Source organism: Peromyscus maniculatus, chromosome 7, assembly GCF_049852395.1.
Source record: "Peromyscus maniculatus bairdii isolate BWxNUB_F1_BW_parent chromosome 7, HU_Pman_BW_mat_3.1, whole genome shotgun sequence".
Classification (NCBI taxonomy): Eukaryota; Metazoa; Chordata; class Mammalia; order Rodentia; family Cricetidae; genus Peromyscus; species Peromyscus maniculatus.
This window is the reverse complement of record NC_134858.1, coordinates 91,561,743-91,633,831: the sequence shown is the minus strand read 5'-3', so window position 1 is coordinate 91,633,831 and position 72,089 is coordinate 91,561,743. Positions and strand designations below refer to the sequence as shown.

Below are 72,089 nucleotides of genomic sequence, written 5' to 3'. Positions count from 1 at the left end.
TAGTGTTGGTTGGTGGCTGTGCTGGGGTTGAACCCAGGTTCAGTTCTTGTGCATATTGGGCAAAGGATTCCCTGCTCCTTGGCTTCATCCCCCAGTTGGCAAGAAGATATTTTCTGAAGTGAGTGAAAGAAAGGCCTGTGTCTTCTCTACCGATCATCTTAATGCCGAAGACGTTGTGATCCAGAGGCTACTGGAGAGTATACAGGTTAGAGCTAAGTAATAAACATCAAAAGAAACAAAGTCCAAGTGACATAAAACAAACTCCTTATGAGACTGAATGAAACTCTGCTCTTCTGGAATCAGATGCCTGACCAAGCAGGTTTGTGGTTTGGACCTCATTCAGACTGAGTTCAAATGTCTATCGTGTGAGGTCACAGGAATGCTAATAGATTGATTTCAAGTATGAAATAAAACTCTTCACCACCTGTCCTTCACAAAACATAGACTCCTTACTGTCTATTCACTCTGTAATATGTCGTTAGCCAGTTTCCTTCCATTCTACAACAATCAACTATTTCACAAATACAAATAGATGAAGGATGGTGAGTGAGTATGCAAAATGTATATACAGACGACCCAGAACTTGCTAAGTTATACATTTAAAGATTTTCTGTGTCCTCTAATATAAGTCACATGCACACAGTTTTCAGGGCTTTTAACCTCTACTTTGTGAGCTTTGTACAGATGTAAGTCAGTGACTTCTGTACCCCAGATTATAGCAATGTCAACACAGAAAGCTTTCAAAGTCACCCGATGAAAACAAGAATGTGGAAATACTTTATGCACAAGAAGTGATTATGTAAGAAGTCTATGCATAAGACATGAGTGGGTGAGTCCTCAAAACAAACAGCTCTAAATTGGGTGACATATATCACTTCACTTTAGTAACAGAAATGTCTCCATTTCTCTGTCATAAAATAAGTGGAAGATTTTTAGCTCAATGTCTTGCTGTTTAATTTGTGAGAAAGTAGATATGGTCCTCACACAGCTAGCATTATCGACATGCATTACCCTGGAATAAATATTAACAGCATTCAGTGAAGTGCAAACCACTAGGGAGGTCTGGGACTAGCCAAATATTAATGTTTAACTGTACAAGATTATCTTTAGCTTCAGGTTTAAATGTATCCAAGCTTATAAAAACAGTCATGTTACTTCATATTAAATGTCCCTTAAGTCATCATTTTATTTTAACTGAGCCTTCCTGTTAATTGAAAATTATAAGTCTGAGTGTGCTGTGATTATGTTGAATGCTACAGGCTTAAGAAAATACCTTAGGTAAGGTATTCTCATTCCGTGATCTAAACTACAGGCTGAATATTTATGCTCCCCTCAAGTTCCTTGGTTGAAACTACAATTTTTAGTGTGATGGTATTGGGAGTGAGGGCTTCAGGAGGTAATTGAGGTTATATGAAATGATGAGGTTAACACCCTAAAGAAAAGAGGAAAATACACAAGATCTGTGTTCTCTCCTATGAGAGGTTATAGTAAAAAGGTAGCTACCTGTAAACCAGGAAGAGGGATGTAACATGAACTTGACCATGACCAGGTACCCTGATCTTCGGCTTCCAACCTCTAAACTTCAAAAGAGAATACTTTAAGTCATCTAGCCTGTGAGATTTCTTCACAGCAGCCCAAATAGACAGAGATACACACTGAAAGAAAAATTGCATTTCTGTCAGAATGCTGTAGTCAGAATGTAAAAGAACATACATCCACAAATGGCTTTAATCATGTGAGTTTATTATCTTACATAGGTGCTGTTTGATGTCTTTCTGCATGCTGTGAATATGTGTTGCTCTCATTGGTTAATAAATAAAGCTGTTTGGCCAATGGTAAGGCAGAATAAGGTTAGGTAGTACATTCAAACTGAAGACAGAGATGAATAAGGGTAGAATCAGAGAAGATGCTGTGATCCATTGCCAGAAGAAGCAAGATGTAAGAGAATAGGTAATGCCATGAAGCCATATGGCAAAACATAGATTAATAGAAATGAGTTTAATTAAGTTATAAGAGCTAGTTAAAAATGTGCCTGAGCCATAGGCCATGCAGTTTGTAATTAATATAAGCCTCTGTGTGTTTTCTTGGTACCAAGCAGCTGCGGGACCAGGCAGGACACAGGAGAACTTCCAGCTATACACAGAATTCTAAAGATGACTGGTTCTGGCTTTTACCTTGGTCAAAGCAGTGTTTTCAGGACTAGAATGTTTTTCTAGCCTCCCATGTCCTGATTTCAGTGATTTGCATTTAGTAGTAAGCATGTCTTCTCATAGCTACAGAATATTTTCTAGGCCACAAGGAACCTCTTGCATGTCCAGAGGCAGAGGAGGTGTTTTTCCTAGGGAAGAAATCTTTTTCTCGAAACTCAGATAATTTGCAGCAATTCCCCTTGCGTTCACTGGCTTACACAGGTATGTCTAGATCTTGGTGGAGAGCCCATGGGAAGAAAGAATTTAATATTCTCAATGTCAATGGTAGGTAGATGGCAGAGAGAATTAGCAGGTGAACTACACTTATGCAAAGTGTCAGACTGCCAAGAGAGACATAGACAATAGCACCAGCTACTGGGCAAGCCAAGCAGGACGTTAGCATTCAAATAAAATGATGACTTGATAAATTTGCTTTCGGGTAGGTGATGGCTCCCATAGGCTCCTATATTTATATTTGAATGCTCAGCCACCAGAGAGTGGAACTGTTTGATAGGATTAGAAGGATTAGGAGGTGTGGGCCTTGTGTGTCACTGGGAGTGGGCTTTGAGGCTTCCAAAGCCCACGTGAGATCCATTTTCACTCTTTCTGCCTGCAGATCAGGATGTAACTCTCTACTATGTCTCCAGTACCATGCCTTCCATGCCTGCTGCCATGCTTCCCGCCTTGACAATAATGGACTAAACCTCTGAAACTGTAAGCAAGGCCCCAATTAAATGCTTTCTTTAAGAGCTGCTGTGGTCATGGTGTCTCTACACAGCACTAGAATAGTAACTAAAGTGACTAAGTCAGTTGGGTATAAAGAAAGTTTTGACTTAAACCTTTCATTTTTTTAAAGAGCCTTTTTTTTTTCCTATAATGTGGGATTCTACCAGGCAGCAGTCTACATGCTAAATGAACATTCCTAGCTTGCTCTCCTATCCACAAAGTCAACATTGTGGATTCTAATAAAACCATCTCCAGCATATGTGGGTTCCCACACTGTACACTGTTGTTGCAGTTTTGTGACTTGCTGTTGCCAAAGGCCCATGTGTGCTTTATAAGTGGACTCTAGGCTACTGGGGTTCAATGGAAAGTCACCTTGCTTAAGGAAAGGAACCACTCTTAGCTCAAGGCAATGTACACATGATTATGTTACTTGGAATATATAGATTCCTGGCAGGCTTATCTTTGTAGCTATTTGGTTTTTAAGCCTGAAAAGAAATATGTAAATAAACACACACATACAATAAACCAAAATACAACTCTACCAAAGGGTAGTGCAGAGCCTATTTAAATTTACAATAAATGAACTAGGTGATTTCTCTCTTATTTTATCTTTACTTACTGTTGAACAGGGTTGAATCATTGATGTACATATTTTAATTCAATTTAATTAACAGTTATGCAATTCCCAAATACATAGACTACCATATTCAATTTTGTAGGGATACAAATAAAATGTATTTTCTGTTTGTAAGAAAAATGAAGTGCTATCTGCAGACTTGAATTTTAGGAGGGACAAAGGTGAAGAGTATACTTAAACAGTATACGTGGTCCTCTGAATATGAGATCGCAATAAGAAAGAATGTGGATTGTGGTGTTAAAAATGTCTGACAGTCAAAGAAGTCGACAAGGGGTCTTGAAGGTGGTCAGGCTGGATTGAAAGCAGCAGAAGGAGGATGTAAGTCACACACCACTATTGAATGTTCCTGGCCAAGACCAGGGCCAGAGTCAAAGACTTAGTCTCATCACAGTTAGATAATTCAGAGCTCCTCTCTCTGAATCACTAATCTTTCTAGAACACTGAGGTTGTCTTGCTTTCTAAATGCAGCATGTGTACAGATTTCTTTAAGCCTTACACAGAACTCCAGGACTTTTCCCATAAGATCATCACCCTTATATCTGGTCACACCATGTGAATGGAAAGAAAACCAAGGCAGGATAGAGAGACAGAATTACAAGGACACAGGAAGGGAAAAATCCCCTCACCCTGGAGTATTGTTGAAGCCTCTTCCCAGCTAAGACTTCTATCATAATAAGCACATTTTCTGGACACAGAGACAATGTTCATTTTACAAATAGATATTTTACATTACAATAGCTATTAACCATCTTTAGGTCTAACCATGTATGACCATGGATAGGACCCCACTCCTGGGCATCTCAAAAATAGACTGTTCTCTGTGTTTACAGTGAAGATAGCATACTTTCCTGCATCCATAGGATCCGTATCTACCTCCAATTATAATCCTAACAGGCAGCACTCAGAATAACCCTGTGATCACATTTGGGTTTCTTAGCAACCTCTTGAAGATAATAGTGTCAAACCCCACCAAATCCCACTGTGAAGACCGTGGAGTGCCACTCTTCCTTGAGAGGTGCACTCTCATGCTCAGGGGTGTCATATATTTTCTGAACATCATTTCCTCTCAATTTCATGCTTTCAAAAATCAACGGTAAAAATGTCTCTTGGTGAACCATCTTTCTCTCTTGAGAGGCCCACACATGTGCTTTAGTATACATCTCGGTCTGAGAACCTCACCCCACTATCTCACTACCTTCGTGCTTAATGTGTTTAAAGGCTGTACTAAACCATCCTGAGTAAAGCCAGCTCTATATCATACTGACTAGGTCTGAAGTTCTATTTTATTGGGGCCAGGGTCTTTTTTATCTTCATTAAGGTCCCCGGATGACAAAGGAATTTTTCAGACTGTAGGTCAGTGGTGTGGAGCAGTAGTGTCTTGTCACCCGATCACCAAGATCAGAACCATTCCTACTTTATACACAGTATTGTCTTTTGTCTATTCAAAGGAAAGAAGACAAACATCAATAACAACAGTCTTATTCTGAAAGTGCTTGCCTACTAACTTGCCATAGCAAAATTTCAATGTAAACTGCAATTCCTACAATCTTCCTCATAGGAATATATCTTACATAAAAAATTAAATTCTTTAATAATCACAAATCTTTCATTTGTCCTTCTTAGAAGTTAGAAGTTATTTAGTGTACTACATGCTTATAACATTTATTATTTAAGACACAATGAAAAATACTTTCTAACAATGTTTAGTGAGTCTACAGATACTGGAACTGAATGGGGGTTTAGCCATTGTCTAGGCCACAGTTTTCAAGCAGGCTGCCCTCAGATACAACTTATTTGTCAGGCATAGCAATTTCTCTTTCTATTTTTTATTGATTTGATTATTAATTTCCAAAACTAAAAATAAACCCAAACTGAAAATGAATGATTTCTAGCATTTTGCCAAAGGCACAAGTCAGTGAACTCACATTCCCGTGACAATAACCAACTAGAGCTAGATGGAGGCTCATTGACTTGGGGAATGGAGCACAACCTGCTAAGTTATGGACACTTTAGATTCTTATTGCTATGTAAAAATTGCCATGCATAGTAACTTGTTTACTTTTCACCTTATGGGAGGATGGCTTCTCTTTAGAGGGGCTCCCAGGGCCAAGTCCAGGTGTCAGCAGAGGTAGCCTCTTCCCTGCACTCTCTGGAGAAGCTGCTGCCTTCACATTTGTTCAGGTTGTTGGCAGAATTTGGTTTCTCACAGCTGTAGAGCTGAGACTGATGTTTCCTTGCTGACTGTGAGTAAGGGGTGACTTCTGCTCCTTTATTCATACATATTGCCTTCATTTCCCCAGCCAGGATGGAGGATCTCTCTCATGTGGGATTCTCATCATGCTTTTAATCTTCCTCTGAATTCTCCTCTGCAACCACCTAGAGAAAACTCTGCTTTTACAGAGCTGATATGACTTGTTTGGGGCTTTATTTCAAGGTTACATGATGAGGAGCTATAATCACATCTGCCGAATACTTTTGATCATGAAATGAAATAAAATCCCGAGAATAACACCAAGGCTGAGATTATAAGGTCATCTTGGAATTCTGCTTATTTAGACAGCAATGGGTTCTTATCATTATTGTTGGGTTTCATTGTTATTGTTTGTTTGCTGTTTGTTTTGCAGTTTTGTTGTTGTTGTTGTTTTTCAAGACAAGGTTTCACTGTGTAGTTCTCTGGCTGTTCTGGAATTCATTCTGTAGACCAGGCTGGCTTTGACATCACAGAGATCTGCCTTTCTCTGCCTCCTCTCTAGTGCTGGGATTAAAAGTGTGCACCACCACTGCCAGGCAACCATTGCAAATACAAAAAGACCAAGTGCTAGAGATGTAGGCCATGACAACTGTTATGCTCCTGGAAGGAAATATCAGGTGCTGCTATGCTGAAACACTGTTCAACACACTACATGTTCATGTTCAACACACTACACATGATGGCCATTCAATTCTGGGGCATATTCAATAGCTATGTGTGCATATTGTAGCTTAAAAAGTAGACAAGTAACATTACTTTCAGTTTGGATAGGAAATCAGATGGGACTGACTTTGAGCTGTTTACTTTCCTAACTAAGTATGTCAAAGTCTGTCTGTTTCTTTCTCCAAATGGGCTACATGTTTGTATTGTCCTGCAAATTCTTTACTGGGGATTGTTTTGTGTAGAAGTTGTGCTTAATTATTTGCTTCTTTCCCCCTAGAAAAGACACATGACCTTTTATATTTCAAATAAAGAAAAATAATTAACCTGACTAGATTCTACTTATACTCCACTCATGATTTCTGTTCTGGCAGAGATATTAGAGATCAGAACACCTGCTGTCTTCCATTATTAGAAAGGTCATTCTGGCGGTTTCATGTCTTAGGATCTCAGATGGAATCCCCATGTGTTCCCAGCCCAAAGCAAGGCACATACTTTGGGCCCAGGGCAGTTGTGAAGATGACTAGATCAGCATAGGTCAACGATTTTAACTGTGAAGAGAGCATGTTGGCATTTTGTGTGCTCTAAATAAAAGCCAGGGAAGCCACACAACTATCATTTGGTGTTTTCAGAATTGAAGATTGCTGTAATTAAGAGAGTTGTAGTGTAATCCTGCAAAACAATAGTGAGAGACCTGAAGAGACAGGTGGAGCCTATACTTTTTCTTCTCTTTCTTTTCTTCAACCATAAAATTTCAGCTTCATATAGTGTTTTCTATCAAGAAAAAGTCACTATTCAGACAATAATCAACTTCCTATTGCTTTAGATCTTTGCATATTTGGTTCAACATATTTTATTTGACATTGTTGTATATAATTGTACAAATTATCCCATTTGATTGTATTATACATGTTGACAAGTCCTTTTATAATCTATCCCCCTGAGCACTTCCTTAACTCCACTTCCCCAGTGGAGATTTAGATTTATCTTGTTCTCAGGCCCTGTTAACTAGAATCATTGGCTCCACTGAACTGAGTGTGCCAGAGAGTAAGTAAACTGCATACGTAGAGAGGGAGCCACTCAACTTACAATGGAGGAACAGCAGAAGAAACAGGTTCATGCCAAGAGATTCACAACTGCTTGGTGATGGAGCACAAACAGACTCAGTGCATCCACACCGAATACACACAGAACAGCTTTAAGCCTTTCCTTTTTTAGTCTTTTGATGACAATCAAGCTTAAGTGAGTTTTGTCCTGCCTGATTAGATGGAATCACCTGGATGTGAACTGAGCTGGGCCTCTGTCATTCTCTCCATGTAAAACATGCTCACAAATCAACTGGCATGCTACAGTCCATTGATGTTTTCTTATGATATCAATTTTAATGCTAAAAATGATGTATGGTAGCTCTCCAAAGAGCTGTGAAACAATGCATGAATTTCGATTAAATTGATTGATTGCAATTAGTCTTATGTATAGATAGGCAACTTATTATGAGACTTGAGAGATACATCAGCTTCTTTTTTTGTTGCTAAGACAATGTATTTGACAGAATTAGTTTAATAAAGGAATGGCTTATTTTAGCTCACAATTGGAGGGTATAGTCCATCATGGTAGGGTTGTCATATAGTCAGGAAGTCTTCACACAGCTTCAGAAATGGTGGATTTAAGATTGAATTTATCTGAGTCTTTTGAAACTACTATGTGAACCCTAAAAGTCAATTAATGCATTTCTAATAAGCAAATTTACTATTGTATGTGCCATATACCAACCACAGATGGATCAGCCCATTTTGGGAAAGTAACATCAAAAATTTCTTTAAGAAGCTTGTGGTAGATCAAAGACAATTGGCCATTTGACTTAAAAGTTTAATTGCTTGAAAGTAATTTTAAACTGTTTATTTACACAGTGACAGGGATATTCTTGCCAGTTTATCTTACATATCAAAAGGCAGTTGACTTAACTTTAATTTTGGAGTTTTCCTTCTATGATTGTCCTTTTGTACATTTTTTGCTACTACCAACTCCATTTTGATTGACATACCTAATTTTTTACATCCTCACTTCTTCAATTTTGTTACAATAGAGAGTTTTATGGATCTGAAAAACTTTTAGGTGACATTTCTTATCTCTGCTTGATTTCTTCTGGGTGAATTTGACAGTGGGTCTCACTGAAGTAATTTATTTTCTTTTTTTTCATTTTTTAAATTTATTTATTAAATTTAATTTTATATACCAGCCATGGATTCCCTTGTTCTCCCCCCTCCCACCCTACCCCCAGCCCTCGCCTTCCCCCGAGCCCACCCCCCATTCCCATCTCCTCCAGGGCAAAGACTCCCCCGAGGATTGAGTTCAACCTGGTAGATTCAGTCCAGGCAGGTCCAGTTCCCTCCTCCTAGACTGAGCCAAGTGTCCCTGTATAAGCCCCAGATTCCAAACTGCCAGTTCATGCACTGAGGACAGGACCGGGCCCCACTGTCTGGATGCCTCCCAAGCAGATCAAGCTAATCAATTGTCTTATTTATCCAGAGGGCCTGATCCAGTTGGGGGCTCCTCAGCTATTGCTTCATAGTTCATGTGTTTCCTTTCGTTTGTATATTTGTCCGACCGTGGATCTCTGCATCCAGTTCCCTCAGTCATTGGGTGGAGTTTCTAGCATTACAATTAGGATGTTTGGCCAAGTGGCCTTTGAAAACTTCAGAGATCTATTCAGAGGGCCTGATCCAGTTGGGGGCCCCTCAGCCTTTGGTTCATAGTTCATGTGTTTCCATTCATTTGGCTGTTTGTCCCTGTGCTTTATCCAACCTTGGTTTCAACAATTCTCACTCATATAAACCCTTCTCTTTCTACTCACATCACCAGGGAGGCTACCTGGAAAACAGGACCCCAAGAAAGACACGAGGATCACCCAATGACGGAGAAATGCCTGAGATCTACATGAACAACCTGGACAGGGGTGGGAGTAATGGAGGGCAGGGGTCAAGGGAAAGAGAGCCTATGGGAGCGGGAGATCCCAGCTGGATCAAGAACAGAGAGGGAGAACAAGGAATAGGAGACCATGGTAAATGAAAACCACATGAGAAAAGGAAGAAACAAAGTGCTAGAGAGGCCCACAGAAATCTACAAAGATACCCCCACAATAGACCGCTGGCAATGGTCGAGAGACAGCTGGAACTGACCTACTCTGGTGATGGGATGGCCAAACATCCTAATAGTCATGCCAGAAACCCCATCCAAGGTCTGAGGAATCTGGATGCAGAGATCCATGGCTAGGCCCCCGGTGGAGCTCCGGGAGTCCAATTAGCGAGTAATTTATTTTCTTTATTTCCAAACTTCTGACTCACCTCATCTAAACATCTGCCTGCTGCCAATAAAGGCAATGTTCATGTATTCAGTTTTCTTAATATCATGGGTCTTCCTAATTATTACCAAATTTCTACTAGTTTTATAAAGAACTTACCAACTCTAGAGACAGCATCCATTTGGGACTATTTGCTATAAACTAAGTTTACTTCCCCACTAAGTTTAAGTTTGCTTTTCAATTAATGCATACGATCTGAAAAGAACTGGCAAAGCTCATGGTATATGCAAAGAAGAGGCTATTTGAGATCCACATCATAAAATGCTCAGAGATTCCCCCAAATATCAACTCATTTAGTCATTTTCATTAAAAATTGTATAGATCAAGCAATTTGATGAGCTTTCCAAAGTGAGCACCAAATGTAAAAGATTGTACACACACACACACACACACACACACACACACACACACACACAAAATGGCTTTTTTAAATTGACTGTGGCAGTACATGTCTGCAACCCTAGGGCTCAGCTGGCTGAATTATCAACATGCATTTGAGCCCATTGTATAAGTAAGACTCTGCATCTAAAGAGAAAGAAAGGAAAAAGCAAAGAACCAAACAAATTGAACTGTTTTTGTTTTTTGTTTTATTTGATGAAGAAATGTCTTTTTTAAATTCAGAATTTTAATAAAGTTGTTTCTGTTTCTATACCACAGGGATTTATTCTGTAAATATTGTAATTTGATTCTGAATGATCACAAACATTACTTAAGATATATGAAATAATCTTTTATCATTTACTAGTATATATTTGATTTTTAAGTCATTTTTTAAAGGAAAAGACAAACCATGATTATAATGGTTGACCTTAAGAAAAGTCCCTTACAATAGTTATTTCCTTTGATATTCTAATTTTATTATTTAACTCATTTTATCTGATGAAATGTCAAAAATCTTCAAGATATCACACTGGGCCCTTGTATATTTCATTTCCACTTGCTTTGAGATTGATTAACAAGTTAGAAATTTTCTTGTTGGTTTTAACTTAAGATGAATATATTCAAAGAATCTCTCTCTCTCTCTCTCTCTCTCTCTCTCTCTCTCTCTCTCTCTCTCTCCCTCTCTCTCTTGCAAAGAATTAAAAGGTCAAAACAATGAATCAAAGAATTGTTTTCAAATTTAAACATCATATATAATCACTGTTCCAGAAATGTAAAAAAAAAAAATTAGCCTTTCCAACAATTCTAATAAATCTAAATAATCTGAAAATTGACTTGAAGGCTAAAAAGAATAATTCAAACATTGGAGAGTAGTGGTTTGTATCCACTCATTTCATCACTGTATAAATTCCAAAGAAATACTCCAGAAAATGCAGATCTGTACTACAAGCTCTTGTTATATAGCAATTACTTGAGATACAAGATTCCATCTTGGAGGGAAACTCCTAGGACACAGGGTGTTCTAAAGGGAGGTAAAATATTCCATCTCACAGGGAATCTTCTTTAAATGTGGAAAACAAACAATTCAACAGCTTCAGGAAGTCCCTGCAACTGACTAGATTCTTTAGATTCTTTTCTGCTTAAGATTATATAAGCAGTAAAAAATTTTGAGAGACACTCTCAGATAAACATAGTTACTTAGAAGAGACGCACGCCATTCAAGCTTTCTAGAAAAGGCTCAGACCAGCTGAGTTGCCTGGAAGAGACTTACCCCATCATATTGATCTGCCTGAACATGGGACAGTACCTTCAGGGTTCCAGATTTCAAGGGCCATAATCCATGCTGGAATGGGTTTTTGATAACACAGCTAACTGTCTTAAAGTTATTTATGCTCCTGCAAGCAAACCTGTAGCCAGAAGTTTCTCAGGTATCCTCCCCCACCCCCCTGTGGTCCGCAACTGCTCAGACTCAAGTAAACATACAGAGGCTTATATTATTTACAAACCGTATGGTTTATGGCAGGCTTCTTGCTAGCTAGCTCTTATAACTTAGCCCATTTCTATTAATCTTTAAGTTGCCGTATGGCCATGGCATTACTGGTCTGCTGGCATCTTTGCTGGCATCTTGCTGCTCCTTCTGAGTCAACAGCTGGCATCTCTCCTGCCTCTGCCTTTCTTTTTTTCTGTCTTCCTTTCCTGCCTGCCTCTAAGCTGCCTTGTCATAAGACAAAGCAGCTTATTTATTAACCAATGGGAACAACATATATTCACAGTGTACAGAAAGATATCCTCCAGCACAAACCCTTGCTGATGTTCCTGTAAGTAACTAATAGTTCACCAAGTTGGGCTTTGGTGATATTCATACTTTGGTCTGATGTTGGATCTGGAGTGAGTAGACATTTCTTCATGTCTCACAGGGAATAGTGGCTCACAATAGCTTGTATCAAAGTTGCTATTCACGAGTTTCATAGAATCTGTGGAAATTAGAGGAGAAGAAATGAACATGATAAAGCAGTAGCAAAACAAGTACGAGAGAAAACAAGTACTGTAATTATGAGAAAAGCAAAATATAAATCAGAGTAGCAAAGAGTGCTTAAAGGTATTGAAGCTGAAATAAAAGTCACAAACCAGCAGTAGCAATACTTACTATTAACAGCATCCTAAAATTTAAAACCTGCATAATGCATGACACTATAGTGTCTTTCTAACCAGGATTACTTTAGTAAGTCAGAGCAGTCAGTAAAAAAGTGAAAACCCTTTTCTCCCCAGTAGATCTAATGACAGTTTCAAGCTGAGCAGGGCATAGCAATTTGCTCTGTTAGTTTACAATAAAAGAGACCTTAGAAACATATTTTTGAGAACATTGGTGAAGTGTATATTTTGTTCATTTGTTTGAAGAACTCTTATTTCAATTCTAGAAAGCAAATGAAATTAGCAATTACAGGTATTTTTTGTTTCATTTTAACATTTTTTGATTTATAGGTTGAATTTATGGATGACTGGGTATAGTAAAATGTTTTAGTGTCCATAAGTAATTATATTTTAATATTTTTTGATGCTCTGTTATATAAAGAAAAGTATGTTTACCTAGAATATTGGGAGAATTATGTGTGCATTTTAGGCCAAGCTTTTAAAATTCAGACAAAAACTGCTTTAACCAGCATAAGTGGATGCTCTTTTCATTTTGCTACAGGTCCCCATAAGAGATGTGATTCAGGCTGCCTTGCCTAGAGATCTTTTCATTAGTGCTTGCTTCCCCTTGCCTTTCAGCACAGCTCCTTTATTTTACACTTGTTTATCGAATCACTTCCAGTGGGAAAGTGTGGGAGTTCCCTGAATGCTAGGGAGAGTCCTTCTTATAGAGAGGTGCCAGATAGGTGCTTTAAGCGACTGCAGCAACATCATCCAGCCTTCTTGCCTTTGGGCAGTGTCTGTCAAGATCAGGGGAATCCATGATTAGAACAAGGATAGCTTACATATAAACCATAACTTTTCTAGAATTCGTCGTTGTCTGTACCTCATGTTGCCTAAGATATGTTGCTACTTTCACAGTCGGTAGTCATTAGGCCTTGAATGTTGACTAGCCAGCACAAGCTCATATTTTGCATGTGTGCCCTAGCATAGAGACATATTTTGGGAGACTGTGAAGTGTTTAGGAGATGAGGTTAGGCTAAGGTTAGGTCAGTATGGGAAGGACTTTGACTACATTGAAGAACCCCTTGCTCCCCCTGCTACATACACATACATATACAAATACACACACACATACACACACACACACACAAACACACATACATACATATACAAATACATACACACACATACACACACATACACATACACACACATACATATATACACACATATACATACACACACATACAAGCGCACATACACATATACACACACATACACACACATAAACATATACATACACACACACAATTCTTGCTGTTTTCTGCTTTCAGGTCTGATGTGAGGAACAGCTGTTTTGCTTCATATTCTGGCCACCAGGAACAAAGCCACATTTCCCTGATTTCCCTACTGCGATGGACTGAAATCCTTCTACAAACACAAGTCCAAATGTGGTTTCTCCCCATAGATCTCTTTTGTTCAGTATTTCATCACAGAAATGTAAAAGTACTTAGTATGTAAAATTTATACCTGGCGTGGGGAATTGATGTGTTGTGAGAATATGGAAGAGTCTGGAGCTATGGGACAGAGAATGCTGTAAGTAGTGTGTAATAAGCCATTATGCTGGATTTCAGAAGACCAGAAAAATGCAGAGAAGAAAGAATATGCTCATGAGGTTTCAGCTGATAACAAGGACTCTATTGGGAACTGGACTAGAGGCTATTCATGTTGCATCCCCACAAATGACCTGGCTGAGTTTTGATTGTGTCCTGAAAATCTGAATAAGGCTGAATCAAAAGTAACAGACTAAAATATTTGAGAAAGAACATTTGAAGATAACATGATGTTCAGTTTGTAGCATGGTTATTTGTGGTTTGTTTTGCCAGTTTGTTTTACAGTGAGAATGGGAGCTAACAGCAGAGAGCAGAAGGATTTGAAAACTGTATAATTTGGGAGCATAAATGCATTTAAAGCAGTAGGTGAGGAAGACCATACAAAGCAGCTATAATTACCATCAGAGAAAAACTATATTTCATGCTGGGACAACAGGAAAGAAGCACCAAGAGCAAGTTCATATCTGTGGCAGGATTCAAGACATAAAAGGAGGAATTGCCTTTGAGAAGAGAGTTCATGGAAAGAGAATCACAAGGTGGGTGTGTCCTTGTAGAGCATTACCTACGGGGGTAATTTTTCAGTTTAGCTTCCCAGGTGCTCAGAGGCCAATGAATCTCAGTTCAAAACTAGACCCAGTAGGACATGCCATTGTCCACATGGGTCTAGTTTTGCAGATATGAAGAAGGAAAAAATTCAAGGGTCATAGTGTCTTGTAGTAAGATCCCAGAGAAAAGCATTGTTGACCAGACAATGTTTCATAGAATTGCATTCCCTATAGGACTGCCCAGAGTGGGTTTTACTTAAAGCTATGAGGTAACCAGAATTTGCAATGGAGACCTTGGGATAATGAAGATATCAAGAATATGGGATGTCTTATGAGGAAAGGTGTGGGCACTAAATGGAGCCAGACTATGAGAAAGGATATGTATTGTAGATGGCAGGGGGCAGGGGGCAAAACTGATCCCAAACCTGATGGTGCCCATATTATACCATCTGCATTCAGGTGCTCTACACAGATATACAACATTTAATGTTTTCTCTGCCATGATTTTTTTTTACTGAGATTGTTATATTTCCTTGCTATGGCCCCACCTTTCTCTTTAGGAAAGAAATGTTTGAAATGTTTACTCTGTCTGTGCTAGTGCATATCAAAACTTTGTTTTGATTTTACATGCTTTCCAAGTTACAAAGTTGCCTCCACTTCCAGAAGAGACTCTGTACATTTTAGTTATGTATTTATTTATTAAACTATGTGCACATGGTGGGGAGATTCACATGATTGTGGGTGACCATGGAGGCCAGATTAGGGCATTTGGATCTCCGGGAGCTGGAAGTTGCAGGTGGTTATGAGCCTGACACCAGTGCTGGGAACTGAACTCTAGTCCTTTGCAAGTATAAGCAAGAATAGTAAGCTCTCGTATACTTCTTTCTAGCCCAAATTTCTTTACTTCAAAACCATATTCAGATTGTTAAGACAATAGAGAACATTTGAAATCAGATAGAAAGTGTTTTGTGTTATGCGATGACATCAGCCTTTGTTAGGCAGAAGAAAAGTATTGCCTATATACACATGTCTTGAATATTGCCTTGCTGTTGACTATGTTTTTAGAAGCTATGGAAAAGAGGAGATGGGACCTAGCTTATGGAAATACAATTCTATGGGAGGGCCTTGAACACTTAACAGCCTGGCCTGTATTTCTGACTGTCCTCTGTGTCCTGTTCTATAATGTCTTATGTTTCTCTTGCCACAAATATTGATGGAGAAGTGTATTTTACATGGACATAAGTATATTTTAACAGAAGACTCTCACTGTCAACTCAGGCATATGAAAGACTGTTCAAGGAAAGAGGTATCTGCCACCCCTGTGGAATGAGGGCACCAAGTCTCAACGCATCTACTCCCTGTTCTCATCACTCAGATGTGGAGCTCTGCCTTAGAGATAATTTCTATAACAGTACCCATGTAAGGTTTTCTTAAGTGATGGAGAAGGTGAAGTGCCAAGGAGACACTTATTGTCATCTTGTCAGGTGACACTAAGGTTCTTAGTGTGATTGTAAGTCACACTGATCAGGATAAACTCAGAAAAATCTCCTTGGCTAGGTGAGAACTGTGTGAGGGGATGTCATATATAAAGAAAAACAATATAAACCATATTCATAGGTCATTCCTGAGAGTTATACACAAGAAAATTTGAGTCATTAACATCTTCCAGTTTTGCAGACAGCCCATAGAATTTTATGGTGACACATACTATAAACTATAATTCTATTGCAAATGAAAAAGATCTTAAAAATTAGCAATTCAAACACTTTCTCTTATGCTGTTTTGTTTAATTTTTAGAATAATCCTGTACGATAATTTCCTACTTCTTTTGCTCTTTGTTGTATGATGTGTGTGTGTGTGTGTGTGTGTGTGTGTGTGTGTGTGTGTGTGTGGTCAATGTGGAGGCTGGAGGTTAACACTGGCATGTTCCTCTATTGAGTTCCCCCTCAAGTTTTTAAACACATTCTCAATGAGCTAGAGCTCACCAAGTTAGCTAGACTGGCTGACCATCAAGTCCAGGGATATTCATTCTCTACTTCCTCAGAGCTCAAATTCCAAGTTGCATGCTGCTATGCCCAGATTTTTTATGTTGATGCCAAGAGTGTCTGAATTCAGGTTTTATTGTTAAATGGTATGTACTTTACTTGTTAAATGGTATGTACATTCCCTATATGATAAATTCTAACACATAGTGCTAACAAAGAAACTGTGGATCAATAAGAGTTATATCCTTGCTTCAAGGTAATGGGTTCTACAATGAGATCTAACTGAGACATTTTCAGAAAGAGATGCTTCACATGCAGATTGGGAATTGGGAAGAATTTCTATATGATCATACACTTGTTCTTTGAAAAGAATGACTCTTTAACATGGAAGATAATTTGAATGCAAAATGTAATACTATTGTGGTGATATTTTATTTGTGCTGAAATATGGTGGTATTTTATTTGTGTTTTAATAAATAAAGCTTGCCTGGAGATCAGGGCGAAAAGGTCAGCCATTTTAAGTAAACAAAGAAGTCAGGCAGCACATGCCCTTAATCCTTTAGCAGGCAGGATCTCTGTGTGTTCAAGGCCACACTAGGGAATAGAGCCAAGTGACACACGCCTTTAATCCCAGGACCAAACATAGAGACCTGGAGGTCTGTACAGACAGACAATGATAGAGCTGTGTAGGAAGAGGAAGTGAGGTAGCTGGGCTAAGAGCCAATGAGAGGTCAGAAAAGCAAGGCATATAAGCCTGGGTAGACAGGAAGTCATTTTCCTTGGAACCCACATAGTTGGTGAGGTGAGGTTAGCTTGTGGCTTTCCGTATTTCCCTGATCTCTCTTAGACTTTAACCCAAATTTCTGGCCCTATGGTGATATTTTATTTGTACTGAAATGTGATTTTAATTTTATGTTAATAAATAAAGTTGCCCTGGGGTCAGAGCTATTAGAGCCATAGCAAGAGCATGATGGTTAGAAGAGCTAGGTAGATTTCTGTGTGTTCAGGGATACAGCCAGTATTGGAGACATATGCCTTTAAGACCTGGAGGGCGGTACTTACAGGCAGTGATGAGGCAGTCATGTGTTTGGGTTTACAACCAATGAGAAGGCAGAACAGAAAGACTATTTAAACACAGACAAACAGGAAGTAGCTCTCTCTCGGGGAAGCTAGGAGCACTGCAGGAGATAAGATTTTATCTCTGAGCTCTGACCTCTCGGCTTTCTCTTTTACATTGGCTCTGTGTTTCTTATTTTAATAAGACGATTGGTTACATCTACATGGCTCCATGTTCTTTATTTAATAAGACCATTTAGAAATTTGTCTACATACTGTTTAATTTAAGTTCTGGAAGTTTATATGTGAGAAGGAAATACCATGTTTCATACAAATGGTATATAGTCTCCCAGACCTCCATAAATAAATATCATAAACTGAGTAGTTGAAACAATAATGAATGTCCCACAGTCTCAGAAGCTGAAGTCCAACATCAAGACAGAAGGAATGCTTTATCCTGAAAACTATGTGGGATGTTCTGCTCCTCCGCTGGATTGTAGATGGAATCTTCTTCTCCATCTTTATGTGGCTATTCTGTGCCTTTATGATAATTTCTCCATATTTCCTTATTTCTCCCTTTAGAAGGACATGGGATATAACAGATAAAGATCCACTCTAATGACCTCATTTTAATTAATTGTATTTGCAATCATACCGTTTCCAAATACAATCATTCTGAGATAGTAGGAGTTAGGCCTTCAACCTATTTCGCAAGCACCAATTTCAACCCATAAACAAAAAATATCAAGGAAACATGCATCAGTGGGTAACACATGAACTGAAGCTAACAGGAAGATGTAAAGACATCACACATCCATGAAACTAAAGTGCTGACAGGCCAGTGTGTAGAGAGTATGGGCCAAGGATCAACATCATTCCAAAGCTGTGGAGTTGTGGGCAACCTCAGACATGACTGTGCTTCTGTGCAGCTGACCAAGGTCTTAGAGAGGACTCCTTTCTCCTTGTCTAACAACAACAAAATCAGCTGACTTAACCAACAGTGCATCAATCAGTATTGAAATTTGCTTATACAAGTTGTTGCTAATCCCAGGTAAGGACTAAGTATTGGTGAAATTATTAAGGCCACTCCACGTAGTTAAAAGGGAGGTTTATTTAGTGGCATAATTTACAAATGAAGGGATAGGTAGGTTGCAGGGTCTGGGGAAGACGTAGCGCAGTCTGGCGGTGTTCTCTGGAGAACTTTGCTCGGTATACTTCTAGTGTCCAGGGTCCAGGAACCAAGAAAAGGCAGTGCATCTGGATCTCAGGTCTTCAGGGCCCTCCCTTGGCCCCACCTTGTAGGCGTGACAGTTACTGAAGCATCAATAGGGGTTGGAACTTCCAGATCAAAGCTGGAATGGCTACCCACTACAATTAAGTGCCAACTATATTAGAAAGTAGTTTGCCACAAAACCCAAATATAATCATGATGTTTGGAATGTGTAATTATTTTGTTTCAGATGAAAATACAAACAAAACCACTCAGACAAGATCATACTAGATTTATTAATAGTGATATGATTTAAATGAATCTCAATTATTTTTTCCTGTGAAATTGAAGAACTCCTTGAATTAAATTTTATCTTATTCAGGGCACATATTACCCCATGTCATAGTGCCATGTATCATGTAGATCATACTGGCCTAAGAAATGTTTTAGCACGTATTCATAACAGAGACATCTCAATTAATCTGTCTTGTATATTAGTAAGTTTAAAATGATAGAGATCAATGATAAATTTTCATATATTTGTTTTTACTATGTCCATCCTATTGAGGCAGTATCTTTAGTTAAAAATCATTCTTTTTTATTTATTTTATTTTTCATTTTTTAAATTAATTTATTAAATTTAATTTTACATATCGGCCACGGATTCCCTTGTTCTCCCCCCTCCCATCCACCTAACCCCACCTTCCCCCCAGCCCATCCCCCATTCCCATCTCCTCCAGGGCAAAGACTCCCCGGAGGATTGAGTTCAACCTGGTAGATTCAGTCCAGGCAGGTCCAGTCCCCTCCTCCCAGGCTGAGCCAAGTGTCCCTGTATAAGCCCCAGATTCCAAACTGCCAGTTCATGCACTGAGGACAGGACCAGGTCCCACTGTCTGGATACCTCCCAAGCAGATCTCTTAATTTAAGCTACATCATTGTCTCTGTGTTCAGGCTTCTGTTATTGACACTTTGTTAAGGTTATTGCTCATGGGCTTATGGTGATTTTTGTTGGCTTATTATTTTTTTTTGAAATTGTGATTTAATTACAGCATTTCTCCCTTCTCTTTCCTCCCTCTTGAACACTCCCATATAGTGAATCTTCCCATGCTCTTTCAAATTCATGGTTGATTTTTTTTCATTAATTGTTATTGTATGCAAATATGTATTTGCATGCATACACATATAATATACATATTCCTAACCATAACCTGTTGAATCTGTATAATGTTACTTTAACATGTGTCCACCATTACTGCCAGTTTGTACTGGTCCTCTGACTTGATAGTTGAATAAGTGGTTGTTTTCTCTCTTAGTCTTGACTCATGATCTGTCCTTGCAGTGTCTGGTGTTAGAGGCTGATTGAAAGTTTTGGCAATACCAATGCTATCACTGAGCAAATCTGACCCACAGCAGAGAATGGGCAGTATGTATGTCCAGTACTTGTAGATGTAAATGCCCCTGTACTTCCTGACAAGGACTGATCTGAACTAAGGTTTTGAAGTCTAGGAAACCAGTTGGCATTAACTTCTGAAGAGAGAATGATGATTTGGTTGCAGGCACTGAGTGGGATTTGGACATGACCCATGATGTCTAGATTCAAATGTGTGAAAAAATAGAGGATCAGGGTGGGCAAGCAGTAGTGGTAAAAGCTGTCATCAATGTCAGGATGAAAGGTTCTCGATCCACATGGTAATGAGGTGGAGGTTTGCCATTGTCAGTATCTAAAGGAGGAGGTATGAAGACAGTACTTGGATCATTGTAAAAGGCCATTATATTATTGTTATTGTAAAAATATGATTAAATTGTATTCCATAAAAGTAGAAAATAGATTATTTTAAATAAATGACCAGTATGCACACTATCCATGCACAACTGTTGCTCTGATGAATCATCTCCCAGGATTTCAGATCATATGTGTTTATGATTGCGTATTCAGAACTAAAGTCACTGAGTTTTAGAAAATAGTTTTCATCAAGTAACTTGATAATGTTTTAGTATTCATAAGTTCCTGTGCCTCCTCTGAATGCAATGTTCTGAGATTCTCTTTTCCTCTCCTGGTTTCATTTTCTGTGGTTCTTTCATTACTTCTATCAGGGCAGTAATCACTAAAAGCTTATAAGTTAGAAATTGGTGTCTCCAGCTCTGAATTTTATCTTATGTTTCAGATTCATAAATAATTATTAACTGTGTGTGAGAGTGTGAGGATTCATATCTTGGAACTTCACCACCCCTGAGTAAGATGGTTTTCAAGAGGTGATGTGGCTTCTTACACTGATCTTAATTACTATTTCCTAAAGTGATATCATGTTTATTCAGTTATTTAATCCTAACTTCTGAAATCATAAGCTGTTGAAGCATAAGCTGCTGTACTCTGATAAGCTCCCATGGCTCAGAGTAGAGGGTCATCCTTTCATATCATCTAAAGCCTCTCATGTACCTGTCAAAGTTACAATTTTTCTCCTCAGATTCGCAGCATGCATCAAACAGCATGGTTACAAATATACAAATTTTAAAAATTTTGGTGCATGAAGCATCAATTCTATGTTTCGATTGTTTTGCTCCCTTTTTTTCAGCTCAAGAAAGCATTTGACACAATGTGACCATTCATTAAATTGCACTCCTTTTGATGGTCTGTGAAACAAACTTTCAGTAGATTCCAAGGGCTATTAGTGGTGAGTGAGTTGAAGTGGACACAACCAAATTTTGGAGTGATGAGGGAACTTGAGAGTTGGCCTGGAAACTTGTTGTTTTGCTGAATTATTAAGGTGAAAATAAATGCAGAGCTATTTAAAGCAAAATTAATTATAATTGTGTCGCATTAATATACCCATTGTGATGGGCGTAACATCCTGACATGTAGTGCGGTCCTGAGGCCCCAGATCTGCAGTGTCAGCAGTTGCCAACTGCGTCAGCCTTTGCCACTACCTTCCCAGTGCCACAGATGCGTTATCAATCCTGAGAGATTCTGATAATGACACATCCTGGACCTCAAAGCTGGTGCCTCCACTCTCCCCACACTTCCTCGGAGTACTTACACCACAAACTCAGCCCTTTGGGGGTTTAGCAGTCAACACAAAAGCTATTCTTCCATTTCTGAAATGCTCCAGATAGGCTGTTCTGATATGAGCCAGTCTGTAATGATCAGCCCGCTGTTACAATCAAGCTTCCTGTGATAAGAGTGTTTGAAGCTATCTTAACAAATGCTTATAATTATAATAGTTATCATACAGAACACTTGTTATCCTCTAAGGGATTTATGTGTGTGATAGAATCTTTCTAGTAAAGGAGTTTATCAGCCAGCAGATTTGCTTTCTTATGATGGGAAAGTGCATTTTAGATACATAAAAGCACAATAAATGTGCTCTTAACTATGCTGGCCGTTGTAATCAAGCTCTTTTCTATTCCAAGTACCTAAACTATCTCATTAAGTATACGTCTAGAGGATATAATGACACTCCTCCATATAAGCAAAGGGAGTGCCTTGCATTTAGAGTCTTCTTATCAGGCTCCAGAGTTTAAGCAGTTTGGTCATTGGGATAATTAGGCCGCCAAGGCTCCTCATCTCCCCCTGCCTGCCTGTCAACTCTAATGGCTGCTGAAAGATAATTTGCCCAATTGAAAAGTTGCTATGAGGCTAGAGAGATGTGTAGAACAAAGTAAGCAAATTTATAACCTGTCACCCTTCCAGGCTCAGAGGAATAATTGATGAGATCGTGGAACTAATGTCAGTTGCAAACCCAGAACACATGGGGATTTCTCATATGAGCCTGGGATGTTTACTCAGTGTTACTAAACCATGGGAAAGTTTGAACAGAATGTCCCACCGAGGCTCTGAGGCAGCTTCAAGTGAGACAGACCTTCGGTATGTGGTATTCTATTGCTCATACATGGCCATATTTTAAGTTAACAATAGGATGTGGAGCTCTATTACTTACCAGCTGATTTTGGGGTCGGTCCAGTATTCTTTTATGTATTTTGACTCTCCCACTGCACTTATTAACACCAGGCATTAGATGAGACACAATAATTATGATACAAAAGAGAGATACATTTTTAAAATATTTTTAAATTACTGTTTAATTATGTGTATGTATACAGGTGTCGAGGGATACACACATGTGTGGGGGTGTTTAAGAAGGCCAGAGGCGTTAGATTCTCTGAAGATGGAGCTATGGTGGTTGTGAGCCACCTGGCATGGGTGCTGGGAATTGAACTCAGGTCCTCTGGAAGAGCAGTACATGGAGCTAAATTTTTATACTCAGACTTGGTACCATATTTTGATGTTAAAAGTCACCATTTTAGTCTATTACAGATATTTTTCATAATGCATCTGAGTATGAATATGCAATTGGGGAGAGTATAAAATGCTGAGTTGAATATTCATAAAGTAATGGCATATGTATATGTAAATGAGCACTTAGAAGTAATACATTGTTAAATTGCTCAATTCTTTTGTTTTTTAAGAGTCCTATGAAGGAACCATCACTATGAGAGAAAGGTGATTTTAGAGGTCTGAATCTTTTTTCTTGGTCGTTTCATCTTGATGCTCTCACACCCATAAATCAATGATAGACTTCTCAGCTTACAGTGTTGCGGCTCTTTCAGAACAGAGGTCTTGTATGGGGAGCTGGCTCTCAGACTGACTCTGTTCCTTCTTGATGTGTATCATTGCAGAAATGTGGTTGTTTATAGAAACTGCAGTGGCTCAGCCTTAACTCCACCGACTCTTTTACTTGCACAATCTGGGAAAATGGAAGAACCAAAGCCAAGCGAATTGGATGGTACTGAGATGTGATGGTGTTTTGCAAAAGAGTTGACATGGTTTGTTGTTCTGGGTGATGTTTTGATGTCAGGACGGCTGAATGAGTCACACTTCCTCACTGGAGCAGACTTCATTCTAAGGGAAAATCAAACTGAGATAACTAGAAGCCTCGTGTAAGCACATTTTCCAACTTGGTGTGGAGGGATTTCCTGGATTAAGTTAGAATTATGTTATTTACAGAATGGAATATTCCACAGAGTTTTCTTCTACAGAAACACATTTTATGAATTCTACTGTGCATTTTAAAATTTCTGTTTTTTTTATTATTAGGTGATTCTGAGTGAAACATATGTGGTATTCTTGTTTGATTGCCCTGGGATTGTTGGTGGACCTTTTTCTCTAAATCCAAGGAAGAACTGTCTTTTGGGGGTAGTTAGATGGCAGATACTAGGGAAGGGAGCATTAACATCATTGTGGCAGCCCTCCTTATGTCACTGACAAGTCGTTGCTATTGTCCATCTCCACTAAATGCCATCCATGCTCAGCCTCTCAGTCCCGCCCCCACTTGATGCAAGTGTACTTTCACAAGGTTCATTTCATAAACTCAGACTCTTCCATGTAATATCCAGCATCCTAGCTGTCAGGGCTTCTCCAGAACTGCATAAAGAAATGCCCCATGGCCATGCAGCTTGCGAAGGAATGGACAAAATAAGAGTGAGAGGATGCATGCCTGTGTTTGCTATCAGAGCTCGCTGCATCAGAACTGAAAAGTGTGTCAGCATTTGTCCTCATTCCACTGTGCAGCGCCACGCTTCTGACAGGCCATGCTTCATCGTAACAGCAGATTTGAAGAGGACTTGTTCAGTACGCTGCACTTCCATAAATCAAAGACTGGGGCTGTCCTTACCCTCCTATTTAGGAATAAATGGAATTGAAAATGAAATACCTGATAATGAACACTTAGTTGAAAAGGTTAACAACTGGCTGGGGTGTGGGAGATGAAAAAACAGGGACCTGGTGATTTATGAAATTGACAAAATCTCTAACTTTGCAATTTAGCACCATTTCCCTTTGTTCCATTCTCAGAAGAGCTGGAGAACAGCTGGTCACTGCCACCTGTGTAAGAATGAATGAATACCAGTAACAAATTTCTTTAGAAAAAGACCAATTGCTTTTATTTTTTTCCAAAGTGGCAAATGAAACCCTTCATTTTCTCCACTCATCTAGAAATTCAAAGCGTTTTCTGAGAATGGTTAGTTTTGAGGGTTTGAGATCCTAGGACAAGCTTTCTGTATTAAGTGAGAGGGGTGTTTATGGGGATAGAGAAAGGAATGAAGGTTATGGTACTTAGGACTGTAGGAATCTCAGAGCAGCCTGTGCGTTGGTCTTGTTAGCAGAGCAGGGATCCTGGTCTACCCAGCTTTTGAGCAATTGGCACTGTAATGCTATCATGATTCACAGCAACTTGGAGCAAATTAGGATGCTAATCCTCAAGCTGCAGAATGTGCACATTCCGTATATTTCTATTAATCACTATTAACAAGACATAAAGACTAATGTGGGTTTGTTAACTCTGCCATGCCCAATGTAATTTACCAGTCAATTGTATTTTCATTTGCAACTAGCTAAGCATCCAAATGCTTTGTGATTGATCCATTTCCATAGACTCTTGGCTCATTCTGTTTTGATGGTCCATCTTTGTGTCCACTTACAATGGAAAAGCCACTTGGGACAGGACATGTCCTCATACATGAGGGGTATCTAGGGCTCCCTTGCAGAGTGAAGCTTGCAGTCAGGAACACTTTCTTAGTCAGTCTGATATAATTGGCAGAGATCATTATGAGGAGAGAGAACATAGCTATTTCCCACAGCTTTTCCATCTAAATACATCCTTTAGGTTACAGGTATCTTTCTTTGGAACAGTGACCATACCACTCAAGCAAACACCTCTCAGTCACTAGAGATGGAGACCCCTCCTTATCTGTCCTACATGAATCTTATCTTTCTATTCTTAATACTGTTATGACTTCTAAACAACTTTACATAATGGTTCATTTTGTTAAATATCACAATTACTTTCATAAATGTTCATGTATTTTAATTTAAATTTTACTTGTATTTTATGATCACTTATAGTAATTTATCTTTTCATAAATGCTTTCTATTTTACTTTGATTTTCAATGTTTTTATATAGAAAGTTGTAACTCGAATCATAAAAAGTCTTATTAATAAAAAACAAACAAATCTGGAGCTAGATATTGATGTAAAAACCTGAGAGATCAGAGGAATAGGAAAAGCCACAGACCACTTCACCTCACTGACACCCCAGGCTCCAAAGAGACCTACTTCCTGTATACCCACACCTATATGCCTTTCTGTTCTGCCATCTCATTTCCCCTCTCTGCCCAGCTACATCACTTCTCTTCCTGCACAGCTTTGTCACTTCCTGTCTGTCTGTATAGACTTCCAGACCTTTATAGTTAGTGCTAGGATTAAAGGTATGTACCACCATGCCTGGCTCTGTTCCTTGAACTCACAGAGATCCAGATAGATCTCTGCCTTCTGAGTGATAGGATTAAAGGCATGTGCTCCCATTGCCTGACCTCTACGTCTACTGCAGTGGCTGGCTTTTTCCTCTGATCCTCAGATCAACTTTATTAGGGTACACAATATATTGGGGACACAATACACCACCACAGAAAGTCTTCTACTAAACGTAGTTACATTTTCTATTTACCTTAGGTTTAATCAATTTTTAAAAATATTATTATTTGTTTTCCTTAATTTAGTTATTTATAACTTAAATGGGCATATAAGAATGGAGGAAGAACTGTATAGGCCCCTCAGATAAACTGATAAATACTAGATAGGAAAAAAGGTACACAATTTACCAAAGAGACAAATGAGAACAATACATCTAGCATTGAACAAAGAACATGACTACCACTAGTCCCAAATTTCTGACACTCAGAAATGGGACAGTCAGAAAGCCCTTAAAACTCTATGGTAGATTTATAAAGCCTCAGAATTTGGGGTGTCATTTTCTAAGTCCCACCAAAATCTTTATTAACTATCAGTGTTTTTATTTATAAACAATATTTTTTAAATCTGTGATCTTGACAAAAATAACAAGTAAATCTATATTTCTTGTCCAGTGGCCTAGTGTTCTTACTGTGCCACTCAAAAAAGAAAAGTCAAGTAAAGGTCAAGTGTCTACTTATGGATTCTGTATTTTGCATTGAAATATCAAAATCCTATCCAGATTTGTAGACAGACTTGGGTCTTTCTTCTTATGATAGGCGTTAATTGCATATTAGCATGATATTGCTCATATACTTGTAGAGGACTAGGAAACAATCACTTTTCATTTGGATCATTTCAACAATATTTTTATCAAACATTCCCTCTTGGCCTACACCATCATCTTTATATAGCCATAGACAGTTCAATGTCCTTTTTCCAAGTCATCCTGGCTAAAAGACATTTGGAGACAGACCCAGACACCTGTTTTCATCTTTATTGCAAATAGACTTGGGTGACTATGTCTAGATTCAGATAATGGTGTCATTTTCTCCATTTTTTATTAAATGACCTTAAATTAGAAATTTTTCTCTTAATGTGTTGAGAAGCTACCCTCAACATTGCTATTTATAGAAAGTTCAACATCCAGGATCTCTATTGTAGTTACAGAGAGTTTTCTGGCTAACTATCTATGTCATACCCATCAGATAATGTTGACATAATCAAAAGTGATATTCCACTGGGTTTAGTGGTTTTTTGTTGTTGTTGTTGTTGTTGTTTTTTTGTTTGTTTGTTTGTTTTTGGTTTTTTTGCTTCTTTCTACCACTTGGTGTCTTGAGAAAATTGATGATCATGCTGTAGCAAAGTGTACAGTCTGGACCTCTCTGTTCTCAGGGATCAGTTTTACTTTAGTCTTCAGACTTTCCCACTCCCTGCTTGCCTTGTTGATGTTTTTCTAACTTCTTCTGGAGACAGACTCAGGGTACTGACCTTGAACAAGGCCAAGGTGGACATAGTACTAACATCTCTGGTATGTTTTAGGTACACAATTTTGATTTCAATGGAGTCAAACTTTGGTAGGATGGTGGAAGTAGCTTGTGTCAGATGAACCTGGATTTGTGATAAGGGAAGAATATTGCACATTAGCCCCCTCCATTTCAAAACTATGTACTTTCATTTTTCTTTGTTATTTGTAATTTACCTTCAAAACAAGTGCTCATTGGTGAAGTGAGAAAGTATACAGACATACAAGACAAATTCAGCTGTCACCACCCACTTGAAATAACTCAAATGAATAGTTAGATGTGTCATGCACAGCTTTCCTTGTGGTATTATGAATTTACAGAAATCATTTAAAAAGTACTGATTTACCCCAGCTCCAGTCCACCATTAGAGGTTCCTGCTATAACCAGTCTTTATCAGAGAAGCTTCTTATTACAGAAACCCATAACAGACTGATGAACAGTGAGTAAGAGATAGTGGAAAACTCAGAACATCTGTATCATCCATTACAAGACTCAGGGAGCATTTTAGAAGAGGGGACAGAAAGAATGTAGAAGCTGAGGTTGTAGAAACTAGAGACATGCAGCTTTCTGGACATGATTTAGTCATTGCATTCGTGAACTCACTGATGCTGTGGTGACCTGTCCAAGATCTGCACAAGATTGGACCCTCAACCTTTTATCATGGATTGGTGAAGGACCCACGAGGTTCCACCTTCCCAGAGTGTCTATTGGCAAGTAAGGGTTATTGGGACGGATGCATCCTTTACTGTGGTGGTGTAGCTGTATGTAGGTTATGTGTGCTCCATTAAATATCCTCCATCTGCCTCACGCAAATAACTCTTAGTCAACTCAGTGAACCATACACAAAAAGAAGACATGTAAGTAAGAGGAGGACTTGTAGGAGGACTTGTTGAAAAGTGTTCCATCAGAAGAGTAAACAGAGGAGAGAGATGAGGGGGTGAAAGTAATTAAGAGTTGTTTTATATTGCCGGGCGGTGGTGGCGCACGCCTTTAATCCCAGCACTCGGGAGGCAGAGGCAGGCGGATCTCTGTGAGTTCGAGGCCAGCCTGGGCTACCAAGTGAGATCCAGGAAAGGCGCAAAGCTACACAAAAGAAACCCTGTCTCGGAAAACCAAAAAAAAAAAAGAGTTGTTTTATTAATTTATGAAGCTGTCAATTAAAAAACAAGGGAAACATTGATTTACACTTGGTTGTTTTCCAAAATTGGAATTATGAGACACTTATTACTTATAACCTATTTTCTCACTTGGCATTATAACATGTATAGTCCCCAAGGTCAACAGAAAAATGAATAATCCATTTCTCCATTAAAAATAACCATGGTAAAAGAAACATAATGAAAGTTCTGTGTTAATCATTTTGAAATGCACAGTTCAGCAGCAAATTCACCATACTGAGCAGCTGACTTCCACTAATTCTTTTCATCTCACAAAACAGAAACTTCATGTTCACCAAACAGTAGTTGCCAGGTCCCATTTTACCACAGGCCGAAGTAATCACCATTCTACCTTCTGTCTCCACAGTTTTGACTACTCTAAGGATTCTGTGTAGGTGGATTCATAGTGTGTTTATCATTTAGTGACTGGCTTTCATTTTACGAGATGTCCTCGGGTTTCCTTCATGTAACAGCGAGTGTCAGAACCCCTCTCTCTGTTGGAGATGAAAATGTATACCTTACATTCTGTTCACTATTATTTTGACCTTGGATACTTCGGTTATTTCTACTCTTTGTCTATTGTGCATAATGAGGCTCTGGATATACTTGCCCCCCCAAAACTCTATGAGACTCTCCTCCCAGCTCTCAATTTTGTGTTATGCAGCTAAAGTTGAAATTTTGCTGGTATTGTCTGTTTGCTTTTTGAAGTACCATTGTGGGGCTTTTCCTACCAGTTATTTCATTTCACACTCCAGTATCAGTGTACAGGAGCTCCAGTTTCTCTAGTAACTCATTCTTTTTGACAAATTCATTATTATTACTCAACTTTGATTCAGATTCTTTCTTGGCAGTGCCTTCTTCTGAACATACTATAAACTCTTACAGAAGGGGAAGGGACAGAGAAGTACTTGGGACACAGCTGTTTCATTGTGGTGTGATGGATTGGAGGATCTTTTCCTTTGCCAGTGCAGCTGACTCTGAGCAGATCACTCTGGCACTGGAGGCTCAGCCACTTTCAAATGCTCTCTCCACAGGTGGTAGACTGTATTTGCATCATTTGTACCCTATTTACACCATAACAAATCATTCAGTTAAGATTTAATGAACCTCTGCCCCCCCCCATTAAATTAAGTCTTTTTTTTTTTTTTTTTTTTTTTTTTTGGTAAAGACCTTGCAAACAAAAAAACATCCAAAATGTATACATCTCCATGAACTTCTATAGAATTAGAATACAATGAACCTTAAACTCAAATTGTTTTTACTGAACCAGTATTCCCTTTTGTAGGAATACATGTGACCACTTGATATTTTACCTCAGATTTGAAGATTTGCAAGTCTATTGGATCTCCCTGGGTGAGAAACACCAGCTTCAAAAGCCAGCTTGGCTCTTTCCCTTTGATGAGCAAGGATGTGTGTGTGTGTGGGGGGGGGGTGTATTTCCCATCATTATTTATCCTGCTCTCTGTGTCATTATATGTGTATTAATTTTGACATTCCTCATTTCCTGTCTCTTTTTTTTTTATTATCCTTTGCTTTCAACTTATACCACACCTAACTTGATTTATTCTTATGTGATTGGGATATAGTGCTCGTCTTTCTGTTATCTTTTAATCCTCAAGATATTCCCAGATGTAGGTAAGAATCTTGTACCATCAATCAAATTCAATAGAGTGCAGAGTCCAACTGCATCATAGAGATTTTTATCCGTAAGATAAATAAATCCAGCTAGAAGACTTGAATACTATCATTTTTCCATTTATCTTATTTTCTTCCAACTTTCCTTTGCTCCAGGATCTTTGGTTACTTTCTAGTTTTCTAACCACCCACTGTGATATCTTATGGATCCTTAGGGACTCATAGAATACTTGGTAGCAATAGGTGGGAGATGCTGATATACAATATGATTCTCCTCCAGAAGTTAACTATGCTAGGTCTATGTGACAAGCTTTTAATCTTGTTCTCATGTCAAAAATATCTGACCACTTGTTTTATCTGAAGATTAAATATTTCAGCTCATAGTTGGCACTCCTTTCATACCTTTGATGATTTAAGAGTTAGGAAAAAAACAAATCAAAGCTATTTTTAACTCCAAGCAGGCAATCAGGTCAACTTAGTAGTAAAATGATTGAGAACAAAAATGTAGAGCTATATATACAGAACTGAATATTTTGCTTAGTGATTATAGTGCCTGAAGACAAAATACACTTCGCTGTCACAAGTATTACACATAAAATGTTGTCCTTCACCCCTCTTGTCATTAGAGATCAGTGATAGATTTCTACTCAGAAATAATTGCTGCATCAGCATGCTGTGGAATAATGCTTTTGTACACTGGTTTAATAAAATGCTAATTGGCCAATAGGCAGGCAAAAAGTATAGTTGAGACAAGCAGAGAGGAGAATTCTGGGAAGTGGAAGGCTTGAGTCAGGAGATGTCAGCCCGCCATCCAGGGAGCAGCATGTAATGACACACAGGTAAAACCATGGAATACATGGTGACATATAGATTAACAAAAATGGGCTGAGTTTAAGTGTAAGAGCTAGTCAGTGGTAGGCCTGAGCTAATGGCTGAGCAGTTTTAATTAATATAAGCCTCTGTGTGTTTACTTGGGCCTAAGTGTCTTCAGACCAGGTTGGGCACAGAAAAATTTCAGTTACATCAGCAGCCTTGATATGGAGAAAACTGTGCAGCAGTGAAGGGTGGAGGTAAGCAACGTGGCTGCCAGCTGTTCTGTCACCTGATCTGGTCTCTTGTGAGGATGAGGTTGGAAGAAACAATATTTTGAACTTGAATGTATACTTGTATTTTGTTTCTCATTTGATTACAGATCCTTTTGTGCGTATACTATTAGGTAGAACACTAGAAAACAAGTAGTTACCCCCACTCCACACACATGCCAAGACCAAATATTTGACATCAGCTCCTGTAAGTACTTATCATCAAATTTATGTATTTATTTTACTTATTTTATATTCTGCATGAGAAAATTCAGAGTTCAGAGAGAACAACTTCATTGGCTAAGGTTATACTCAATGTGCATTAACATGGGGATTTGTTTCATCCTTGTTCTCAACACTATATAATAGTATATATTCTTATTTTACCATTAATTTAAGTGGTAGTTAGTATAAAGATGAATATGATTTCCAAAATTAAAATATGGTTTACATATTTTTTAAAGTACAGCATTTTTAATGGATACATAGCTGTTTTCTTGGCTGTTTGACTGGATTTCGAATCATCATTGAAACATGTCTCTGATTATTCTATGAGGTGATTTTCAGAAATGCTTGACTGAGGAAAACTCATCCTGAATGTGGGTAGAAGCATTCCCTGGGCTTTCATTCCAAGCAAAGTGGATGCAAAGTGACCGTCTACTTCCTGCACCTTCTTCATCATGAAAGAGAATACCCTCAAACTGAGAGCCAAAATTAACACCACCTCCTTTAAGTCCTTTAAGTTGCTTTTTCTCAGGTGTTTTGTCACCACAATGAGGGAAATAACTAATGTAGAAAATTGGTACTAAGAATGAAATTTGCTGCTATGACAAATTCAACCATGTACGTAGTTCCCCAGCTTTTCAAACAGGATTGCAGGAAGAATGTGGGAGCATTTAGAGGTGTGGATTATCAAAATCCTAGAGTTCTGTAAGCACAGCTTAGTGGACCTTTCTTATAACAGTCTGGAAGACAATAATGCTTAGGAAAATGTAGGCAGTAGAGACCTGGCTCATGAGGTTTCAGTGGGGAACAGGGATTTAGTTGGGAACAGGACTAGAAGCCATTTGTGTTACATTCTGACAAATAATCTGGCTTCATTCTAACCGTGTCCTGAGAACTTCAGGGGGATGAGTTAAAAAATGAAATTGCTTATTTGGTAGTAAGTTAAGGACTGGGTAGTACCTCAGCTGTGGTACCACTCTTACCAAATATACAATGACATACAGAAGAAAGTTGTGGGAAGTGTGCAATCTGATAAAAGGAAAAGAAAAAAAAAGAAACAGAAAAAGAAAGAAATGTGAGCAAATGAAAGTTGCAGACAATTTGATCTTTTTGAAAGCCGATGAGTCTAGGCTGAAGTCTGGGGAGCTGTAATGTTTCATTAAATGTTGAAGAAATAATAACATATCTTCATGTCTTTTATGTTTATATCTATGACTTTTGGGCACACATAAATTCAAGCATATAACTGGCAGATTTTACTTCCTTCAGTCCCTGAGAAACCTAATGAGATGGCTTGCTCTCAGTTTTCTGTGCTGTCCTGTTGCTGAGCTGTTCAGACATTCACCAAACATTTACTGAGAACCTCACCTAACAAAGTATCAAGTGCCAACAAAATGAAGCTGAGTTTTCTCAGTTTAAGAAGCTCACATCATATACAGATAAGAGAACGAATGACAGCAACTACTGAATCACATAAATGACTTATTAAAGTAGACATGATCAAATGTGACTGACACACCATCTGAATTAGTTCATATAATTCTGAGATTGGAATTTCCCTTTTTGCTCTATGGGATTATCTGAACTATGATTTTTTAAAATATTTTTATTAAGTCATATATCATTTCTTCTACTATTTAAAAAGAAATCATTTTTACTTGTTGCATCACTCACACAGCCCAAAGTGGAGTAGTGAGAGTAGACTGCAGAGCCCTGACTTGAAGCCGTCACCTCCCATCCTGGTTCTGCTGATATCAGCAGCCTGAGACTCCTGTGTGGTTGAATCAGAAGTTTCCAGGGAATCGAAAAGAGAAACATTTCCCCACTACGCAGCTGCATATTGTTTTTCTTTGTTAAAATTCTATTTCACTTTAATTAGTTAAAACATTTCTCAGCATGTATGTACGTCTATGTATATCACAAATTTGATAAATTACAGTACCTTGGGATTTTAATATTTTGTTTACATATAGGCCTACTTTGCAGAAATAGACACATAATTAATAACTTTTATGAAGACTATTACTAGCTATACTGATGGAAAGGACAGTCTGTATGTTTGTCTTTACATCTTATTGTGTTGTGCCTAGTTTTGAAACATTAAAGTGTGTTTGTATTCATGTCTTTTCAACTTGACTTAGTTAATTTGAGAAGTTAAAAAAAAAAAGAAAGTTGCAGACAAAGAAGTCCCAGGAAAAACAGGCATAATTGTTAAAGATCAGCTCTGTGATGTAGAAATCCTACCCTTTTCATTAGAACATTAGGAAGATATCCTCAAGGCAAAGCACCATTTATCAATGTCCAATTAGTGGAAATGGAAATTAATTTGAGATGGGAAAGGCTATACTGAGAATTCCTCTGAAGGAAGTTCTCTGGTCAAAAACAACCACCCAAGGATGTGTTTCTCCAGGGTCAGCTCACAGAGGCTACTACTTAAGTGGGCCAAGAGAGCTGGGCTCTATCTTGAGTTGGTATAAAGATTTGGCATCATTAATCCACTTAGTATTAGGTTTATAGGCATGGCATCCACAAAGTTGAGAGAACTATGGAACATTACACCCATGTTTCAGAAAGCTGATGAGGCTATAAAATGTTTGGCAGAACCAGAGTCATTGCAAGAAGTCCCTAAGAGAACATTTCATGGAAAGATAAACCCTAAGCTGCAATGAAGACCCCCAAATGTTGGAACTAGTAGGATCATAAATTGAATTCTGAAAAAAGCTAATGACATGGAAAGGAGTTGGTTTAAGAAAGAAGCTACATGTAAGTACATAGCAGAGTTAAGAAGGCTCAGCTCACAAGGTTATTGGAACCCAGAACATTCTATCATAAGTCCCAAATACTAGATATTCATTACAAGGTTTGGTATTTGCCTGCTGAATATCTGGTCTTGCTTTGGTCAAATTTTTCTTGCTATGTACCTCTTCCTCTCTTTTGGAATGGGAAGTTTACTTTGCATGTTTGTATTTTAGAAGAACATAATTTGTTTTGTTTTTTGATTTTAGAGGATTTCACCATTGAGTGCCTTGAAACTCAGAAGTGACTTTGGACTTTTAAACACTGTTGAGACTGTTGATGACTAGCATGATATTTGGAAGTGGATTAAATGTATTTTGTATAGAGATAAAAATGAGACTTTAAAGGTAGGGATGGAATGTTAATATTTAATGTTGTGTTTGAGTGTGAAGTTGACAAGGGGTTATTATGTGACAAGCTTTTCCTGGAGAGATGGAATGCACATGAGTTTACTCAGCCCAGAAAGGGACCCCATGACAGACCTAAATCATGCTTGAACCAATGCTCAACTTGGTGAACCAATAAAATTTTATTGAGGTTACTAACAGGAATATGAGTGAAATGTACTTATAAAGAACAGTGATGACTCAAAAGCAGCTACATCACCCAAAAGCCCACTCCAACACGGCAAAAGAGTCATGAAGGCTATAAAGTGTGAGCTCTGTGCACAGCCTGTGGGCTGCTGGACAGTCCAAGAATCTCTGCTTTGGGGTTTGGCTGGTCAGAGGCCCCTCCCCCCAGCAGCTGACGCCATTTTATACAGTTGGGGAAGGGCCATCGAGAAACTTACGTTTCTGTTCTCTCATGCTCGTGAAGCTTGGTTTACTTCCTCGGTTTCATGGGCCTCTCCTTCAGAGGAGGATGTTTTCATTCAGAGGAAACGGCCACACAACAGAGGGTGACTGTTAACTCTTCATGGTTAACATCGCTGAATTTAGAATCACCATAGAAACACCTTTATTTTGTCTATGGGAGTAGTTCCTGAAAAATTTAGCTGAAGAGGGAAACCCCTTTCCTTGAGGTGGGAGGCTCCATCCCACATACTGGAGCTCAGGGGTGAATAAAAAGGAAAAAGCGAACTGTGCATTAATATTCCTACCTCTTCGCTCTCTGAATGCAGATCCCATATGGAAAGCCGCCTCAGACTCCTACCAGCATGCCATCCCTGCCGTGATGGAGCTTCCCCTCCATGAACAAAAGCAGTTCTTCCCTCTTTGAGTGGTCTGAGTGAGGTGTTTTGTTACATCAGTAAGTAAAGTAACCCACGGAGCTCTAGACCAGCTCCTGTTCTCAGACTCCCTGGCTTTGCTTAGAGGAATTTCGTGACTAATGTTCAATATGTAAATTAAAGAAATGGGAGTGGCGTCAATTAAATGAAATGTATTGCTATTTTAAATCAATCAATGCATTTGTCTAAGTGTAGTTTTTACATCTTTGATATTTCTGATAGTTGTATCCATAAAGAGTTAAAATTTTTTTTAAAAATTAGCATTTCATGCTTTCTTTGCATATCACAAGGAGGTTTGGAAAATGTCCCTTCTTTCAGAAAAATGGGATATTTTAATTATTCAGTCAAAACTGATCAACCTTGAAGAATTGGTGAATAAGATGTTAAGACTGATTGTGACTATTAGCAGGAACTCAGAGCCCTAAGACACTGAATGTGAGGTTTTGCCACATTTACTGTTGTGTCTCCACCTTCATTGAAGAAACAGGATGCTCTGTGGTTCAACACCTTTGCCTGGTTCAGGATGTGGAATTTCTTCTGCTTCCTAGCTGTGTATCTAGGGAACCATTTACCCCCCTTGAACCTCATTTCCTTTATATGTAAAATAGAAGAAACAGCTATGTAGATTGAGAGGTCTTATATGTTACTTGACACATAATTGACATTTTATGACTAACAGTGACTATTTCAAACATGACCAAGTTTATTACCTGGAGAAGATCGTTGAAGACTAAGCTCTAGTTTTCATTTCTAAATTAAGATAATTTTATCAAGAGGTACTTACATGGCTGCTGGTGATGTAGTTTTTAAAAGCCCCATGGCTGCAGACAGAATGAAATTCGAGTTAACACTTATCTAAAGAATCTGTGTGAAAATTTAATGAGACAGTGTATAATTGAACTACCTGTGTTTCTTGAGATATTCTATTCACTCAATACATGGTAAAGGTCTTTTTTTTTTATATAAGGTCAAAATCAAATCATTTTCATTAATTTAATAGGCTACCTAATAGATCATTTATTTCTTTTAGCTTTAGACTAAATTAATCTAATCCATTTAGTCAATGATCATAATGAAGATAATTTTAAAATATCTTAATGTTACAAAAAATAGGAAAAACAACAGAAAAATTTATTGTTTATGAAGCATGATTATATATGTGCTTTTAATAAATTATTGGTTTATAATAATATCTCTAAAACCCAAGGCTAGCATTTGGCAATTCAAAAGTTGTAAGTCATTCACTTGTTCAATAGAGGCTGAGAGACAAAGATGTGAAAGACAGCCATTTAAACAGGAGAAGTTTAAATGAAGAGATTTATAAGTAATCAAAGGAAGTTGTCTTGACTCATTGTTTCCCAGTCTTTGCTGATCCCCTTTCATTCCTTATCCTTGGAATGGTACAGTGTGAATGATCTAGTCAAGGAGCTAGAGTCCATACATCTATGAATCACTTCAAGCAAAAATACTTCTGACAATCCAATGACAGGGCCAGGGAGTGAGAAACACAGAACTTCTACCAGAGCAGTTAGCTCCAAATGTGGGGAGGCAGGGTGATCAGGAACACATGCAGATGCTCCCGGTGCTTAGGACCAGCACCCATTCTGATGGTTTGGGGCTTATGCTTTAACAACTCACAGAAGCTTGGAGTAATTTTTTCAAACTTACTCATTCCAGAGCAGATAACTATGCAGATTCCAAACAGGAACTGAAGCAGTAGTAGGGCTTCAGAGAGACAGGCTGATACCAGGGAAACCAGAGCCAAGGGAAGCTCAGCTGGAGAGAAGTCAGTGAAGAAGGTCATATGACAGAGATCACTGAATTTCCTGTGGAATTCATCTTTTGGGGGTGATGTTTTGTGGGGGATGACTAGGGGAAATGATGTCACTTACGTGGGAGGCAAGCACTGATATAGAGTTGCTTCCAACAGGAAATGCATTTTAAAAATTTCAAACGGACCTCATGCACTTTAAATGAAAATAAGCTGAACTCTTGATTAGAGGCTTTCAACAAAATCTAATACGGTGATGTCTCTTCTCTGGGGCCTCAATTGCTCTGACTTCCCTCAGTGGTAGAATATTCCCACTCTTTACTACACTGGTTGAGCCCATTGCACCCCTGTAGGCATTTTGCCTTGAAAACATTTGCATTTCTCCCACCTGGGCACTTTGCAGACAGACAAACCCTCTTTGTGTGAAATGAGACAATGAAGTAGGTTCCCACCTCAGTCATCTTGAAAGGCTCCGGACATGTGTTTTGCAAACTAATGCTAGTATTTTCAGACATTTAATGTCTCGATTGTATATGTCTTAGTGACGCATGCTTAAGAGACCGTGGTGTTCATGAGAATCAAGAGATGAGATGAGGAAGGGTCAAGACTGAAAGCAAAGCTGCTTTTACTATCCGTAAGGAGCTTATAAAATTAGCCACTTCTGAGTGAGATACAGACATCTCATGATTGTAAAAATAAATATAATTATAGGCTTTTAACCAGAATAGCCTTTCTTTGTGTTTGAATCATTCATGAAGAAGTTCCAAATGTATTTCAAAAGTAGGGAAAGTTGCCTGTAATGATCATGCTTCAATTTTTGGGGCAGGTTGTCTCAGTGACTCTTCTTCTGTTCTTACTTCATCCTCATTTACAGGAGAGATTGGTCACTGATAGTATTGGTAATTATGTGTGACTGATGCACAGACATGCATCATACAGGCAGGGCCTAGTTTCCAGATGTCACCTAACCTCCCTTTTCACAGCAGATATTCTTCTGCTTCTTACAGTGTTAATCACTGTTAACATTTTTAATACAGACTTGGGGTATGAGAATGCGGTGAAGAGGTCTCTTTTCCTTGGCAGCCATGCTATAAACTGTGGAGTATATGGTACCGAGTCCATACTGTGGGATTTCTAATAGCTAAAAACCTTGGTGCACCCAGGCACTTGGCTCTTCGTTGGTAACGGTGATTCAGTTGGTCATTTTGCATGAATGTGTGTTTTCCACATCCCTCTTCAGTTCTTCCTTTGTTTAGTTCCTTAGAATAACATTCTTCTGTGCTTTATAAAAAGTAATACTCTGCATACCATGACAAAACAATAGATATGCTCCTTCATGTGCACGGAGGAGTGGACTGACTGATGATACTGGTAACACACATCTCTGAAGAGTTGGTCAGAATGGTTTGTTTCAGAAGTTTAAAGTCTAAACTGCATTCTACTCTTTCCATTCACATTGCCCTTATCAATGCCCTCTAGTTCTGTGAGAGTGATGTAACCATGAGATGATATTTTCATTAAATTTTCTTTAAATTTTAGTGTGTTGACATGCCGAACAGGAGGGTGTCATTCTTCTGTCTCACTGAAGTATGTAGGCCTACCTTCTTGTATCTTTCTTTCAATCATTTTCTTGAACAAAGCAGAAAAAAGTAGAAAACCCATTTCTAGTATGCCCTGCATATTAACTACTGCTAGACATCCTTTGGAAGGTCTTTGAGCTCAGAAGGCATCTACCAGTGGCAGTTTATTATGGCATTCTGTAGGATCATGTGGAAGAGTAGGTTTAGAATATTCTTGCTTTTGACATCTCTTGGGGAGTTCTGAGGTAAAGAGGACCTCAGTCCACTTCAAGAACAGGGTGGCTGGGTTTTACAACCCTGATAATGCTGATGGCAGTAGACAGTTAATCAGTTCTATTCTTTTTATTGGTTCTGAAAGCAGGGTTCATTGACTTCATCGCAAACTGCCATGAAGACCTTTAAAATGCACCCAAACAGTTAGCATTCAGAGGAACATGATGAACTGGCATAAAGGCAGAGTTTGAAATGCATTGATAGAATAAGCACTCAAGCTACAGTGCATTGGAGAGCCATCAATGGATCTCCCAGGCAGATGGGACAGATGGCAGGCTTCGCTCTTAAGAAAAAGGTATTTGCAGCCTATGATGTCTGTAGATGTGGAGGAATGTGGAATGCATGCAGCATCAGGAAACATTTCTTCATGAAGCCACTAAGAGTCCATAATTTGAGATCCCTGACAAATATGGAGGAAATGTCCTCAACTCTTTGTAGTCATGGTTTCCCTTTGAGGGTACCATTCTAAAAAAAAGATGTACTAATTCATACACAGACTCCTGAGATGCTTGAAGATATGGTAAATAGACCCTTGTGAATTTCTTTAAATAGAGGAAGTAGTTGTATCTGAAAAGTATTTCTACAAAGTAGCAGCTAATGCCAACAAAAGTAATATCTCTCAAAGTCTTGAGTAATGTAAAGGCTATTGTGGACTTTCATGGACCAGAGGACATTTGGATTCAACAACTTGAAACTCAAGCATGCAGACTTGAGGAGTGCCTCAAGTTCACAGGCTGTGTTCAGATGTTCAGACACAAGTAGTTGGAGCAAGATTCTGCACTGAGAGAAAAGTTTGATATTTTTGTTTCATATTTTACCTGTTGTTGGATTTATTATAATTACTTATCATTTTCTGTCCATTACTCCAAGATATGTATCAATTTTGACCCTTGTTAGAGCCATGGAAAGGTCATTAAATTTTAAAATAATTATACTTTTTATTGTTCTTCAATTTTTTTATACTCACTCCAAACCATTTGTTTAACTTCTAAATTTTATTCATTTGAAATTTCAGCCACAACAGTGGAGTATTATAACTAGATATACATTTGTCACAATTTCAATCATTCTTAAAAATTCTATATTTCTTGAATGCATTATGGAGTACTTTTGTAGCATTTCAGTATCAGGTGACCGTAGTGGTCAAAATAGTATTTGAAACTATATCTGGCTCATTGCTAGTAATACATAGGAACTCACATCCATGGAAAGTTGGATAAAAACAAGACCAAGACTATACACTGTGGTTTTTCAGCTCATGATTTGAATGTTACCTTTCCATAATTATGTTTTTACACAAAAGAAAAAACTCAGTATACTCACGAATCAGTTCAGAAGGAAAGGTGGTGTATGCATGCGAATAAAAAGAAATATAATAAACTTAATGCACAGATAGTTCAAAATTACTTAGTAAAATACAACATCAGTACTTCCCTTCTTTCAAGGGAAAGCCAGCAAGTGAAGATTGGAATTATTCAACTAATAATTCTAATGAATCACAATTTATTTCCATTGTGTCTCTTTTTCATTGGAGAATATGAGATAACTGGGCAGGGTTTTTTTTCCCTTCTTTAATACTCTAATCCCAATGAAGTTCATTACTTTGACATAACAATCTATTCTATTTACAAAAAAGCAGTAGTATGGCCATGCTCTCATTTCATGAAGATTATGGTGGCGAAATGGAGTGCTCTTTTCTCCTCAATTTTAAGAATTAGATGGGAACAGCACTTTATTCTGCAGTATGAAATGTGCACTATTCAGGATTATTTTAGCTATCTTGTTTTTGTCCCATAGCCAGGCAGCTTAGGACCTCAGAGCCATTCTACTTCCTCAGGTTCTTTTGCTTTGATTTATGATGAAGTTAATGAACTGAATTTATCAAATGAACTCTTGAAGTCTCAGAACGTCTTGCAGAGAGCTGCAGCATATGGAAAAGAACAAAGCATGTGTGTTTGAGTCTTGGATCCACAACCTCACATTTCATTTTTTTTTTTCAATCTGTGAGGTAAACTTCTAAAGTCTGCAAAATGGAGATGTCTAGATCTGTCCTGGCATTGATTGTCTAAATCCATTTGGTAGCAATAGACAGAACTGTGTGGTGCTGAGGCTGGAGAGGCTGGAGTCTGCCAGGCCTGACTTGGTTCCAGTTACACCATTTCTTTCATTTTTAAAGTCTCATTGTTTTTGTAAAATGTGAATAAATTAGTGTTAAAATGAAGTTTTACATACTTCCTGGCAGTGGTTATGCTTAATACAAGTAATAGCATTATTGGTGTCCTTTTCCTCCCCTGGCTGAGAACTGGTGATGTGATAGAGTGAATATGCTAAAGGTGATCAATTTAGAAAATGAACTCAAAGATTTGCTTTGTATGTTTTAGGGGAAAACTTTGGTTTGAAGATTTTTTAATGCTTTTGAGTTTTAAATGAGTCATTTAGATGAGTTGGTTTTGGCTGTGGTGATCACATTGTGATTTTTGTAAGTCTTTGGGGAAAGGACTCAAAAACCTTCCTTTCATAGGTGGTATCATGATTATCCATGAGACACTGCAGCCTCCATGAGTGGTAGGGCTTCACTGTGTACCCTTCAGCCTCTTCCTTCCATACAGGAGCACTCACTCTGATTTATTTATTTATTCTTCATTCATGATGCTGGAGATTGAGGCCAGAGTCTTGAACACCTGGCAAGTGCTCTACTAATGGGATACCCCTTTGGATGATAGGCAGCTCTCATATCACTTCATAGAGTATATTTTTCCCATAAAAATTAAACAATCAAGGTTTAGATTCATTTTTACTGTCAATCTGAAAATAGATCATAATTTAAAAAAACATATTGCTCCCTGAGCAAAGAATATTATAGTGATAATTCTTTTTATAAAAGTATAGATGAAACACTGATGAAAATTAAGATTAGACAGAACTTGAATGAACAACATTAACAAAAATGATAAATGTTCAAACACAACAAAATATATGATGATCAACCATAATAAAAGTGAGACATGGGGCTAGGGAGGTGGATCAGTATATGAAGTGTTGGCTCTGTAAGCATGAGGACCTGAGTTTAAATTCTCAGACGTGAGTAAGGCAGTCAAAGTACTCTGCATCTGTAACCCTAAGCTCCTACTGTGAGATGAAAGTTAGAGACCGAAGATTCCCAGGAAGCTTATGGACCAGCTAACCTGGTGAACACAGAGAGCAACATAGAGGTTTTGTCTCAAACAAGATGGAAGGTAAGGGCTGACACCTGACATCCTCCTCTGACCTCCACATGTGAACTGCGGTGTACATGCACCAGTGCAGTGCAAGTGAGACTTTTTTATAGATGGCTATGCAAGAAATAGAAAAAAAATGTTTAAAGAGTAAGTCTTTATTAACTTCGACATGAGACCATAAGGTACATTAGTTATCATAATGGATACTGCAGAAGAGCTGAGGGAAGTTGCTATGAAATGGCCACCATGAAATTTGTTTGGGAAATAATTCCTTAAAGTAATTTCCCAGAAATTAAACTAGACTTTAACTATAATTAAACATATCAGAGCTTCTATGAATTTCTCCCAAATTTATGAAAACCACATGTGATTCTGTAATCACATGTATATCTCAAACATGTGTCCCAAGCAAGCTCTGATTCTTCAGCTCTGGGTAATAGACTCTCTTTTCCCACAGTCTTCCAGTGATGGGGACTCAGACCAAAATTGCTAGATTTAACTCCCAACTCTTCTTTTCACACAACACAGACTCAGTCCATTAGGAATCCCTCTTTGTCTTGCCTTCAGAACATCTCCAGCAGCCGACCCCTTCCTACAGTTTCCTCTGGTAGCACACTGCCATGAGACACCATTGCTTCTCTTTGCAAGCAGTGGAAATCAGTGTCCTACAGGTATCTCCAGCCTCTCTGAGATCTAATTTTCTGCCACTTCTCTACCATACTGCCTATTACTTGTTCATGCCTTCTCATCAAGAAATATGGTTGAATCCTCTACTAGAACCTACAAATCTCACTGCTCTGGAATTTCACTGGCAGGTCAAATTGTTAACCAAAAGATAGCAGGGCTCAATTTGTAAGTATAGTCATTATCTTGAAAAATGACAAAAGGTAAACAAAATCATAAACACTGAAGGCTGATATGATGCAATTAAGGATAATTTTTAATGACTATGGGTATTGTATTTGAGATATTTACAGATAATTATTTTATTATTTCTTTAGAATTTTATAACATATTTTTCATTTTCATATTTTCTCTCACTGTCTTTCTCTCTTTCCCTTTTAATTTTTTAAAAATCTATTATTTTTATTTTGTTGAGATAGAGTTTCATGGTCTATACCAGGCTTCCCTGACATGCATTTCATAGTGCAGGCTGGCCCAAAACTTAAGCCAATCTTCCTGCCTTAGTCTCATAAGTGCTGGGCATATGAGCACCAGGCCTTGTTAGAGAGGGTGATTCTAGAATATTTGTAAAATTAATATATTAAAGTAGAAGCTATATGCTTATATGACACTTTAACAAATAAGTATGTTGTTATAAAATATAACCCTCAAGTTTTTAAGGTATATTTGAGTAAATGGTAAATTTGTAAGACATCAAAGGGAATTTGCCCTGGGTAGAATTGTTTTTAATGTGGCACTGTATAAATTATTTGCACTACCTTCTAAATTACCTATTGCAGACATTTTATGGCTGAATAGAGTATTATGTTAGCCCAGCATTATATTTTTCATGATACAAGATTTTGTACTTATATCATTGAAATAGTATGATGAATATGTATTTATAAATCTTACCATTATTTTGTGCTTTATTCTGTTTTTAAATAAGGCGAAAAAAGTATCGTAGTAGTTGGACAATATGCCTAATAATCAATGTGCATCCTAAACTGAAGACAGAATTATGAGAAAACAAGTAACAGTTACCCGAAAGCCCAATCTCTAGGGGAAATTTCCACGAGTGTAACAATATAGTTGCTTTTGTAGCATAAGCTTTGGCTGTAACAATTAAGCTTCCCGATGCTTTTTCTCTCCAAACCATACATTTTATAACTCTGCCCCACTTATCTTTAAGCTTCATACTAGAATGGCCCATTAAGCTGTACTTGGAGCATTCAGTCACTTTTCTAGTCCAATGTTTAAAGATAAATCAACACCAGTCATTCTCAAACTCTTTCCAAAAGCTGGGGAGAAGATGCCCAAACTCATGTTGTATTGTCAGCACCCCCTTATAACAAAGCTGAAGACATCCCATGGTAATAACACAGATGTGCATGCCTCAATAAAATATGGGCGAAGGAATGCATTAGCACAAGAAAACATCATCCACAAATGTGGAGTAAGATTCATTGCCGGAATAGAGGAAGGATTCAACCTTGGGGAGTTAATGTGCTACACTACAATACTACAATTCAGGGCAGAAAAGGCTTTAAATGTCAGAGATTAATTTCAATATTTATAAAGCTTTTTCACAAAATTCAACACTCTTTCATGAAACAAGACAAACAAAAAGTCCTCAACAAACTGGGCATAGAGGGAATTTACCAAACAGGAAAACCTCACCCCATCTTACTACATCATGGAAACCTCTAACCTTCAAGTCCAGTACAGGGCAAGCATACCCAATCTCACCTATCCAAACAGGATTGAAACTCAGCTGGCACTATTAGCGAGAACAAGAAACAGAAACCTGGGAACTAGAGGGGAAAGAAGTAAATTTAGTTCTACTGATGGCATGACGTTTATTTTAAAAACCTTTCAGGCACCACAACTCTTGGGACCTGCATACAATTAATTTAAGGACACAAACTCAATGTGCAACAATCAACTGTATATGAGCTTGTAACTTCTTATAATCAAAAGGGAATTTTATTCATAGGTGTAGTCTAGTCTAGTTAGGATAGTGGGTGATTGCTAGAGGCTGTGGCCACTGGAAATATACACTGTTAAGTTACTGTGTGTTGAGATGATGAATCAGATTATATTTTCACCAAAGCTGTTTGGAACTGTTTCCTCACACCACACTTAGACATTTTCCCTTCAGGCAGATGCAAATGGCATTTCACTACGGGCTCCAGTTGAGTTCCTGATGTTCAATACTTTAACACATGCCACTCCATTTTTTACACTGTTACTCGGCAATGGCTTTGGAACGTAGGTTTTGTTACCTCTCGTCCTATTGACATTCTTCATTTTAAAATTTATTGTGAAGGGAGATGAAGAGATAGCTCAGCAGTGGAAGCACTTGCACAGGGCTCTCACAGAAGACCCACGTTGGGTTCCCAGAACCACATCCAGCAGTTTACAACTGTCTATAACACTAACCCCAGCGGATGTCTCCACAGCGACCTGCAGGCATGCAGGCGTACAGATGCAGGCACACACACAAACATATAAAATGAATTTCTACACCAGGTATGGTAAAGTATTAGAAAATGCTGACTGGACTTTTTTGATTTTTACATTTTTGAAAAATTAAAACTTAATTTTCAAAAATATTTCTATCAAGCTGTTTGAATTTTTAACTTGACCAATAAAACTGTTCTCAACTGTCTGGAAGCTTTTAACATTTCAACAATCAAACTGATAATGACTTGTATTGAGTTCTTCCTTGTCCTAGATTCTATCACTTTTTCCTCAGAAATTCCTTTAATTTCTCTCTTTGTACCTTCTTAATTAGTTACTTCTTCAATATAAATGCAACTTTTATGTTTTATTCATGTGTTTTTTCTTTCATCTCCACATATGATCATTTTAAAATTCACTGGGCATCATGATTCTCTGAATCCTAATTATCAAGCTTCCAGACTAAGATTTCATTGAACTTAAAAGAGGCTACCTTTTGTCAGGCTTTTGGGCTCATTCTATAACCCATTCCAACTGCCTTTGGCAGGCAGAAGCAAGAGGGTCACTAGGTGTTAGAGGCTAACCTGGGCTACCTAGTGAGTTCCACACCAGTTTGTCTTGTACTGTCCACCCCAGTTTTCAAATCCCCAAATCAAATCAAAACATGAAACAATAGCTTCTGAAGATTAGTTATGTTTCATAGAAAACTAAGTGAGCTTGAGATTTTCAAGAATCGATTAACATGTTATTGTAGCAAGTACTACATTGTCATAATAAACTTATAAAGAGGAAACGTGGGTGAGAGGTCACAGCTGTGGAGATTTCAGCCTGTGATTATTGTGTTTTTTGGCCTTTGGTGATGTCCCACACTACCATCGAGAAAAGCACACAGAGGAGGTCAGAGGCATTAACTCCAAAGTTAGAAACTGAAACCAAGACCAAAGATGGAGTCTACACTGTGCGCATTGAGAGAAATCCCACTAGGAATTGAATCCTAAAATCCCTACCACTTGCCCAGGTGTAGTAGCCCAGGCTAGCAACTGAGTATTTGGTCCTTTGTGGGGAATATCCCAGATCTAAACTAGAGTATCCAGGTTAACTGTCACTATTAACATAACTGAGCAATGTAACACTACTGTCTCGGTGCTGTCAAAAGTTAATTGTGATACTGCATTGATAGTGTGGGCTCTTGTTATCATGAACATGATTGAGGAAGATGATAATTGACCTCTGTGATCTTCCTCTCCAAAACCCCAAATACTTCTCTAAATGTGAAAAACAGACAAGTCATACTCAAGGGAGTCTACAAATACCTGCCTGTGACTTCTTCAAAACTGTCAAGAATCTGGGACAAGTTCAGGAAGGGGAAACATGATCAAAATATATTGTATGAAAAAAAAAAAACTTACTTAAAACAAACAAAACTGTGAAGGTCATCAGAAACAAGCCCGAGAAGTCGACAGCCCCAAATCTAAGGAAATATGATAAGGAAACACAATGCAGTATTCCAGAAAAGCATAAGTTTACACAGTAAAATCACCATTGAGAAAGCTGGGTGCTGTTGTATAGATCAGGATGCTGTGTTGGTTTGTTAACTATAATTGATGGGTCACATATAATGCAGAGTGGGGAAACAGGGGACAGTGGCTAGCTCTGCACTTCATCATCTAGAAATATTTAAAGTAAGAAAGCTATTTACAATAATTTAACATTATGTAACAGAATTGGCTGATACTCGGGTACATTTTGTGAAAAGGCAAAGTGATAAAGTGTATGGGGGAAATTGACTTTCTCCTATTATCTGGGGGTGGTGAGTGTTGAGTGGATAAACATAGCAGCAGACTATGTTTAATTGCATTCCATTATAAAACTCTAATAAATATGAGTCCTTCTTAGTACAGAGGGGAAATGAATGTGTTAGTTTTGTCAGCAAAGTTATTAAACTCTCCCATCTTGAATCAGACTGAAGCTCCTGCTGTGTCTCCCCTCCCCTTCCCTAAGTTAATGAGATGCACTACGAGGCAGAATCATTCGTGAGAGGCATTGCCGAGGCAAGGACAGCATGGTTTAAAAATGTCCCAAACTTTAAAGCTGACTTTTTGTGTTGGCTGTTGTTAGGTGGATGACCAGGTTCCTGAAAGAATATGCAGACTGATATATTTTCATGCAACATATGAGACTATCAGAGAAACCAAAGTTTGTTGATAAGGCATATTGGAAGAGACTATTAAATACTTTTGCATAATTCTTTTCCAGTATATGTTTCAAACTCAATGTTGCCACGACATCATGCCAAGCTATGAGTTCTTTAGATCCAGGTGGAAAAGGTCAGCCTTTTACGTCCAGGGAAACTGCAATTTAAACATTACTTTTATAACTGACTGAGGTTTATAGCATATGTCTTGTGGCTTTTCACCATCAGTACCTGTCTGATGCACAAATCTGCTCTTCAAACTTAGGGAGAACGGAAGTGAAATCCTCCTCCGGGCAGTGTAAAGACAACACAGCAAACACTCTAGTTAGCACACTTCAATCCCTTACTGACGCAGATGACATCCTCTACAGCCCTGAGCAGACCCACCCTTTGTTTTCTGCACATAACGGGAGCTTCATAAGATAGTGTAAGTATTCAGAGCTTTGTACTTTGTTTCTGTTTCCTGAGATCTCTTGATATTTAAGAAGAATATGTATCTTAAAAGATTATGAACAAGAATGTTCATGTCTGTTGTTCTCAGAAGAACAAATCTGTTGTTCATCTTATTTGGGTTTGTTTTCTTTGTTTATTTTGTTTTTGTTCGTTTGAAGCAAGATCTCTCTGTATAGCCCTGACTGTTCTGGCACTCACTGTGTAGACCAGGCTGACCTCAAACTCACGGAGACCCACCTGCCTCTGCCTCCTGAGTGCTGGGATTAAAGGTGTGAGCCAGCATGCCCAGGTTTGTTTAGTTTTCTTGTTACTGTCTTTAAAGAGTTCAGGTTTACATTCTCACTGAAATTGTTAACTCTCTATTAAAACTACTTAAAATTCCTTAAAAACAAACAAACAAAAAAGACCTTTTCTATTTAGAACTATTTTCACCAAACACATTTTAAAGGTGCAAAAATCACAAATGAGTCTTGTGACATATCATATTTTTTGAAGTTTACTTTTGTCTATTTAATGCCTTTTATAACTTGGAAAATACAGTAGTGCTCAAATCACATAAAGTTAGTTAATTAAAAATGCCTTTTAATTGTTACAACTGAGTATGTAGCTCTGTGATAGAGGGCTTGCTTAGCATACTTAAGTTCTTGGGTTCTATAACTATATGAAACAATTGTTTTACCCTAAGGGATAATTAATTTTAATCTTAAAATTAAACTTGATGTGTAGCTCCGCTTGTCTGTATAAAGAAACACATTTAACCACATTTATTCACAGGTACTTAAGTGCATGTGATGTTCTGATTTCATCTGAGGCTAGTGACTTTAATTCAAGGTACTTTATTGTGTTTATATTGAGCATCTATGCTAAAATTTTATGGTTAATTTTGCATAATGGCAGCTCAGTTTATGTTTATACAGTGTGAATTTAGTAGCCACTTCCATGTTTATCACCCAGGAAGCTTATTTCATATTATATGTAATATAGAAATGAGTATGAAAATGGCCTGGAAAATGGCTCTGTCAGTAGAGAGCTTGCTGTATAAACATGAGGTCCTGAGTTGAATGCCTATGATGCATGTTAAAAAATCCTTCCTGGAACTACGTACCTCTGATCCTGGTGATGGGAAGGTAAAAAGAGAAGGATCTCTGGAAATTGCTGGCCAACCAATCTAATCAAATCAGTGAGCCCCAGGTTCAAGGAGAGACCCTGTCTTAAAAAAATAAGATGGAGAGCAATACAGGAAGACACTCAGTGCTGACCTCTGGCATCCACACATGCACACACACACACACACACACACACACAGACACGCACGCGCGCGCGTGCACACACACACACACACACACACACACACACACACACACACACGTTTACACACAGAAATACCTGAATACACACAGACATACAAACATAAAAATAACTGTCTTTCTAAAATGACTGTTAGGATTGATTGAAAGGGGGAAAGGGAAGGAAATTCTACAGTTAAAGTAAGTTAATATATTCTTTTTATCTTATTATTAACTTTAAAAAACATATACCAATGAATTCACGAGAAAAGCACATATACCTAGCATTCCATCCCAAGAACTTGTACTGTATTTCAGGTCCCAGTTTTTCCCAGGTAACAGTGTCATCTGAAGCACAATACCCATCACCGAATTGCAGCTATATGATTAGGCATTGATTAAAATTTAGTATTGTGAACCAAAGACAAAATCTCCAGAGTCCCAGATCAGGTCAAGTAATTTTACATGACTCTAACTCTCCACAACTTCTGAGTGCTTCTCCCAAGATACAGATAATCAGACTCCAAGTTTCACCACCTCTGATGGCTATTTGTATTATTAATGTGGAGTTTAGGTCTGTTTCTATTACTAGTTTAAAGTTTGATATCTATTTCAAAGGAGTCCCAGGGTGTGATGAGGAAATAGGAGAAAAACAGAAACAGAATAATGAAGAAATGACAGAGAATGAAAGCAGAGCAATTATGGGTAATAACCAATTTATCAAGTTGCCCGAGAAGGCAAGATACCTTGGATTTTTGAGATCAAGGCTGCGTGAAGACTTTCCCATAGATTCAAGATGCAGGGAGAAAAGTGCATATGGAGATGACAAGTTAGGAATCAGTCATTAGAAATGTACTCGGGGGAGGGTCTGATACCTGTTTGGTTAGGAATTCCATAAATGGGTCTTCTTTTTATTTTACCAAGAATCTGGATGCCTGTTACACCTGCTCAGACTCATTGAACTATACATTCTTTTTGAAGGTAGACACTAGGACTGTGCCCATTTCACAGATGAAGCAGTTCAGACACAGCTGTTGAGGCAATTTCCCAAACAATAGCCATGCCAATGGCCCTAGATCTTATGCTGTCTCTAAGAATTACTGATTTCTTTGTAGGAAGTTGAAAAAGTGATGATTTCAATGCTTTTTTGTTGCTTTCTCTGTAACTAAATGAGAATGTCTTTCTGAGATTGAATGAGACAATTTTAGGGATTGGAATACAACTCTGGCATTCAAATTAATTGTAGTAAAAACTGGATAGATACTTGCGTGATGCAAAAGGAAACATTGTTTTTTAACATTAAAGGTCAGATATTAATTATTATTGGGCAGCTATTTCTTCTGAGTTGAATTATTTCCTTCTGGAAGTAGAGGGGGGCTCCTCAAACTCAGGAAATGAATATGGCTTGCAGTTCTCCGGAGACTGACAGTGTTACATGATCCCTAGGGCTCTTTCTCAAACTTACATAATCAGTAAACAATATGTAGAGGAGGAGGTAGTCCAACTGATGGAGCTGTCAGCATGTTGGGAAGGGAGCTCCAGGGATGCACCTTGTGTATGTCTTTACCCACGCTGCAGTGAGCTTTTCAATAGTACAGAGATCTTTGAGTCATTCATGCTCCTGTATATAACTTCTGTCAACTCATTCATTCACCAAAGCAGACTTGGAGAGAATTAGTTCTTTGGTTTGCTGTCAGTCCCTTATCTGGAGTGAATAGATGTATGTTCACATCTCCCCAGGAAAGGTCATACAGCAAATACCTATGCATCAGATAAGGCAATAGCCTGCATGACTGTGGGTTTCCTAAAGTATTAGGTAGGAGCCAAGATGTAAAGCAGGTGAATCTACTGAGAATCAGAACTTCCCCTAGGAGGTGTCAGAGAAGGAAATTGATAAGAAGTCATTGTGATGGAGAATGCTAATTAAATGAAGAGAGAGGAAGCAAATGCTAGCTCACAGGAAGAACAGAGGGTACAGCATCTCTGGCTACTAGCCACTCCATTTCTAAAACAAGTCAATAATGACAATAATTGCAACATCCAAATGACCAATTACAATCCAGGTGCATTTCTCAAGATTAGAAGTATTGGACCGACAGCTTGCTTCTTGAAATAAATTCGTTGCTTCGCTTGTATGACCTTCAATTCTCACCTATCCTGACCATCTCTCAAAGATGGCACAATTTATCTAACACCAGTGTTGTGTGAAATTTCCTGGGAGCTACAAATAAAAGTCTGCTCCCCAGATAGGGCATCAATACCAGACCAAGGAACAAATTCAAGTTCACCTTAGTGAAACAGTGAGGTTATTGGGGTTACCTTGCAAGAGTGTGGGTGAGGGAGTGAGTCACTTACAGTATCAAGGACAACTCAGGGACAGCCACATCACTGAAAAAGCCAGCCCAACTTGATTGATGATGCATGGAAGCTGCATCCCTGACACTCCTGGCAGGACTTTCTGCTCCTTTGCAGCATGTCTTCAGTGACCTAGCATTTAAATGCTGAGATTTTACAAGGCTCTTTCTGTGTATCCCTTCTGCAGATCAGTCATGGCACTTGTGGTTTCCATGAGATAATACAAAGTCTGAGGGTTTAACACAGACTAGGCTGTTTAACTAGGGATTTATGCACTCCACTGCTTGTTCCAAACCACCAACCAGAGCATCAGTGACACTTCAAATCATCAGACAAATCCCTTTTCCCATCATACTTGGTTTTATCCTAGTGTCAACCTTTCACTGAACAGTCCCATCACTCATGTGGTTGTGTGGGATAGAAATAATATGTGTTGTTTTCAGAGCTGTTTACTTTCTGCAATTCCAAGTCCATCTGACTTTTGTCTCCTAAGTCCTTATCAAATTTGTTACGTGCTGTAGTGCTGTAGCCTCCTCAGGGTCCCCCCCCCAACCCCCCGCCAATTTCCTGTGTGATGTACTGACTCATATTCCAAGGCCTCTAGTATATCATGATCTAGATTTAATACTACAATCCAAGTGCATTTTAAAAAATGAATATCTCAATAATTTTGGGGGCACTTTTTATATAAGGGAAAGAGTCCTTTATGTTTTACACAGTCTAATTTTTCTAAACACAGGATACGGACACGGAGAAGATCAGTGACTCATGCAATTATTTAGTTGGATAATGATAATTGTCTCAGTTGTTTCTGTTATTTCCAGGTATGATTGGCAAGTTTCTCTCAGGCTGCCTTGTATTCTAGCCACAGAGGCCACTTTCTTATTCCTTCCCTGGGCCTCTGTTCACTGATTTGCAGCAAAGTATGTTATCATTTACTTACTTGAACTTATTTTCTCATAAGCTCTGATCTCCATCATATCTCATCTGAACTCTCTTTCACTAGGCTAGAGGAGATCAGACCTTCCTACAACCCATGCTTCAGAAGCATGCTCATCTCTTGTAGAGCTTAGCACAGTCAGGTTTTCAAGTATGGTATTATCTGATGAATGCTGATCTTCAGCCTTAGTTGAAATTTAGTGGTTTACTCACTGAGTCTTTATTGTGTTAGTTGTGTGCTAGGTATTAAGAATTCAGGAATGATCAAGAGATGTCCACCTGCTCTCATGGCCTCACACTCTACTTAAAGTATTTGTACATAATAATATAAGCAAATGAATGAACACAGTGGTTTTAGCATGAGCTGCTTAGTAAAACCAGTGAACCAAAGTAACATGGAAACAAAGACAACACTGTCTTTGGTGTAATGAACAATAATCAATGTATAACTTTGAAGAGAAAAATTTGGGATGAGTACTAAATGGTGAAAGCCAGACAGGCATCTATTCATCCATTCATGGGAACAGCCTCCAGGTATGTGTGTTTCCCTACAATCACTTTGCATGTAATGTGAAAAAAATCATATTGCAGAGGAAAAGAAAAGTCTGCTATATGCATTTGAGTTTACTGGATGGAACTCATGAGCATTTCTAAATATAAGAATAAAAATTATTTTATGGCTACAGATTTAAAAATTTCAGTAAGAATACCCAGTCAGCTAACAAAGTAGATAAGAAGGTTTTTCATCTTCCCAAAGAAATGTGCAGAACAAAAAAAATTCCTCAAAACAAATGTAGTGTGCCTTTTCCTTTTAATGCTTACAAAATAGTAATTTGACAAGGAGATGTTTTTCTTTGTAAAGTAATTTCTATGTTGTATATTTGGTTTAGAAATACAGTTACATAATAACATGGGCGGTCGATCAGAAATTAACATTTTATAGCACATTCTCTCTGACAAGACAATGCTTTCATGTGAAGCAATATTATCTTTAGTAGAGAGAAATGATAAAAGGAACAGATGGTACTCTTGTAAGACAAACCCTGAAGCCCTCTTCAGATTTTGAAAAAGAAGGCTCAGAAACAATAACTTGAACAACTTTCTGAACCTCAACATCTCCATTATCAGATGTGAAAGATAAAACACATGACTACAGGATCACAAACTAACCATGCACAGGTCCTCCATGTCCTCCATGTTTGTTTCTTATACAAATATAGTTAAATTTATCAACTCTTTTTTTTTCCAAGACAAGGTTTTTATGTGTAGTTTTGTTGCCTGTCCTGGATCTCACTCTGTAGACCAGGCTGGCCTTGAACTTGAGATCCTACTGGCTCTGCCTCCTGAGTGCTGGGATAAAAGGTGTGCACCACCACTGCCCGGTTTCAATCTTTTTTATTTTGTGTATGTGTGATGCTCTTATTCTGTTTTGCTGTTCTGCTTTGTTTTGCTGTCTTTCCACTATGAAATTCTGTGAAAACAAATTGGACCAGGGCCCAGTGTCATTAGGCTTGACGAAGTTCATGGGTTAATTCCCAGTAGTCTAGTCTTCAACTCAGGACTAATCATTGACCTCTACATTTGCTGTCAGCTCCTGCAATAGGGATGCAGATCCATTGGTTAGGAGGAAGCTTTGCTCTCTTTGGCAGATACAGTAGCCAATGATGTCTGTGCACAGGCCAATTATGTCTGTCAGCTTGCTTGTCATGAAGTTTTTGGGGGATTACAGATTGACCTTGCATATGAGAAGAAAATGGATGCTTGTGCCTATATTTTTCTGAATTGACATCCTATCTCCCAGTGTTCTGCTTTCCATTATACTGAGATTCATATCTAAAGATCAGTGAAGAAAAGCTATGGGGAAGAAAATGAGACTATGATGATTTTTTTTAAAGAAATTCTTTGTTGTCTTTCATATCCAACTCTAAGGTTGGTAGGAGTTGGAAAAATTGCCTTTGATTGCATTGTCTTTGTTTCTCAGAGTTTTCCTTTTTTTTTTTTTTTTTTTTCTTTAGGGAAGAAGCAATATACACCTCTTTCAAGAGAGCACAGATGCACTGAAAGACAGCATGGGAATAAGAGTAAAAGTAGAAGGCACCTGAGTGATGTCAGTGTTGAAGATAAACTCACTTGGGTTATGCTTACAAATAGACCTGTTAAACACAGTGACAGGAGTTGGCTGTCACAGGATTCTATGTGTGAGTACCAAGACCATCATCTTTGGATAGACAAAGATCTTGAATCAAGGAGAAGTTAACTAACCTGTTTGAATCCATGTAACTAGGTTAGAGTGGGATTGCTTTTTTTTTTTTTTTTTCCAAGACAGGGTTTCTCTGTGTAGCTTTGGCACCTTTTCTGGAACTCACTCTGTAGCCTAGGTGGCCTTGAACTTACCGAGATCTGCCTGGCTCTGCCTCCTGAGTTCTGGGATTAAAGGGTGATGGTGGCACACGCCTTTAATCCCAGCACTCGGGATTGCTTTTTTTAGATTGTTGATTTTATATTATTTCTCAATATGAAAAGGATAATGAAAGTTGATTTGGTGAAATTACATATATCTTTCATAAGCATTTGCTAATGCTTCGTTACTCAAATGCCATGTTCCAAGTTGGTCATTTAGTCATAGGTACATTTTAGTAATTTAAGACTAAAGGCCAATGTCGTTCTACACCCAACTAATTGTTCTCTGAAGATACTGAGACTAGGGTATTATGTAATAAAAGGACTTGTGGTCAGTAAAAGCTTCTATTCTAGTTAATGTATAAAATGATCTATTTAGTTTAGTTTCAATTATTTTTTTAATCTGAGACATTGTCTTATTATGTAGGTCAGAGTACCTCAATACTGGGATTCTCTGATTCAGTCTTGGGAATACTGAGATTAGAATTAAACTTTAAATAGGTACATATTGATACTTGTAAGCTCAGATAATCTTCTGAATGGGATATCTGAAAACATCTCTGTAGTCAATACAGAAAGAAATAGTTGCTGGCTCAAATGATTTTCCAGAGGACAAGGTGATGCTGCATATTTTCCCTTAGTCCTCTACATTCCTGTGTTCTCCCTTCCCATTCTCTGTTCCGGAATGCATTCTCAATAACATTTGGATGCTCTGCTTTCCTGGCCACCGTAGTTACAACAAAATCACAATAAGTCAGCTTCTGACCACACTGATTCATTCATGGAGTGGGCAGCTGATCAAAGGACTTTTCCTGGATTTGTAAAATTAGAACTGGGGAAGGAATGGATCCCTTTCCTTGGGGCCCCCAAAGACCAAGGTCTGCTATTGGGCTAGTTCCAGAAAGATAATCAGCCTGAAAGATTGAATTTGTCACGCACAGAAAATCAGAGATAAGAAATGGGGGAGAATCCATAAGATGTGCTGGCAGAGTCAGAATCCTGCATTCTCGGTCTATCTCTGCAAACTTGCAGAGGTTCAAACAGCTCTTTTAGTACATAACTAACTTTCCCTGTTTCATCTGATCTGACTCAAGGTGGATTTTTTTTAAAAGTTAGGGACTCAATTGCAGATAAAATACACCAACTCTCTAGTCAAAGATAAAAGGCAGTTTAGAAAAGATGTTACAGTTTTCTGACATTGCATGCTGGACAGACAGAGATGCATGCTTAGAAACTACATATCCAGCTTCAGTATCCCAAATGACAGCATATGAATAGTCAGCTGAAGGCAGAATGGCTGCCATTCCTGGGGCTGTAGACACAGTTGACAGTTCGTCAATTCTGATACGCCTTGCCCTGTCATACTAACCTCACAGTGTGTATTTCTTCTGCACCAATGATTTCCAATTCAGTGCTTGGCAGAAGTTCCTCTGATGGCAGAAGTTATGTGCTGTCATCCTAATGGGAAAGGAGGCAAAGAAAACAAATGTTGGATTTTACTAGTGAGTTTTAGGGGAAAAAATTAAATGGCAGAAAAACATTTAGTTCTTCGAAATTTTGCAAATACTAGCTATAGTTTAAGTTACCTAGAATCCTCAGTAATACAGCTTATGGCCTGAAGCCTCTCTCTCTCTCTCTCTCTCTCTCTCTCTCTCTCTCTCTCTCTCTCTCTCTCTTTCTCTTTCTCTCTCTCTTTGTGTGTGTGTGTGTGTGTGTGTGTGTGTGTGTCTTTTGAAAGATCACTGAAGCCTGGAAATGTAAAATTTTTAATAATGGAGGTCTTTGCAACTAAGTTATGGGAGCTCTTACTAGGTTGAGGTGAACTTTAAAGCCAAGATCAGTGGTCCCTGTATAATGGGAGGAAAGTTTGGGCAAAGAGAGAGGTACGTGGAAAATAGCTCTTCGCAAGATGGAGACAGGTAGCATGAAGCATCTTTTAGATAGGAACACCAAAGACAGCAGCAATTATGAGAAGCTAGAAAAGTCCTCCCTCTTGTAGAACATTAAGCACCAGCCTGATTGATAATGGGTTGGAATTTGGGCTGGATACTTGCAAGTTTTTGACCTCTTGTTCAAGGAATTATAAGTTCCATAGACGACAAAGTAGCCAGGAAACTTTATTCATAGCAAAGCTATAGAGCCAGTCAGAATCACTGCATGTGAGCTGCCCCAAGAGTGAAAATACTTAAGGGCCTCAATTATTGTTTGGACCTCCTTGTATAGGGTTCAAGAGAAGGAGGGGTTCGGTTACTAGGGGTATAGTTTGAATGGTTTTCTATTTTGATTGGCATGACCTTCCCATAATACATCTGATTTTAATCAAGTGTATACCCAAATATGCAAATGTATAATATGTTAATTAAGGGATTTTCCCTAAAGGTTTCCCTGGCGATCCAGCTTGACTTTATCTCACATGGAGTTACTAAAATGTTCCCTATGCTTGTCTGCTTCATGACTCCTAAGAGATTTCTAACTCCTAGCATTCAAGCGTGTAAGGTGATATACTTCTGTGGTCACAGCTTCCAAAGTCTGTGACTATGACTTCCTCTAGGAGTTAACATTTAAACAGACCCCATTTTGAGGAATAACTGGAAACAAACTCTGAGGCAGTGTAGTAGCAGAGTGTTTACTGGGGAGAGCCGTCAAGACCCATATCTGTGGAAGGATGGAAGACAAATGGGATTTACCATAGTGAGAAATCAAGCTATAATACAGACTCAGCTGAGCTAGTAGGCCCATGAATTCCATCAATCTTCACTTCAATCAGCCATTTGTTGTTGACTTCTGTAGAAAGGATGTGATTTTGGACGAGTTTTATCTCCTGTAGCTGAGGCACTTCCAGAAAGGGGATACAGTTTACGCTGCCTATGAGCAGTATTTCAAGCTGCTAGGACATCAACTTCTTCCTTGAGGGGACCATCTGAGTGACATCTCTTGGTCACTGTATCAGTCTTTGTGTAGGTTAAGATAACACAAAGTGAAGACAGAGTGCCGAGTATAAAAGAACTGGAATAGCACAGTGATCAAAACATTCTCACGAGGAACTGGGGAGATGACTCAGTGTTTAATAGCACTTACTGCTCTTGTAGAGTATCAAGGTTCAGCTTCCAGCACTCACACAGCCATTCACAACCATGTGTAGCTCCACTTCTGGGTGTCTGATACCCTTTTCTGACCTCTGCAGGCATTGCACCTCTGAAGGTACCGTACATTCGTAGTGCACATGTAGGCAAAACACTTGAACAGGAGGCAGATGAGTCTCCTTAGGGAGGGAGAGAATGAAGAGGATCAGGGTTGCAGAAGTTTTGATGTTCAGAGATAGGGGAGAACTGTAAACCGGGGGTCTGCCAAGAAAGAAGGGTCCTGGACCAAAGGTAGACAACTCTGTGCTTGTTATGGCTTGACACTGAAGTGTCCCCAAAGGCTCAACTATTGCATGGTTGGTTCCCAGCTGGTGGTGAGGTTTTAGAAGGTTGTAGAAATGTTAGGAGGATGGGAAAAGATGGAGAAACAGGTGACTGGGACATGCCTTTGAAAGCTGTAATTGGTTTCTGCATTCTTCTCTGTTACTTTCTACTGTGACATAAATAGCCTTCTTCCCAAGACATCCCCAGTGTCATGATGCTCTGCTCAAGAACATGGGGCCAAGTAACCATGGAATGATCCACTGAGAGTGTGAGCAAGATACATCATTCCTCCAATTAAGCTGCTTATGTCTCACATTCTATAGTATCAATGAGAAATCTGACCCACAAGAAGTGTTTATGTTAGAAGTACTATTTTATAATTTTGAAAGTTCATTTTCAATAAAGGAAATACTACTCTCCCTTTCTTCTTTTGTTTCATAATCATAAAGACATGAGAGCTCTCAATGAGGAATTTGAGAACTAAGATGGATGAAGTCTCACCAAATCTTTACACTAATGCAATTTAGAAAATGACCTTTTCTAAAAATAATAGAAGTAGATGGAGGAAGGTGAGCAAGTATTTTTAAGTTTTCCACCATCAGAGGATTGACCTAATTAGGGTGTAAGGGAGCCAAATGGATAAAAAAAGACCATTTAGCAGGTCACTCTGTTCTTTTGGTGAATATCTTAGAAGTTAATAAACATGAAACAGAACATTTAATACCTCACCTCCTTCTGAAGGATTTTGCAGTGAGATTCCAAACACGGCCTCTGCTGGGAGATAAAGGGCTCATTAAAAGAATAATATGTGTTCTTTCTTCAGAAGATCATGCCAAGTTGTCTTGGGTTGTGGCATTAGAAGGGCTAATGAGTTGCCTGTGTGCAATCTAGATGTGTAAACCAGCTTTGTCTTTTCAAATGATAATCCTATTATGAACCAGAAATACTGGGTCCATATCTACCATGCTCTTTCTGAACTGACCACTACAAGCTAAAGGTCAGAGACCCTTTTTATATATACTATATGCATTTTCCCTTCCTTATAATAGTCTTTTGAAATAATACTTAACCAGTCAGTGTAAGAGTAGATAAGGTCCATTGTAATCAGTGACTGAGGATTAAGGCAGCTTGACACTATGTTAACTTAAATGCCTGTGTCTGACACATGACCCCAAGCACTTATAGAGGGATAGGAAGTGCCCAGTGTTCAGAAATGCACATCAGCTCTTTAGTAACCATGAAGAATTAAGTCCAAGATACTATGTTTAATATGCTGCAATAGTATTTACCTTAGTCAAGGCGATGTATGGAACTAGCCATCTACTTATTCATAAACTTAAATAATTAGTACCAAATACAAGATTTTGCACAGAATCTGATTATCTAAACTACCACGTGAGTTTTTCATAATTGAGAAAAAATGAATGACACTTTAAATTGAGAAAATATTGGTGTGGTAGTTTAAATGTAATTTGCCCCATAATCTTATAGGGAGTGGCACTATTAGGAGGTGTGACTTTGTTGGAGAGGGTATGGCCTTGTTGGTGGAAGTGTGTCAGTGTGGTGGCAGGCTCTGATGATTTCTATGCTCAGGATACTGCCCAGTGTCTTAGCTGACTTCCTGTTGCCTGAAAGATGTAGGACTCTCAGGTCCAGCACCACATCAGCCTGTATGCTGCCATGCTCCCCACCATAATGATAATGGACAGAACTTCTACAACTGTAATGAGCTCCCTCAATTAAATGTTTTCCTTATAAAGATTGCCATGGTCATGTTGTCTGTTCACAGCAATGAAACCCTAACTAATACAATTGGTAATTAAGACAAATGTTTTGATTTCTTTATTACGAATTTATAAAGAGAGAAGAAAAACTTGTTGACATACATGTGAATAAATTGTGTGTCCAAAATTGTGTGTTCAACAAAAAACAAGATTTCTTCATTCTTTTTTGCCCCCTGCAAAAAAAATATAATTTATATATACTGTCCCCTTAGTGTTGTGGGTGTCAGCGCATGCAGAGAGCCATTTTGTTTTTTTTTGTTGTTGTTGTTTTTTTTGAGTCTAAAGAGAATGATTTCATGAAATGAAATCCATGATTCTTGGCCTGTGCCCTCTGGACTGGATGAGATTTAGGGGTCCGTTTCAGAGTTAGTGCTATAAAAGTCTGAAATAAAAGGCAGGTTGCTGCTTGTGCTGAAGACAAAGCGAGGAAAGATGAGTCCTTTAGAATTGAGTGAGTTGGCAACTGAGGTTACAAAGGCTTCTTGGGAAGCAAGCCTCTGGGAAGGGGCTGGAGACATGGGAGGGAAGATAGCCTAGAAGCATTGTATAGGCAGGAATTACAAGGGCTTCCTGCATGACTAATGATGATGGCAGCTCAACAGAATAAATCTGTATGAGTTATCAGAAAACCAAGGAGTGGGCTGCAAAGGGCACTGTCTGCCTCAAAGGGCAGCAGGAAGATTTTCAATTGATGGGGAATCTCCAAAATGCCCTGAATCTGACTTGAATACCTGTTCTGTCTAAACATGAGAGAAATCCAATGCCAAACTAAAGCTCTGATTGGATGACAGCAAACCAGAGCAGAGGGAAAGACTCCAACTGAGCTGGACCTTCCTCTCACTGTCTCGTCCTCTACTTCAGCCCCAAAGATTGAGCGGGCAGCTGTCAACCTGGGCAAGGCTGAAATAAGCTGGTCACCATCACCGCTTCTTTTTAAAAATGTTGATGGAGGTTGTAGGTATGACAGTTGGGCCAAAACAAAACAAAAATGTAGAAACTTTAAGGCTGAAAGTGAAGAAACGAATGAGACTATTTGTTGATGAAATAAATTATAAATCTAGTATAATCCAAAAGTGATAACAAAAAGTATGTATAGAATTTAGAAAAGTCACTGCGGGAGAAAACCATCATGTGATTTTTTTTGTTTGTTTTTTGTGTATAAATAATAAAAAACAGAGAATGAAGAATTCTAAAATCAATACAATTTATATCACCAAAAAAGATTAAAAATAGAAAGGAAAGAAATAACATTGTAAGATATGCAACCTTCACTGACAAATAACTTTAACTATATGAGCATACAGCTGCTAAAAAAATGTTCATGTTAGAATTTTTTTTACTTCAGGATTAGGAATATTGCATGCTTATCAATAAGAGATTATAATTGCATTGCATTTCAGTGGTTAAAATGGCATGTGATATTCAAAAGGTGCAGAAAAATGTGTGGATAGATACATAGACATGTAAGTAACATTATTGTAATTTGGGGGGCATAAAACAGATTACAAATTATGTATAATTTAGGTATTTTTTTAAATTTAAAATCTGGAAGGCTACACAAGGATGGTTGTAATACCTATAGTTGGGAAATTATAAAATAAATGAGTAGTGACATAAAACAAACCTACCAATTGTCAAAACATATTATTGAACTACCTTATGAACCTTTGAAAACATTACTATGGATAATATGATGAAGTCAACCGTTCTTGTCCTGTGCTTTATTTCATTTGCCTGTATTTACTGTATGTGATCATTGTTGGCTAATGTGGAAAATCTGCCAAGCCACGCATCTCGGAGTGGAATTTCACAAGTTGCTTTTGGGTCTCACAATACGCACAGCTGTTTAGCGATCTAAGCTAAACCTGGAGTTGAGCTCTATCTGCCTTTTTCAAAGCTTTCTTACTTTGACACAGGGATACATTTTGGTATGGTTTCCCAGGTCTCACTAGACAGAAGGACACATACTTCACAGACTGGGCATTTCCTTAGAGCAGAGTTCCCTGATCAAAGAGAGTCAGAAGCCTGGAGCCTTCATGAAACACAGCATCCCCCCCCCCACCCCATGCAGAGCTCCCATTTTGTGAGTCTGGCAAGGGGCCTAAAAAAGTCCTTTCTAGTAGGTTCTCATGTCCCACTGATGCCCTGTAGGATAAATGCTCTGAATGCCATTGTCACAGCAGGCTTCCTGGGATGACCCTGTGGGCAGGCTGGACCCTTGCAGCCCTTCCATTCCTGACTTTGTTAAAGCCAAGTCCAAGTCCCACCCTTACCCCACCCCCAGCTCTTCATCTTTGTTGATTTTTAGAAGAAAGGTTAATCTGGTATTTTAAATCTCTGTGTCTCTCTGTCTCTGTCTCTCTCTGTCTGACTCTCTGTCTCTCTGATTCTGTCTCTCACTCTCTTTCTCTCTCTCTCTGCCAGTTTAGCCTGAACACTTGAATTCTATGAGTTGACACAGAGCCCTTCTATGGGATGTGTGATTTGGGCTATGAGAATTTTATGTACTGTCTAAGTTGCTTCTTAAATATTTCTGTTTTCCTTGTTTGTTACCTTTTGTGCCAACTTTAGATTTTTAGAAAGGTTTAGGAGACATTCACTCTAACATTGGCCTATAATTGTTTTTTTTTCTCCAATCTGGTTTTCTAGTCAAGGTTATGTCAACCTGAAAACAATGAGTCGAGGCACCGGCTCCACATTTCTATTCTCTTGGACAAGGTTAGGAACATTGTTTTTATCTGTTCTCTAAGAGTTACTGCAACTTACTGAGAATCATCTTCAGCTAATGTACTTTTGACGGGGAGGACGTTTTGTTCCTTCCATTGTAGCTTGCTGTTTTGTTCTTAGCTATTTTATATGCTACAGCATTTTGTCCTTATGAAAGTCAATTACACATTAAAATCTTAAAGGCAGCTCTCAATATTTTACCCAGACTTAGTACAGATGACTCCCCAGAGTCCACAAACGGTATTTCCAGCATTCCACAGCTCACATTCTCTGTGCTCCAAAGAGTCTTCCTGCTCTGATTTCTTCCAATGCTTCATAGGTAAGAGGAAAACCAATAAGTGGCAGTCTGAAAAGAAACTGAGTTCTTCTGCATGCCTGGTATGGAAGAACCTTAGTTTACAGGATTAGTTAACCTTTTTAGTTTAGGTCTCTTGTTTGTTTCCAAAGTGAACTGTCACTTGTGGGAGTCAGGGTTCCCTTTATTGCCAGCTAGAAGATTTGCTTCAATTAAATCCAGAAGAGCTGGCACAGAGTTCCAGAAAATATAGGCTGTTCCACGTTCACAACTTGGGTGTGTGCATGGTTAACACTGAACAGAATTGTCCTTAAAACTATTCAGGTTAGTTCTACACTTTATATACCCTGAATGCACAGACCATATCAATACATACGTTATGAATTTTTTATACAGTTTTTTTTTATATTTTCAACCACTTATTTTTCTTTTCTCTCTCAAATAATTAAAGAAATATAAAACTAAACATACATTCATAATAAAAATAATTTTGTGTGGCTTGTTTTGTAGAATGTTATAGTATGACATTTGATAATATTACTGCATGAGTAATAATTCCTCATTCCCCTTATGCAAATAACTTTTAAATTATTTATCTCTTTTATTGTTAATGGCTACTTGGAATAGTGCGATATTTGCTTTTTTGTTTTTAAAACAAATACTCTATGGACTTACTTTTAGTACTTTAGTACACACATGTATACACACACATGTTTTGTCATATGCCAATGAGTAGAATTTTGAGTGTAAGAAACTGGATATGGAATGCTGCTGGTTCTCCATGGGTACCTGAACCCACCAGAAGTATATAAGTTCTGGTTGTTTTCATCTTTGTTATTGATTTTCATTGACAGGCTTTTTTTTTTTTTTCATTTTTCTTAATTAAGAAATTTTCTACTCACTCTACATACCACCCACAGATCCCACCTCCTCCCTCCTCCCACCCCCCAGCCCTCCCTCCCAAGCCACCCCACATCCCCACATCCCCACATCCCCCAAATCAAAGTCTCCCATGGGGAGTCAGCAGAGCCAGCGCACACTGAGCCTAGGCAGGTTCAAGCCCCTTCCCACTGCACCAAGGTTGTGCAAGGTGTCACACCACAGGCACTGGATTCCCAAAAACCTGCCCATGCACCAGGGACAGATCCCGATCAGATCCCCCTGCCTGGGTGCCCCCCAAAACTGTTCGAGCCAAACAACCATCTTCCATATCCAGAGTGCTCCAGTCCCATGGGGACTTTTAATTTTAGTCATGTTAGTCAATAAAACACCTTTTCTTCAAGATTTTATTCTGGTGGTTTTCTTATAACTAGTGAACCTAGAAGTATTTGTAACTCATTTATTACCATTTAATTTTTAACTTTCTCTAAATTTCTTGTCCAAATATTTTGTATATTTTTCCACTGGTAATTTTTTCTTTTTCCTTTCAGTAATCACAGTAAGAAAACAAGACATATATATTCTAATTTTGAATTCCTTGTCTTTATTTATGTCTGTCTTTAATTTAGCAGCTTGCCTTTTCATTATCATTTTCTATGATCTTTTTTTACTCTTTTGACTTCCTTGTGTTAAACAGAAATCCATAAATAATGTATTTTTGATAAAATCAATGGCTTTGGGTGAAGTCAAGTATTTTATTTCTTCTTGTGTCTGTTTTTATAATAATTACCATTTTTTAAAATATATAATAATTATAATTACCAAATTAATTCAAATTTACAATTGACATAAATTTGCTCTGGCTACTATTTTATGACTTTAAGAACTATTCATTTTATATTTTTGAAATTTGTTTATCGATTGCACTCTTTAATTGTACCCATTCTATCTTTATTTGATTAATATTGTCATTGTTTTGTCAATTTTCTAAATTAGTCCAGAATGTTAATACATATGCAACATTGTAGAATCTTCATTAATCTAGATAGATTAGATTTTATAACATAAATATATTCAAAATCTTCCACATTTTATGCATAATACGTAAGACCTGAAATTTTTTATTTGGATGGGATATTTGTATGAGTCTAAAACCACTATACAAAAATAGTCCTAGAAGAAATATGGTACAGAATAGTTAGATACTACTTGACATGAAAGGGGTCTATATTTTTAGGTTCTATATTAAAATTTACACACATTTTCTGAAACTCAGTCATTCTGTTATATTTTAAATCAGACTTTCCATCTCATTGATTTTATGTGTAGGACTGAGAAATATGCTAATACAAAAAGAAATTTGGTTATGTGAAATTATTACTTATTAAATACATGAATAAATATGGTGGGTAATGTACAACATGGTTTACATGAGTTTTTTGTGGTCTAGATAAAAGCAGGTATGGAAGTATCCAAAACTGAGATCTTTTTATTTCAGGTCTAATGATGCACGGGACTCATGGCTCCTAGCGTGCTGTCACTTAGACTTGAGATGGAGGTTGTTTTTCTCCAGTCAGACCCAGAACAGAGTAGTAATGCTTTCCATCATGGCAGGTTAACTCTGAGTAGAGACTGAAAAAAAGAAATAGCAGCGTATTGAAAGAAAAACAAGAGTATTTCTAGAAAAGATGTTATTGGTGGCAGGCATTTTCCAGAATATATTAGAAAGAGAGAAAAGACCCCTTCAGGTCTTTTTAAATTAAGAACAGAGAGATAGAGGCTCTCAGCCATAATCCACCTATCCCTTCCTAAGCCACCAGCCCCACAAAAATGTGAGTTATTATGGACTCTTGAAGTACAGGACAGCAGATAGCAGCACTGCATCACATGTTTTCATCTTCATTCAATTCCAGGATCTTATGAATTTCCCTCTTAATTCTTCAGTGACCCTATTCATTACTTAATGTATGATGTGGGCTAAGTTCACTTGATTTATGATTTCAGCAACTTCAGCGTTTGTTTCTTTTCCTCCATATGACCTGTCTGTTGGTTCGAGTTGGGTTCTGGAGTCTCTTACTATTACTATATTGCATTCGTGATTTTACAACCAGCAGTATTTTTTTTTTTTATGGAACTGGGCATACTTGTGTTTGGTGCAGGTTTGTTTAGAATAGTAAAATCTTTTTTGATGAATTTACTCCTTCATGAGTATGAAGCAACTGTCTCTATGTCTTTGCCTAGTTTTGGTTCAAAGTCTACTTGCCAGATATTAGGATACTTATGTCTGCTTGTTTCTTATTTCCATTTGCTTGGAGTATCTTTTTCTATCCTGTTCTTCTAAGGTAGCATCTATTCTTGATGGAGAAGTGTGTTTCTTAGAGACAGCAAAAAGCAAGATTCTGTTTACTAATCCAATCTGCCATTCTCTCTGTGTTTTACCAGGGTGGTGAAACCATGAACATTCAGACTTATTATTTTAAAATGTATTTTAAGTGTTGTTTGTTGGTTTTGTGGTGTTCTCTTAGACTCCTTTTAACAGTCCTGGTGTTTATTTTTCCCTTTGTCTTCTGTATGTTTATTCTTTTCTTTGGTACAAGATTCTTTCCTGTATTGTCTATAGAGCTCAGTGTATATATGTTCAATTAATCCGTTTTTATGATGGAAAGTTTTTATTTCTCCTTTAATAGATTTGTTGAACAGAGTAATCTGGGTTGACCGTTTTGATCTTTAGGACTTGGAATACATCTTTCCAATTCCTTCTGGCCTTAAAAGATTCATAAAACAATCAGCTTTTATTCTGCCACATCTGATTTTGTTTATGGTTTGGCTCTTCTCTCTTGCAGCTTTCACTATCCTCTCTTTATTCTTTATTTTTAGTATTTTGTACACAGTTTATCATGATCCTGAATGCTTCATGTTGAATGGGTATCTCTTCTCTAGAACTGGGACATTTTCCTCTGATTTTACTGAAAATATTAACTATATCTTTGGTCTGGAATTCTCTTTCTATGTTTATAATGTATAGATTTTGTATTTTTGCTTTGTTCCAAAGATCCTTCATGTTCTATTTTTAGATCACCCCCCCATTTATCATTTTCTTTGACAGATTTATCCAACTCTTCTATCTTGCTTTCAGATTCTGATATTTTGTCTTCTGTGTGATCCATTTTGGGTTCCACTTGAGGCTTTTCACTGAGTTTTCATTAGATTTACTGAGCTTTTCATTTCAGTTTGTTTTTTCTGTCTTTTTATTTTATTGATTTTTCATATCGTGTCATGTCTCTGCTATTTTGTTCAGATATTTGTGATTTCCTGGATTTCAATAATTTATTTCTTACCTCTTTAAGTTCATGTATGCCTTTATTTGTATTTTCTTTGAATGCTTTAAACTTTGGTGGCTACACATGCACAGGTTTTATAAAGGCTCTTTTAAAATTGTGTGTCTTGAATTTCATCTAAGTGGTTCTCCATGGGTTTCACTACTTTGGGATTGGTGATGGGTGTGGTGATATTTTATTTGTATGTTAATAAATAAAGCTTGCCTGGAGATGGGGCGTGGGAAGGCCAGCCATTTTTAGTAAATGTAGAAGTCAGGCAGTGGTAGCACACACCCTTAATCCTTAGCAGGCAGGGTCTCTTTGTGTTCAAGGCCATACTGGGGAAAAGAGCCAAGCTTGGTGACACACGCCTTTAATCCCAGTGCCAACCATGGAGGCCTGGAGGTCTGTACAGACAGACAGTGACAAGGAAGTGAGGTAGCTGGGCTAAGATAGCCAATGAGAGGGCAGAACAGCAAGGCAATAAAAATGTGGGTAAGAAATGAAGTAGCTCACATTTGGAAACTGCAGAATTGGTGAGGTAAGGTTGGCTGCTGGCTTTCCCTATTTCCCTGATTTCTAGGGCTTTCACTCCTATATTTGGCTCCGTGTTTTTTTATTTAATAAGACCATTTTAGAAATTCATCTACAGATGGAGTGTATTTTTGTCTTGATTCATCATACTGTGTGTTTGTGATGAGATGTTGAGATGTAGGCATCCAGAGTTCTGCAGATGGTTGTTTTTGGGTATGTTTTTAGTCTATTTGTCTTGAATCCCATGGATGGGGTTGCTCAAGGAAGTATTGAGGGAACAGAGCAGTGGCAGATAGTGTTGGTGGACAAAGTGATGATGGGGTTTCTTGCTGATTCCAGGTCTAGGTCCAGGTCTTCAGTGACTGCATGGATGGTCCAGGATACACAAGAGTATACTGCAGGCTGAGATTGGGGTGGGATCTCTTCTTGGGTCTAGGTTCAGGCTGGGACCCACAGTAACCCCCTGGGTTGGTTCTAAATTACATATGTTCAACTTTTATGTAGTGATTATGTTTTAATTATTCCCCTGGGTTCTCCACTTTTGATTTTGACATGTGTTTAATTAATGTACAATCATGAGCTTTAGTATTTCAAAGGCAGCTATGAGTTGTGTGGAACATAAGATATGGACTTCTGGCATTATGTGTTTTGAGTTAGCCATGCTCTGTAGAGCTGGACTGAGCTCTGGAGGTATGAAGAAGATGCTCCTGGCATTGTCTTAGGGCACTTGTACTCAGCTGTGGAAGTTTACAAAATACAAATTTCTGCTCCATCTTTTGTCCTGTGATTGTGATAGAATTGGTATTAGGTAAAGCCCATAGCAATATATTTTTCAAAGCCCCCCCCCCAAGAATTTAATAATTACGCAAGATAGAAAAAATTTTTTCTTATGGGGGAAAGCTTTGTTGAGAGCAGATTCATAACAAGCTCCACAAACTCCTATCAGTTGTTTTTAAGGGAAGGCTTAATGATAGCCAAAATACTCTGCAAATCACATGGAAGCAAATTCATAGGAATGAATTCACTCAAGCAGATCCTCATTAGATTACCTGGTTATATATAACACATAGATGCCCAGGGCTGGTCCATTTCCATTGTGTTATGGCAGAGTCGTATTTCTAGCTAAAATTCATCCTTGACTTATCCTTTGGTGTGACATGCAAAAGTGTACCACCTTCTGCCTAACTGTCCACCACCCTTTTCCTCTCTGGAGACACTCACCTTGTGTTTGTGATGCTTTATAAGCCTACAGATCTTGTATAACTAATAAGAAACCTCAGGAGGAAATGTTGCTGTTACAGCCACTCTATTCACAGAAGGAATGAACACAGGTGGGAGGAACAGGCTGACACATTGCAATGTGTTTTCTCAGTGTAAATAGTAACATGAACACAGTAAAGGTAGAGAGATCCATGGCAATGAAAAGAAATCATTGGGTGTGGAAGTATTGCTCAAAATATTTTTTGCTCTGATACAAAAAATGTCTATGCACACACTTGTTTAGATTATTATCAAAGTTCCATTAAATAATTTATCTGAGGTTAATCACAGTAATCTACTTTATTACTACTTTGGTAAATAATGAGATAAACCTCAAGAAGCACAAATTTTGCTAAGGTTTAAACATTAACATGTAGAGATAAAAAAGTAGACAATCTTAATGCTGTTATCTTTTGTCTCCTTATAGGAAATGTCTGCTACAGACAAAAGCTGAAGTTATATACTCAGAGGAAAAATAATTTGTCATGAGGTAATTTCAGATATGTTCTGATCAATGGTTGCATTTGGAAGTGTTCTAAACATCATAAATGTGAGAAAGACAATTAGAATCTCATTCATTCGTTATCAATTATCATAGAAAATATCACTATAAATATCCTATTTATATATAGCTAGGTATGTCATGTTTGTATTATAACATGTATGAATAATTAGACCCTACTATAATCACCTTTGTGATAACAAAATAATTCAGCTTTAATTTATTATAGATGCAACCAGAGAATTAATTTTAATTTTCAAAAAATTCTGGCTGGTTAGAAAACATCTTAAGATTAAGAGCTGAGGTCCAACTTCCAAATAAATCGAAGTTTTAATTATTAAAATATATTTGTAGAAAAAATAGAGACTTTAAATAAGTAGATGGGCTATAAGCTTAATTGTAGTGCTGCTTTATGCTCCGTTACTAAGAGTCAAATTCCATGGTAACACAGCAAGCAGTACATTTATTCAAGCATGGAATGCTTTAAAACGGGCATTGCACATAATCATCTATTCATAGTGTTGGGGGCATTTGTGGAAAAGTCTTAATTATTAAGAGGCTTATTTTAATTATTTCTTATAAGCAACTCCTTAGGCATGTATTCATTGTGGAAACAATGATTTGAACATGACATTTAAATTTGTTTCAGGCATTTTAGTTTCAAAACAGGAGGAACATGCCTTTACTATACGTATTTCCAGTAACTAGTTGACATCTTGCTTCATGGCATCTGTCCTTACATCTTTATGGTTGGGGTTATTCATTTTATTGCTGGATTCCATGGGCAAGCGTCTTGGTTCATCTTTATTAATCTGTTTTTTCTCTCTAGCTTACTGCAAAGCCACTGCCCAATGTTTTTACCTGTTTCCTACATTGTTTCTGATATATTTACCTGTTCAAAAACCATGTTTCTGCATTGCACACAGAGTTTTACATTAAATCTCTTTTCCATTAACTAAAGTATTACTAGCAAAGCCCATATTTTCAAAAATTGCATCACAAAATTATTTGATTGTGAAATAAACAGTACCATAGCAGTAATGATTAAATTGCATTATCTCAGTAATATATCCAAAAATATTCCTTGGAAACTTTTGAAGAGCACTTAAGATCACACAAGAATCAACAAACTTCATGCCCATCAAGTGAGTTCCACTTCTACTTGCTGCTCCTGTCAGGACAGGAGTGCCAGCTCTGCTCAGGTCACTGCTCCCTGAGGGGGCATGGCTCACTCCGCTCCCTCAGCACCATTTGTCCACTGAGCAAGGCACTTCTTCCCAGTCTCAAGAGCCTATCATCAGATGCTGGCCTATAGCCAGACTTTCTCTTTGGTATTTAGCCACATTCTCATCAATTCATATTTAAAACAAAAAAACAAAACAAACAAACAAAACACCAACGCATCCATTCACATGGACTCATCCATTCACATGGTCTCATCCATTCACATGGACTCATCCTTTCACATGGACTCATCCATTCACATGGACGGTCATTTCCCAAACACAAGCCTCTCTGCCCCATCCCTCTAAAAGTCATGTGCTCTCATTTTTCTTGGCCTGCTGAAATTTTACCTCTCTTTTGACCTATTTCTTTGTGATAATAGGGTTTGAAAACTGAGGAGCATTTCTGTTTTGATCAAGATTTATTTTGCTATTTTCAACTTGGGAAACCAAAATCAATGTATTGTAACTTGCTGGGGCTGGTCGTTATTTTTGCTGTAGACTTCAAACTAAAAATTGTGATGGAAACAGAATCTTGTTTTTGTCTTATAATTTAGAATGCAGGTAGTTAAAATATTACATAAACATGAGATTAGTTTCTTAAAGATATACTTTTTCTGAATGTTATGATAATTTATTTTCCTAATTTGTACATATTTATATATATATAAATAATCATATATATGTACACACTTTAATAATTTTAATGAATGTAAATTTTGCTTTCAATACATTTTATATATGATTATAGTTTAAAATTCATGTACCTTTTTCATGATGGAAGAAGACGATATTCCTACTAGTTTGTTGTTCTAGGTTTATTTCACTTTATTTTGTTTCTGATATTGAAGCTCACTCTTGCTTACACTGACCCTGAGTTTAATAGG

At 38.0% G+C, this 72,089-nt stretch overlaps 1 long non-coding RNA gene across 1 annotated transcript; it reads left to right on the top strand.

The window, feature by feature from the left end:
- The first annotated feature begins 35,257 nt into the window (after positions 1–35,257).
- Positions 35,258–55,072, top strand: LOC121831142 (uncharacterized). The gene is made up of 4 exons (XR_006074540.2): positions 35,258–35,349; positions 35,572–35,699; positions 48,107–48,268; positions 54,890–55,072. It is a non-coding gene; the product is annotated as an uncharacterized LOC121831142 (long non-coding RNA).
- Positions 55,073–72,089: the final 17,017 nt, after the last annotated feature.